A 69,031-nucleotide genomic window follows, 5' to 3' on the forward strand; every position below is an offset into this window, starting at 1 on the left:
CCTATTCATAGTGTATGCCTTACGTAGTAAGAAGAAGTAACATTTAAAAATTTGTGCTAGAATTTAAAGGCAAAGACGTAATTTGGCCCATTTTGAAAAGGTTAAAATAGTTATAAAAAGTACCCGGATTATAATTTAGTACGCCAGACGCGCGTTTCGTCTAAATAAGACTCATGAGTGACGCTCAAATCAAAATAGTTATAAAGCCAAACAAGTACAAACTTGAAAAGCATTGAGGATCCAAAATTCCAAAAAGTTAAACATTAGTATGTCTGAAGCTGTCAATATCTGAATTACAAACCTCCTTAACATAAGATTATCCATATTGTAACTTAGAGCTGATAAACTTTTTCTGTAATATAATTTCTCCTAAAAGAAGTACACTACACTGTTAAATCTGTTTTGGATAACGCAGGTGCGATTTTTTTAGAATGCGGTTTTTCTCTTAAAGAAATGTACGACAAAATAACTGTGTTCTAGGGCCAGATAAGTGAATATTTCTTTCTTTTTATCTTTTTTTTTTTTTTTTTTTTTTTTTTTTTATTTTGGAAACTTATAAATTAATTTTGAATATATACACAAACAAGGAAGTATAGTCACACGAAATTAATTATTGTATATTCAGTATCCGGTTTACACGTAAATGATGACTATTTAATATGAAATAAATGTTATTCAAGTGGAACAAAAATATATTGATGGTGTATTTTGATTATTCTTAAAGCTTACAAACAAAACAGAGAAATAATGGGGTGCTAAGGTATAAAGAATAGAGATACAATTTGAGTTTTCAGAAAAATGTCTAAAAGTATTAAAAATACAGGAATAGAGACACCCCACCCCTCCCTAAAAAGGAACAACAGCATCGTTTACCACCTGGACCATTTTCAAAATTGTAAACGAAGACCATGGTTAACTAACAAAATTATGTTATAAGTAATAAAATTGCGAGTGGAAATTGGGAATGTATCAAAGAGACAACAACCCGTCCAAAGAGCACACAAAAGCCGAATCTAAACATGGTTTATTTTCCCGATACTACTCCATTTTAGTAAGCGGTGTCCGTTGAAACACAATTAAACAAAATCAAGTAAAATTGGCAAATTCAATAAGAATGCTTTCAACATCAACATTAAATAATGAATAAAATTTTGATTTGATAAATATATATATTATGTTATGAAACTGTATTTTAGTATATTATCGAGGCTCCTAAAGTATTCAATTTAACCTTATGGAGGACACAAGTACATGGGATATTAGCCTTTTTCTCTGTGTGTTAAAACACTCTTGCAAGTTTTCTTATTAGAGATTACTTTCCATGTCAAAATTCCAATTATCATCAAAAATAATCATCCTTATTTTCTAGCAGAATGTCGAAGGACCCTGTTTTGGCTCAAATATTAGTATTAATTTAAAAGTTTAAATAAATAACCTTTACTTTATCGAACTTACAATAACCTAAATTGTTTTCAAAACCTAAATTCAAATTTCACATTCAACAAGTTAACATGGCAACAAATTATGACAAAATGTGTATGTTTAGTAGAATAACTTGATTTACATTTTTTTGTCAACTTTGAAGTATAGACAAGATTGAAAAAGCAACTTTATAATTTGTTAGAATATATCTATGGTTCTAATGAAGCTTCTGTTAAATGATTTTGTTGCATTTCCCTGAGCACAGTATTTCCCAACAAGAAATGTGTACGGGCAAATGCATAGTATTAGCAGTTTTCTTTGTTCACATAAACATAGATAATATCTTAATGTTATTAAATTATTCTGAGGAGACTAACACAATTTTATGTTTGATGAATGCTGATACATTTTATCAACAAGTAAGTGATCGTAACCAATTACTTTTACTAGGAAGTATTGGCTGTACAATTTGACATCTAAAGTGGTGTCAATTTCATCATTTACCATTTGAATGGTTTACATTAGGTATAAAGGGCATTTAAAAGTACACAAGTCCTATAAAAAGAGAATGACTAAACACATTTTGTTTTAATATTTTTATTCGAGATTGGTAACGTCTCAAACACATTACGATCGCGAATGAAGAACTGTAAATGTAAACTACGAGAAGATTACCAATGAGACCAAATTACGTAAAAATTGAAAACTTTAGATTATTGCACGGCCTTCACCCACGCAAAAACCATTACCGTATATTTAGATTTGTTTTTCATGAAATTAAAATCAGGAACACTTGTTTATATACATTTGTACCTTAACTAACTTCTGTCCGTACAGTTGGAGCATGCAGAACACTAAATATTTGACTCTATAGTTTTTGTTCCACTCTCCGCTGAATTGGTACGGGTATTTTCACTGACACAGGAACTCCGAGGATTTTCTATCCTACATGTCCTATGAATTGGTATTTTTTTGTATTTTTGTCTTTCATAGTTGCTTATGTGCTTTGTCTTTATGCCATTTTGTGTTAATGTGTAACATATTTGATTGTTTTCAGAGTGATTAAGATTATAACACAATGTTGAGTGTTGTACCCCTATTTTGACATTTTTACCTTTTATGTCTGTTTGTTTTGTTCACATATCGTTACCAATATAAGGGAGTTTTATGCGACTGTGATACTAGTGAGAGTTTTAAGAACGAGGTTTAATCCACCATTTCAACGAAAGAAATTGCGCATACCAAGTCAGGAATGTGACTGTTATTATCCATTCGTTTGATGTGTTTGATCTTTTGATTTTGTCATTTGATAAGGGACTTTCTGATTTGTATTTTCCTGTGAGTTCGGTATTTTTATGATTTTCCTTTTCGCTGACTATTGATCAATTAATTACGGGATTTGTGGTCCACAATGCGTTTTAACTTAGTTCATTATTCGCCTCTTAAACTTTTCTGAAGCGAGCGTATCTACTTAGTCTTCTGAAGACTAAACGGGCGTCTGGCTTACAAAATGGCAATCCTTGTATCTAACATGAATATATTTACTGTGCAATTGCGCTGTATGGTGGCCGAAGTTTAAACGAGCGGTTTCGTAGTTTAGGTCACTTCAAACGGAAAAATAGCGGCGAATAAGAGCACAGGTAGACATTAACTTTAAATTTCTTGAGATTTTTTTCAGATTCCTGTTTCAAGAAGGTTCAAGTACTTTAATTTGTTAAATAGTAACACTTCGCCATTCAAGTATATAAAAACAACATATATAACGTAAAACAAGTTAAATACATATTCAATTAAAAAAAGTATTCAATTATTTATGTTGTGTTATGTGTTCTATTTTTTTTCTGTTTGTCTTTTTCTTTTTTAGCCATGTTAAGTACATATTCATTTAAAAAAATATTCAATTATTTATGTTGTGTTATGTGTTCTATTATTTTTCTGTTTGTCTTTTTCTTTTTTAGCCATGTTAAGTACATATTCAACTAAAAGTATTCAATTATTTGATGTGTTATGCGTTCTATTATTTTTCTGTTTGTCTTTTTCTTTTTAAGCCATGGCGCTGTCAGTTTATTTTCGATCTATGAGTTTGATTGTCCCTTTGATTTTGTTTGGCCCTCCTTGTTAAACTGTTGCTGAACTGGAGCATGAAACATTGTGTTTTCTCAAACGCACAGTTCGGATTTAGACTTGGACACGAAAATCTTAATTCATTATTTGCTCTTCATTCCATCCTATCAATTTTTTTTATAACGAGAGATATATTGTTATTTTATTAATTTTAGAAAAAAGCTTAAAAGGATGTACACCTCTTAGTAGCCAAAAATTTCTAGAATTAAACTTTTTTTCTAAACCTGATTTTTGGGTTTATATGACTGTAAAAATATCATTGGTGAAGAAAAAATCATATGGTGGTGCACTTCTTTTTTTTCCTACAGCCCTTTAAAAGTAACCAATTTTGATGATTTTCCCATTTTTCATAAATTTTTACCTATTTTTTGGCTATTATCATGAAAAAAAATCACAATTCTACAATTAACCTTTGTGTCATACTTTCAATAAAGATGATGTGGACCAATCTTAAGAAATTTGAATTAAGAAAACTATAGGTAGGTGTTAGTATAAGAAAGTTTTCTCATATTTTGATGCTTATTGTGTCAAATTTATAGTGTTGTAAACGGGTACCCGTCAGAAGGACCAAATACCGAATACCAAAATCGTTAACCGGTTAACCAGAATGTTTGCCAATTTCATTAGATTTTATATGAATGTGTATTGAAATCATTAGTAATTCTGTTTTATTTAAAAATGATCGTCGTGGTTATTAATTTGACAGATCAATACTATAGTATATTGATTGCTATTGTTCATTCAAAAAGCATAAAATTAATTTGAACTTAGAAACTTGTCTATCAGCTTGGGGCAAGATCTAAAGTAAACATAATACGAATACATGTTTTTTTAAACAATAACTTTAAATCAGTAATCCGATTAAATTTTACGATTTACTTCATTATTTTTTTTTATCTAATATTGCGAATACCTTCATCTGAATGTGCAACCTCCATCGTGGAAGGCTTTGTCATACTCTAAAATTGTGAAATGCAAATCAACGTGAATGAAATAAATGTATACTTGATGGTACGAGTAACAGGCTTAATAATTTCAAATTCAAACATTTCACATTATTTTGGGAGACATCAAGAAAATATGCATTGGTTACAGACATTTTCAATTTGACGAGATCAAGAAGGGTTTTTTTTCAATATGAAGTTATTACAAACGCCATAGTATAGATACGCTGTATTGTTCAACTTTGACAGGAATCCTCACAGACAAGCCTTATAATGCAAAATAACAAACTTTCATTCATCGTATTATAAAACGAACATTTGAAGAGCACTATAGACATGATAGATAAGGCCTTCAAACATCAACTTAAACTAACGGTTAACCGGTTAACCGTTCCAACGATTATCCGAGTACCGGTTAGTCAAAACTCTACTATTTGACAACACTACAAATTTACCATGTTGTCAATTTTGTAAATTTGTGATTTTTCTCCGTTTTAAGTACAAATTGCATATTTTTTCAAATTCTTTGTTATAAATGATTGAAAAAATACATATCTAAGAACTTTAAAAAGAAAAAAGGGATGAGGGATGTACATGTATTCGGAAAAATCATTTTTTGTATCCCTCACCCATTTTCCCGAAATTTTGGCTAAAAAGACTGACTTGATTGGAAATAAAATTTAAAAAATTGAGTACTCAAAAACTACTCATTGGAAATACCCAATTTTTTCACAGAGTTTAGTTTGATTATAGCATTTTTTAAATTCAAATTGTATCACATATTTTAGAAATAATTCCAGAATGAGATTTCAACGAGACTGAAACGTCAGAAGAATACATCCTTAACCGTTGGTTAATATTTTAAATTATGGACTAAACTAGCTCTATGTAGTAAAACCGGAAAATTGTTAAATCTAATAAACATGATAAAATTAATGTTTTTTAACTTGAAACCATTAGGGGAAAAGAAGAATGACTACATATATTTGTTTTTGGTATTTTATTCGGCAAGGTCACGTCTTAAAAACATAACAATCATGAATGAAGAACTATAGATTTAAAAACAAAATAAGTTCATGTGAAAATGTCACCAAATGGTGTAAAAGTTAACAACTAAAAAATCACTGTTCATCCTTCAACAACGGGTAAAAAATATACCGTTTATTTAGATTTGTTGTTGTTTATAAAATTAAAACCAGGAACATTTGTTAATAAACCTTTCTTAATTTCTCTCTCTATTATCAAATAATTACAGTAACACTTATATAAAACTAAATATATATAGAACATAAAAACAAGTAAAGTATACATTCAATTATATTATTTTTTTTTTAATTTAATGTATCATATGCCTTTAATAAAAACCTTTATTTTGTCTTCGAAAGGAGTCTGGTACAAAATGTGTGTTAAAACAACTATTAATAATGTGTATATTCTTCTACGCCTTGAATGTAAATATTCCCGCATTTTGTTTTAAATAAATTGATTGAATGATTGAAAATTTCGATAACCCCGTATTTATTCCTGCTGGGTGTTTATGCTGGTTTGATTGACATATATCGAATTTGTTTATTCTTGTACTTATCATCTAAATAAAGCATCATTCACATTCAAGATGCAGCTGATAGGTTTCAACAACAACAAAAATATCATTACAAATAATTCAAAGATAAACAATTTTGAACCTTTAAATGTACAATACCAATGTACAAAATACGAAATATAACTTCTACCAGGAAGTTCATGAAAATAACTTTGTCTTTGTAATTGACAAAATGAATACTGATAAATTTAATTGACTGAGGATGATTTAGTCAATTTCATAAACAATAAAAACATATGGAAAACCTATTCGGATTACATTTTATCGCCAAGGTTTTGGATTTTTAGATAGTTTGATCTCAAAAATCACTGAAGAGATTTCTTACGTTAATCAATAAATAAGGAGATTCGCATTTGAAGCAGAAAAGTTGTGTTATGAGTCTACTTAATTATTAAATAGACACTGTTAAGTATTTAGTTATAAAAAAATACCCCAAAAATTTCATTTTTAGATCACACATTTATGCATGTTGGTTCCTAGATTCAAAGTTACACAAATGAACAATAATCCTATGATACACAAGAGAACTCATTTCATGAAACTGCAACTCCTCTGAAACCATACATATATCAGCAATATATATAAGTTTAACGTTAAAACAAGAACAGTATATACTATACTATTATTTTTTATTTGAATTTTAATTACCATATGATTTATAGAATGTAACATTTTGTATCGTAAAATTATTCGACAACAGTCTTGTACAGGTTGCACTTTGTAAATCACGTGTGATTTGCAAGTCACGCCTCTTTTGGGGAGAAATTGAATGTGCATAAAATACTGCTACTGTTTACATAGTTGTTGCCATGGATGCAAAGTAATTTTTTTTTAATTAAGACTTGATTGGAGAATTAAATGGATATAAATAAAAATGTCTATTTATTTAACTTATTTTTCAGGAGGACTGGAAGACATTTGGGTGTTGAGTCAAATTTAATGGAAAAATTCAGTGCGAACCTGCAATGTTTATAAATGGAGGGCAGTAAAACTTGAAAATATGCCGCACAGCTATATGTTTTTATTAGTGCAAAAAAAAGTAGTGCATGTCTCCTTTCCAGGGAAATATAACATTCTCCTCAAAACTTCCTGAATGAAGAGTGACTGCATATGCAATTTAGGCAGTTCCTATGGAAAACTGCATTGCTGGTTTTACACAAGTGCAACCTATAAGGTAAATAATGGGAATTCACCCCTCAGCCTCCCTGGGATCCCAATTTCGGACCCCTTTTGGGTTTTCATTTTACAGAAACAACATGGAATCATTTTGGAATGCATTGGCTTTAGCTTTGTCTAAGAAAAGTGAAAAAAATTATGGAAATTATGACTGTACAGTGTGGGTTGGAGCTTTGGAGCATGGGGTCTATGGGAAAAAAGTTATGAATTGGCCTGATGGCACTAGAACTCTTGAAAGAGCTCACAGATTATCTTATATGCTAGATAAAAGAATATTAAAAGAAAATCTTCCCCGTTTCTCTCCAAACGGTGATCCTTTAGATATTTCACACCTTTGCCATAACCCCAAATGTGAGCCCAGAGAGCCGTGGTGTAGTGGTTAGTGCATCGGACTACTAACACAAAGGTTCCTGGTTCGATTCCCAATTGGGATGAAAATTTCAGGAACTGAATTTTCGGCTCTCCCTTGACACCATTTGCGAGTATGGTCTCGAGGAAACGATGATAGTCCGTCGGAAGGGGACGATAAATGGCTGACCCGTGTCAAGAGAGAGCCATATCTCTTGCACGTTAAAGACACCCTTGTAGATTTCGAAAAAGAGCAGGCTAATGCCGCTACAAGGCAGCACTCGCACCCGCAAAGTGGAAAGGGATTAATATAAGTTGCAAAACTTGTTTCCCAATCCACTATAAATAAATATGTTTAAAGTAACTAACCCCAAATGTATTAAACCGGAGCACCTGATTTTAGAGTCGCACAGTATAAACATAGAGAGAATTTTCTGTAGACGGACAAAACAGTGTACAAATAATCATTTACCGTGTTGTCTTATCTGATGCAGGTAATTTATTTATTTTTAACATGTCTTGATCGGAGTTTTTTGGCAAACGAATACTCTTGAGGCTGTTTTGCGGCCAGCCGTTTTGTCGGTAAAAGTTTGTTTTTCTCGTAGTCTTTTTCCTCTTGATACTCATCATATATTTTATATAGTTCATGCTTTTTTGAGCATCTCTGATCTGTGTACTGCTTTGACTGCTTATATAATTTATGTTTTTCATTGTGTTGTTGAATATTTTTCAGACCTCGGGCAGCACGACTTCCTGGTTCGATGGGAACCCCAGCCGCTTTACAGAGTTTAACGATGGATTCTCCAGGGCCATTATTTACATTGTGTATAGCTGTATGTACCCTTCCTTTATAGTTTCTGGTAAATGTTACATTGCTAGGTACAGTTGCACGTATTGCACGGTTAGTTGCTTCAGCTTTTTGTGTGTTAGTGTTTTTGCATGTACGGTTTAGCATGGTAGGTCCAAGGCGATATTTTACGCATTCACGTAACAATGCTGCTGTGTTCTCTGATTTATTTAATTTAAAGTTATTTTTCAGATAAGCTGATTTTTCAGTCCATGTCTTCAAACTGTTCCTATTTGAACAAACAAGGGAATATTTTGTACACCCGTTATGATCACCCTGATAGCAAGAAACTATAGCATGACATGCATATGATAGGTGAACTTTTACCCGTACAGAGTCCATATTGAATTTATCAAAGGCAGCATTGTACTCTGCCTGACAACGTGCTGCCATATCTAATGCAAACCTTTTTAGCATTTTATCTTTCTCTGAATCTAATCGTGCCGGCATTATTTCCTTCAGACCTGACATTTTTTTAATAAAATTTCTATGATTTGCGGACACATGTCTTGTATCTAGAAAATGAATTGGCTGAGTATTGGTTGTACCAGCTTTAAAAAGAGACTCTGCAGCTCTAAATGCACTGCTGTCAGGGTCAGTGGTAATTTCTTGAACTTCCAGACCATCATTTTTCAGGTCTAACAAGCAGTCTTTAGCCCATCGCTCCTCACTGCCTATGCTGTCATGCATTTCAATGTTTGCGGAACAGTGACCTTTGTGAGATTTAACTTTTGTTTTTGTTTTATGTTCACTCTTATTTGAGCAAAGCTTAGACACTTGTCTTGTGCTTACAATACTGTGCTTATAAGTATTATTTTCTAACATGTTATATGTACATTGGGTAGCTGGTTGAAATGGTGTTTTACCCATTCCGGAATAAATAGGGTTATTATACATTCCGTCGGCCTGAATGTTAATAATATTAGGATTATCACCTCTTAATATGTTTATTTCCTTAATTAATTTTCTTTTCTGAACCAAATCCTTTTGATTGTACTCTTCTATAATTTCAGAAACAACATTAGCACTGTGTTGCATACTTGAAGTGGAAGGAGCTGGTATATTAGAACCAAAAAAATAATTTCTGTAGACCAGTTGTGCTGATAGCTATGTGATTAAGTGCGACGTGTATGGATAGATTAATAGCTGCTGTTCGACGACCACGTTTCTTAGCGATCACCTCATTGTAAAGGTTGAACATTTTTGAATGGTAAGAACACTCATTGCAGCTTGCTTTTTCCCTCCAGGCAGCCCCTCTTTGCTGCTCTGCACTTAAATCCCATGATATGAACCCTGTACACATAGGGGATATTTGTCTGTGTTCTATGAAAACCTCATTCCACATCTGTTCAAGTTCATTGATCCGAAGGAGTCGAAAACTATTTTTCTCTGACCTGAAGTTGAAAAATTTTGCCAAAATTGAAGTGAATTAGTTTTTTATTTGTTAAACTAAATTTGGAAAATGTGAAAATAATTTTATTTTGAATTACCTCCCTTACAATAGTGTTTTCTTTAAATAAGCTTTTTGATCAAATGTACTCTCAAAAGTGCATATTTTTTTCTTTGCCTGTGTTTTTATATATATTATATATAAAAACCATGCACTATTTAGCTCTTGAAAATATATAAAGGACTAGAAATTTTAAAATAAGTATAATCCTAGCTTGCGTTTTCTTCAGATGTCACATTTAAAGAATTGGCATATAAGACACATGCCTTTTTCTTCATAGTTGTTTATAAATGGCTTTTTTAAGCAAGTTTAATTATTTTTGAAAGCTTAATAACAAAAAAAGTATTCTTACCCTGTTTTTGTTTCATTTTCAGCACATTTTTCAACTTCTGTTTTTGTCGGAGGCTTCGGCCTTAGAAAGCGAGCTGACTTTGTAGAGGCAGGAACTAGTTGAACATTCTTTTTATGAACAGATTTAGTCACTAAGTCATACAAGTCTTTTGGTAGTCTCACAAATTTGCCTTTTTCAGCAGGTAAAGTCTTATTTCTGTATTTTCCCCCTTATTATATGGCTTGTTTTCTTTTTGAAATGTGTATTTCCTTAGACGCCATGGGATTAGACCCATTGTTATTGTAAGAATTGTTTGAAATGCACTTTATTCCAGTATTTTAATATTTAAACATCAAATATAGGACCTTACAACTAAACAATCATGAATGACTAAGTTTTTTGTTTATATCTGATGGAACTGAAGGTGACCCCAGATGTAAGATTTTTTATATAAATTATATAAAAATCATCATGATGGCTAATCTCATTATTTTGTAATTTGACAAGTTCATTTAGTTTGACCTCTCTTCATTTAATTTTTTTATCAGTGCTGACAGGCTTGTGTGCTATAACATAAACAGAAAGTAAAGATAAGGTGTATGTTTTTGTTATAGGGATAGTTTTTTAAAGCTTGTATGACAACTTTTTATGCATTTTATGGTATAGTACATAAAGAAGACAAAAATTCTACAAAATAAACAGATTGTAGTAAAACTAACCATGATTCAAATAGCTATTACACAAAGGCACAAGAAAAACAAATATATAATGAGTTTATTAAGTAGACAAAAAAAATAATAATTTGAATAAAAAAAAAAAAAAAGTGAACAGGAAAAAAACACATCTTGCCGCAAACAGGGTATAGTTACTAGAAGTACTATAAAAATACCATTATGAAAAAACTACCATTGTAACTTATTATTTTCTATTACTTACATAAATAACAACAAGAATATAAGAATATTTTGATACTAAAAGGGGTTTGAAAGTACAGTATAGGTTGCACTTTGTAAATCACGTGTGATTTGCAAGTCACGCCTCTTTTGGGGAGAAATTGAATGTGCATAAAATACTGCTACTGTTTACATAGTTGTTGCCATGGATGCAAAGTAATTTTTTTTTAATTAAGACTTGCTTGGAGAATTAAATGGATATAAATAAAAATGTCTATTTATTTAACTTATTTTTCAGGAGGACTGGAAGACATTTGGGTGTTGAGTCAAATTTAATGGAAAAATTCAGTGCGAACCTGCAATGTTTATAAATGGAGGGCAGTAAAACTTGAAAATATGCCGCACAGCTATATGTTTTTATTAGTGCAAAAAAAAGTAGTGCATGTCTCCTTTCCAGGGAAATATAACATTCTCCTCAAAACTTCCTGAATGAAGAGTGACTGCATATGCAATTTAGGCAGTTCCTATGGAAAACTGCATTGCTGGTTTTACACAAGTGCAACCTACAATTAGTAATTATTTGTGTTGTGTAGTTTATAAGAAGAGACGAGTTTCGTCTTAGTACGCCTTGAATGTAAAGAACCCCATCCAAAAATAATTCAATGCGTTAAATTTCGATACCCCAGTAACTATTCAAGCTTGTTTTGTTTGAATAAATTGATAAAGTTGAATGCATTTCTTACAATCATCCCTATTCGATAATCCCGAAACTCTTCTTGCGGCTTCGTTCGAAAAAAAGTTTGACGTGTTTAGTACAATTATCTCTATTATAGAGTTTATGTAGGTGAAATAAATAGGTCCAGGGTCTTATCTGCTGCATTGATTGACAAATATAGAAATTGGTATTTCTTCAACTTATCATTTAAATAAAGCGCCATCTACATTTCAGATACAGCTGATAAGTTTTTAATAAAAGGGGAAAATATCACAACAAATCATTGAATAATTATACAAATACACGATTTTGAAGCTTTCAGTGTGCAATACTTATGGACTAAATACAGAATGTAACTCCAAATAAGAAGTATATGTTAATAATTGTCTTTATAATTGATGAAATGTCTTTTGATAAATGATTTAGTCAAATTCAAACACAAATGAAATGTATTCTGATTACATTTTATCGCCAAGGTTAGGGGTTTTTAAATATTTTGACATCAAACATCATTGAAGAGTTTCTTACATTTGAAAAAAATAACAAAATGTGCATCTGGTGTAGGGAACTTGTGTTATGAATCTTCTTACAATTTCAAATAAACGCTGTTAAATCTTAAATCATTAAAAAAAATCTTTTTAGATCTAATTTGTATACTTGTTTGTTTCTAGATTCACAGTTGAACTTATGTAAATAGTCTGTAATTTTTTTAAACAGCATAAATCATTTAAATATAATTCGCTTCAAGTAAAAGAAATAGGAAAAAAGAAATTACCGTTGAAAATTATGTGACTGTAATTTTCTTTTAAAAATAAAAATAAAAGCAAAAGTAAACGCATATAGGAAAAGGTTATTTTCTTTTTTCATTTATTAATAAAAAGGCTTTTAACAGTGTTAAGCATTTTAGATTATGGACGAATATAACTTAATGTGGTATATCGGTAAAATTGTTAAATGTAATAAAATCAATGTGTTCTTACTTAAAACCATGAAAATGAGGGAAAAAAGGGATGACTACACAAATTTTGTTTTCACTTCTAAAACATAACAATTGTAAATGAAGAACTATAAATATAAAATAAGAACATGTGGTATGATTGTCAATGACACCAAGTGACGCAGAATTTAATAATTATAGGTTACTGTTCGTCCTTCAGTGACGAGAAAAAAATATATATTTAAATTTGTTGTTCATAAAATTAAAACCAGGAACATTTGTCAATATACCTTTATTAAGTTCTTTCTCTATCATTAGAAATGTAGAACACTAAATATTTTGACTCCACAGTTGTTGAAACACTCTTCAGTAAAATGTATGTTTTTTACTATTGATCGATAAATTTCGGGACCTTAGGTCCTCATTAGACTGTTAGACCTCAATTCTGTTCAATGTTTTTTTTTTCATTATTTGGTCTTTTTACCTTATTCGAGCGCATCAAATAGGTCTGTTGCAAACGAAACGCGCTTCTGGTTTACATAATTTCTAATGCTGGTATCTTTGATGATTTTATTTCCGGACACTTCCTATGTGCAACAATTTGTATCGTTAATGTTAAAAGCCACATATATTATTAGATGAGTACTGTCTAGTCTTGCATACACTTAGATCACATAAATAAACGAAAACCACTGAATTGCAGGCTCCTAACTTGGGACAGGCACATGCATACATAATGTGGCGGGGTTAAACATGTTAGCGAGATCCTATTCTTTTTACATATCATCGCCAAGGTTTTGGATTTTTAAACATTTTTACCTCAAGGATCGCCCAAAAGATTTCTTGCATAAGTCAATAGATTACGAAATACGCATCTGATTCAGAAATTTATATCCTCTTAGAAGCATAGCTCGGATTTAAACTTGGTCAGTGAACTATGTTGGATGTGTACGGATTGATAGCTTAGTCTTAGATGTATGATTTTTTTATTAGTTGTTAGTGGCTTTGAACTAGCTGTCAGATAACTGCGAGTACTCTCAGATCTGTTCATTGTGTCTTTTTGTGTTGGGATGTATAAGTACCCGGCCACGTCCACTTGTATGTTTGTCCATCTGATGAGTTAAGCCTTTTTCAACTGATTTTTATAGTTCGTTCTTATGTTGTACTGTTATACCTATGTCCCAGGTTAGGGGAGGGTTGGGATCCCGTTAACATGTTTAACCCCGCCACATTATTTATGTATGTGCCTGTCCCAAGTCAGGAGCCTGTAATTCAGTGGTTGTCGTTTGTTTATGTGTAACATATTTGTTTTTCGTTCATTTTTTACATAAATAAGGCCGTTAGTTTTCTTGTTTGAATTGTTTTACATTGTCTTATCGGGGCCTTTTATAGCTGACTATGCGGTATGGGCTTTGCTCATTGTTGAAGGCCGTACGGTGACCTATAGTTGTTAATGTCGGTGTCATTTTGGTCTTTTGTGGATAGTTGTCTCATTGGCAATCATACCACATCTTCTTTTTTATAAAATACAATATTTGCTCTTCATTTAATCCTAACAAACGCTACACGGGAAAAGGCTATACATTGGGGTCTTTTTTATTTTATATATTTTTTTTTAATTTCAAGAATTTCAACAAATACAACACTTTAAACATACAAACAGTTATATTAACAATACATTTGAATATATATCTATTTATTATTATAAACATTGTTGAAAATTCATTTTTATATTTATATGAAAAGAGAACATAAATACGAGAGAAAAAATATTTAAAGTTAACTGTTTAGGTGCCACTGTGTGGCACATGAGAAGGGTTAAGTATTTTATGATAAAAAGGAATATCAATAGCCTGTTAGATTTTCAGTACATAAAATGTGTGCTATTAGATGCAATAATATAGAATGTTAGTTTTGACCTTAAGTACATGAAAAACAAATGTCAAACATAAATAATTTTTTAAATGCATTCCACATGGTAACAAAGTGCTCGTATCTCTTATTTTTGACTGCCATTATAATATCTTTTAATTTGATTGATCATCAAAAGACTTTTGATAGTGTTAGGTTTTTTAAATTATGGACGAAATTAGCTCAATGTGGTGTAACCGGAAAATTATTAAATCTAATAAAATTAATGTATTTTAACTTGAAACCATTAGTGGAAAACAGATTGACTACATAAAGTTTGTTGTAATATTTTATTCGAGAAGGTCACGTCTCAAAAAGCAATCGTGAATGAAGAACTATAGATTAAAAAAAATACTTCATTTGAAAATGTAACCAAATGATGTAGTCTAAACAGTTAACAACTATAGGTAACTATCGGCCTTCAACAACGTCAAAAAAAAGAAAAAACATACCGTTTTTTAGAATTTTTGTTTGTAGAATTAAACCCAGGAACTTTTGTGCATATATCTTTCAAATAATAATAATAAGTTCTCGCATATAATTTGATAAAGTAGAACACAAAACAATTTTATCCCACAGTTTTTGAAACATTCTCCAGAACATTTTCGATTCACTGACTATTACTGATCAATTTCAAGATATTTGGTCTATAATATCCTATAACTCCGTTCATGATTTCGCCTTTTAATCTTTTATTATTCGAGCGCATCTTATGTGTCTTTTGATTTAACAATTGCAATCCCGGTATATAAGATAATTTCATTGCCCACATACTTGCGCTGTGTGGTGGTCGAAATTTAAACAAGATGTGTCGTAGTCAAGGTCCCTTCATAAAGATAAATTTCGGCGTAGAAAAAGCACAGAAAGATGTTAATTCAATAGCAATACATTGTATATGAGAAAAACCATCGAATATTCCTTGAATTTAAAGACAACACTTTTTAGCTTTGAAAACAATTCAATCATGAACAAAGTATGAGTATTGTCTCGTTTTGTTAAACTTTCTTTTTTTTTGCAAATAAAACTTATGAAAGTGTCCCTCTTTATAATGGACCTTACTGTCCAAATAATGCAAATTGAATGAAGAAGACCAGTGACCTCAAACTATACTCAGATTATTCATGTGTTAAAATTATCGGAACAATAAACTAGACATTACAGAACGAGCATTTAAATGTCAAATGCGCATTTTTTTTTTTTAAGACCTTAAAAGATATGTACTGATTGTACTTTTGTTTGAAACAATGCCAATTTAATTTGTGGGAGGGGAGTGGGTGTACTTGTTGTTGTTTGTTTTTTTAATTATGTCCCCTTGCTCCACAAAATCAAATGGTAGTCCTTCATATCATGCTCAGATGGGACGTGTACCTCCTTGTTATGAGGTCACGCTTCAACGGTTTGATCCACGTGACAGCATTCTAGCAATGTAACAAATGAGAAAATTTCTGTAGTACTGTGTCTGCTCTTTGGTCGGATTGTTGTATCTTTTCATTTTCAATTTTTATCATCACAAACCACTGTCACTATTGATTTCATGAGAGTGCATACTACTGTCAATGATTATGCATTCTTAATGTGATTTATTCATCCATTCATTCATTCATTAAAACTAATTCATTTATTTGTATATCAAATGTTTGGGTTTTGTTTTCCATTATATTGTATTTTCATTTTTTTTTGTTATTGTTGTTTTGTTTTTTTGTTTGGTTTTTTTTTTTGGTGCTTTTTATGTTTTGTTTTTTTTGTTGTTTTTGTTTTTTTTTTCTGAACCATAATTCTTTTTTGTTTTTTTTTGTTTTCGTTTTTTGATTTCGTTGTATTCCTACCTAGACTCTTATCAATATGATAAAACATAAGGATATGTTGTATAATTTCCAATGAGACACATATCCACCTGACATCAAAGAAGGAGTTTGTATGGACAATGGTTTAAATTTTCGACACGAGTGTGTTGAGCTTCTAACTTCTTTGTTAATTTAATCTCTTTTCTAGAAACTCTCAATCATGTACAAAGGGGGATAAGGCAAACCGAAACATTTGATTTCACACACCGATTTTTTGTGATTCATCATAAAATTATTTTAAAGTAAAACTAAGAACTGTAAGTTCTAAATAAAATTATGATTTTGAATTTTCGGAAAAAAGTATGGACGAACGGACAAGAACTATATAATTATTAACGTTCCCGTAGAAACATGATATCAAATTAATATGCAAGACGTCAAATCTAATCTTTCTAATAGAAAATAAATAAAAGACTAACGTATCATGAAGATCATGTCATTTATTAAAAACTTGCAATACGCTTTCCGTTTATTGTCTTATTATTACTCCAAGAATATGCACTTCTTAAAACAATGTTGATAAAAAAAACAAAAAACAAGACACAAATCAATGATATTTCACCTCCACAATTACATTTTATAAAAGCATGATATTTTTTTCAGAAAACCTTGATCTGTTAGTTTATATAGCTTAATTCAATATCAATTTGGTGTAATATGACATTTGTTTTGGCTGGATTCTAAATTTAAAAAAAGGTCTCATATACAATCAATGCACTACATTTCTATTGAATTTATGATAAAAACGAACCTAATTTTAGCAAAAAGATTCCCGGTAGTCATTGTAAAACATTCCAAATGGTGTTAACGCATTCGTGTAGATTTCTTTTTGATAACACAGAGTATGATAACAGGAATAGTTCCCTAAAGGTCCGAATTATTGTGAATTATCGATTATAATTCATTAACAATACGTGATCCTTACGAGTTTCAATTTGCGCATTCTTGTTTTTCGAAATGATAAGCAAACCTGCATTGACTTTATTTTTCGCATATTGAAGGCCTTACTGTGACTTTTAGATGATAACTGCAGTGATGGTGTATTTTTTAAATGTCCTATATCTAGGTCTATGTGCATTTAGTGATTTTGTGTCATAAATGGATATATCATGTTCTTCTGCAAGTAAATCTTACATGTAGATTTACATGAACTTTTTACATAAAAACCCCACGTTCAAACACAATTGTCAGTAAAACAATTAATATTTAATTTAACTGATTAAAACGTATTCGGTTGAATGAAAAAAATAGTCAGTTAGATGGTTCACCTTAGTTTCATTTTTAATGCTGACCGTCTTTGGATGACTACGGTTAAACGTACGAAACCAATCTCTAGCTTTTTAGTGAATTAAATCAAAGGTCACATGAATACGGATTCAATTAGGTCGAGTTATTCATTTGCAAGTGAATGAAACGTCAGCAATATTTCCCTGCGTCATTATACAAAATTTAAATAAATCGGCTGCTAATAGCGAATTATTATTATATTATTTCACTTTTATCAATGATTGAACCAAACTGAATCATGTTCTATTTATTTCAGGTCTCGTAGCTAATGTCTCTTTAAGTATTTGTGCATTTTTATATTTCAATTTAACCAAACTTACTTGTAAAATGATTATGTATACTGAGGTTCTACTGGGTGGAAATATTGAGCCAATGTTTGACACACTGTTTAGTGCTATTATATAGTTGCAATTATTGATAAATTTTGTCGACGATTATAATGTAATGTAAAAAAAACGAATAACCAAATGCATCAATACTTTACATGCAAACGTGATAGAATATAAAATATTATAAGATGTTGTCATAATTATGTGCTATAAAATTAAAAGATATAACAAAAACAATGGTATAAGACTTAAAAACGCATGAAGGCACATAATATCTTCTTGTTCAAATACGGAATAAAATTCACTATTAAGAAGTCTTAAATCCGCCGTTCCACACATTGACATTCTCTTTACGCGGAGGATACTGCATAGCGAAAACATCCACATCTGTGGTCTTATCAAAGCTGAATTGAAGTTCGCTAACAGTACTCTCTCTTCCTTTCCAATTGTCTGATGACGTGAGCTTCTGATCAGGTTCATCTCCATAGGAAGCAATCTTCGCTCTGTTAAATATCATTTGAGAAGCTCAAGATGTATAATGGATGTGTTCGTTACAAACGATATTCATGCATAATTTATATATTACGTAAGTATCAAACGTGTGCATATATAACGTGCGATAAAACATTTTTCGAACTCAATATTCTTCCGTTTACCAAAATATATCTCAAATGAAAAACAAGATGCATAACATATAATTTTCGATCTATGAGTTTGACTGTCCCTCTGGTATCTTTCGCCCATCTTTTACTATTTGTATACGATATACGTCAGATGATCTTAAATTGTGTCTCGCCTGTGTATTTATCTGTAATGTTACAATAATGCGCGGTGCTAAAAATAATACAATTGAAAACATAGCATGCCACTAAGACAAACAATTTTTAACAACATGTCAATACCGTAACTAAAGCTCTCCACTTTGACCTCTTAACTAAATATTATCATAAATAACCATAGAATTATCTTTATATTCGAGCATGCTTTTTCATTAGTTAGTTGTGCCTTACGTTATTTAAAATGTTTTCTCGTTTGAAATTTTGCAATGTTTTATGAGTCATGTGATCTTTATTTTAGGTCAAGGAGTCCCCTCAGCTTTGTTTCTCGCATTTTGGAAAAAAGATATGTTCTATGACTTTTACTGTCCGAACTTTAACAATCTATACACAATTGTATACATGTCTTTTTAACTCTGAGTTTTTTGTTATAAGTTTTTTAATTTGTTCTATTTGGTAAGTTATGCTTTTTAAATTGATTTTTATGGTTGGTTCCTATGTTGTACAGTTACAACACTGTCCCAGATTAGGGGGGATTTGGAGCACGCTAACATATTTAACCCCGCCACATTCTCTCCTCTATGTGTCTGTCCAAAGTCTGTATTTCAGTGGTTGTTGTTTGTTGCTGTGTTACATATTTTTTTATCTTTCATTATTTCATTATTTTGTAGATAAATCAGGCGATAGTTTTTTCGATTGAATTGTTTTACATTTTTCATTTTGGGGATTTTCATAGCTGACAATTCGGTATGGTCTTAACGTAGACCTATAGTTGTAAATTGCTATATCATTTTGTCTCTTGTGAAGATAGTCTTCTTGGCAATCATATCACATCTTCACTCTTTATACATATTATATGTAAAGAAATGTTTTAAAATGTCAACTTTGGCAATAATATGGAATAAGAGGATAACAACTAAAATATTCATTTTGTAACTTACTTTGAAGCTTTGGTCGTCAACTTAAAGTAAATAACACCTATTATCACAAGTATAACAACCAATGATACTGTAACTGGGACCACAATCATAATGACATCTATAAAATACATGAAGCAGCCATATAGCATTAATGAACTACATAAAAGTAAAACATTGATATCATTACAGACTTGCACTTCAAAAGATGAACATTCAAAATAAATTTGACGAGAACTAGGAAATTCAATGGAGGTATTTCACCATAAATGTTTTTGCCTTTTATTAATGAAAATATTAAAAAAATTTGTTTTAATCGAGTTGACATGTAGAAATAGATCAACAACTGAAAGGCTATAAATTAATTTTGAGATTAATATTTTGTGTAATATTAAGTTGTATACATCAAACATCTGAAGTAGATAATTAGATATAGGAAGATGTGGTTAGAGTGCCAATGAGAAAACTCTCCATCTAATTCATAAAAGTAAGCCATCATTGTTCAAGTAACACGGAGCCTTGGTTCACATCGAACAGCATGCTATAACAGGCCCCAACATTACAAGTTAGTGTAAACCATTCAAACGCGAAAACCAACAGTCTAGTCTATATAAAAAGACGAGAAAGACTTATCAACCGTATCAACAAACCAAAACTACTAAACATCAGTTTCCTGTCGTAGGACAGATGAAAACAATTGCAGCCGGTTTAAACATTTAAATGGTACCAAACCTTCACTCTTATCTGAAACAATAGCGTAACATCACAACATGGAAAAACACACTATAAAATATAAGTTGGGATTGCTTACCTCAATCAAAAGACGTCGTACTACAAATGAGCATACACTGAACGAATACAATTGATCTGATACAATTTGAATAAAACATTTATAAAAAATAAGGGATGAATAATTAAAGTAAAAGTATTATACCGCTGTGAAATGCTTAACAATTACAGAAAAAACATCAACTTCGGAAAAAAATTACGCCATTTGTAATATCAAAATTATACACAGATGAACGAAAACAAATTGGCCGCTAAGTACACTTCTTCTGACTGTATAACCTTCCGTTTAGGAAAATATAGGAAAATTTCTGTACCAAGTTAGGAATATGATAATTTTATCCATTCGTTTGATGTGTTTGAGCTTTTATTTAATTATTTGAGTTGGGACTTTCCATCTTCGGTTTTCCTCAGAGTTCGGTATTTAATTAAATATGTTATCTTTCTTTCTATTATGTAAAAATATAGCTAGATGTACTTTTGAAAGACGTTCAGATATTATTCTCAAAGAATTCTTGTCATTTAATTTACACTTAATGTGAATACGTTATAAGCATTGCTTAATCACAATTATATATCTTACACACGTACATTTTAAAATTTTAAAGTAACTATTAACGGTATTATTAGTTGATATATAGAAAATTATGCCATATATACATGATATAGAGATAAAGATTATCTGTAGAATATAAAAAAGAATGTGTTAAGGTATTTACTCTGTTTGGTTTCTGTTGATTCGTCCACAATCTGAAAATAGATTTTCGATATCATATTCTTTCAAATTTGCTATAATAAAACATTGATCTAGAAGCGAATAATTTTACAGACTCTAAAATATGACAATATTAAAACAAATAGTTATATATTAGAACTAAGAAAGTAAATATTCAATGGCCAGTATAGACAATGTATTTCAGTTTATCCAAGGAAGTTGAAAGCCTACTTTTTGTGAAAGCATATTCTAACTAATATGAATAAGTTTCTTTGCTGCCGGTTATAATAATACAAGAGCAAATTAACACGATTCTAAGGTATGTTGTGTATAATGTTGTCAATATACCATGAAAAAGTCTTTTAAATCAAATAATCATTGTGTATTGCTGTTTTATCATTTTGTGCAAAAGCTCTCTGTTCAGCCGATAAATAGCTAAATGGTTTGTTTTTTGTTTCTCTCTTTTACTTTTCTTTTAATTGTTTCTTTTTCTCTTTATTTTTTTCGTTGAACTAAATCATAGTTGATTTATTGAAATTATGACGTTTGTGTAAGATTTTAATCATCGTCTAGATGAAGGTGATACATAGATGAAGTACTAGTAATATAGAGATCTCACTTTTTGTTTGTTCTTTGGTGACTCTAGTTTCCTTTTTAATCACTATTATCTATAATATTACCAAATTCAAATACAAGGCTTTACTAGTTCGTAATGAAGCAAAAAGGAAACCCCCTTAAGTTTATTGCAATGCCTTAAACAGGGATTGTAGAACATTTACATACCAATGATATGCACGTTTTTGTCGTTGTATTACATGAATACTTGAGATCATCGTAAATAATGATACTGGTTTCCTTCCCAAAATTCTGGCCATCATATGAAAAACTGATGTCATAACCCTCTGACAAAACGTTGCTGTCTACTGATCTTTTCTTCCTAGACGTTGGAAGATCTAGTGTTAACATGAAGGGGTTTCTGTATTCAACTGAAACAACTTCATTGCTTGTTGTGTACAGCAGATCATTTTCTAAAATCTGAAAATATTTAATATATTTCAATTGCAATATTATCAACAGAATCCAACGTTTGGCATTAGCTATTTAAGGTACCAGGCTTACAAGTTAATACACCAGACGCTTGAATCGTAAAACATTTTATGATGCTATGTGTGCCTCTGTGTTTTTGGGATAAACCAAGAATGCTTCGTAAAACGCATAGTTACTCTCTAAAATATAGAAGATTCTTTGTCTTCAATTGCATTCAAGTCGAATATCGAAAGGTGAGGACGGAAACTGCTTTTTAGATTTGTAAATTTAATCACTTCATTGTTTAAGAAATTAACACAAATTTTAATTGGTATATTACCTCCAAAAACATATATGTAAAACTATACCTGAAAATGTCTCCGCTTACACCATACAGAGGTTGATACAAATTCTCCAAATACATTCATTGCTTCACATGAACGAACTGTGAGTTTACATTCACCATTGAAAGGAAGACTGATACCAGTTGGTGGTGACGAAGTGTTATAAGAGCAATCCTCCCCTAAATATCCACTGTCACAAATGCAAACCCCTACAATTGTGAGCACACAACACTGTTTATTTCAAGTGTTTAATGAACAAGTGGTAGTTGAAAATTATATTGTGTTTAACAATGGTATTAAAATACTTCAAGAGTACTAAATAAATAAAAAAAAAACATTTTATATCTACGCCATATTAATTGGTCGGACCGTAGTGTTAACTTGAGCATAATTTTATGTCTGTTTGTTTTGTTCACACATTATTGTCAATAAAATGAAATTTGTAGCGACTGTCATACAAATCAGATAATCAAAGTCAGGAATATGACGGCTGTTTTCTATTCGTTTGATATGTTTAAACTTTTAAATTTTGACATTTGATAAGGGACTTTTGGTTTTGAATTTTCCTCGGTGTTCAGTATTTTTGTGAATTTACTTTTTACAGAGCTTATGAGGAAAAAGAAGTATAAGTGTTATTTTCATTTAACTTATAAATTAATCGCTTTAATTGCTTCTCTGAACAAACCTTCTTTACAAATTCCATTATCACTGCAGTTGTTCAGACATAATCCACTTGCAAAATATTCTAACAATGTCTGTGATCCGTCGGCAGATTTTTGTGTATACAGAGATTCAGTTTTTACAAGCTCTGTCATAATGCTCGTTACCATGGCATTTACTGTGTCTGTAAGAAACGTTGTGTCGCCTGCAACCTAAGAGTATAACCTCAACATTAACGAGCTTATAATCATATTATTAAAAAATATTTAACTTATACATGATTCAGCAAGTACCATTATGAATTAGCTTGAAATGTGTATTTCTAAAATGTAACGAAAAAAAAACCAATCGAACATAATTAGTTATTAATTCAATTTCGGGTAAAGCACAATGAAGATTCATAATATTATATAGATACTTATCCGTCAGAGTAAAACATATGCAGATTTTAACAACTACAGATCATCGTACAGCCTTAAATATTGAACATAATAAATAAATGTAGTAAACTTAAAAGGACCTCCACGTAAAATTAACGTAGAACAATATAAGTAAAATTCCAGCGATCTGATTTATGGCAAAACAACAGACGACAAAAATAAGAAAAACTTCAATAATTAAAGAGAAAGACTGGATCTTCATATGAATACATCAAATTGGAGGAATTTTTTATGTTAATGAGGTCATTGTATTAACAATTTGTATTGCAGTCCTTTGGATCTTTACGACTACTTTTCATGAAATTTTCTACATGTACCAATTAATGTTTTGTGCAAATGAGGAAAACTTTAAACGCAAGTTAAAAAAAAAGCAGAGTTCGTGATAGTAAATATTGTCTGATATTATTTTATATTAACTGTTTATAAGATCCATTCTGGTTCTGTGCAAACGTTTCTCCTTGTAAATGGAAAAGGTTTGTTTTCGTATCCCCGTTTTTCAATAATGAAAAATATATATATACTTCTATATCCTTAACACACGCTTCTATGAACTTTTCGACAGGTACATCAACATAATCCTTGTACATATCATTCTGCAACGCATCGTTTATGCTGTTGAAACATATGTTATATGCTCTGTCTGATGTCCAACCATTTCGAAAGGTTGCTGTTGACTGTAAAAGAAAGTACATGTAGTATACATACACGCAATGTTGTTTCTAAATGCGTTTTCTTACCACAAATGTGAACATTTTCAATTATTTCTTTTAAGATAATACCTAACACTACAGGGAGATAACTCTGTAAAATCAGCAGAACGTTTAAATGACGTTGTGTCCTAAAGGAAATATTAAACTTCTCAATGATTATATTTCAAACTGCTATATAACCAGTGTAATTTTTCTGATAAAACGGTTATTTCATTTATTTTATTTTTTATATTTTTGTCAAAGGGTCAAAGTAAATACTTTGTCAAAAATTTAAGAAAATTAAACGAGCTAAATTAATTTTAGTTAAGGTGTTAGGTACCACCTTTAACAGCCAAATTAATACAGAGGTAAATTTGCTTTACTGTCTGTTCAAAATTTATTATTAATTTGTTATTCTTTTAACATTGTTTTATCGTAGAAATACAAAAAGTCTTACTCAGTCTGGAAATTGAAATTACCTCAATCTCTGTTTCATTGACGTCATCACTGTACGCTAATGGCTTGAAATCAATCTCGTCATCATTATTATTTAAACTTCGTTTACTTAGTTTATGAGGAAAATTTACGGATCGTCTTTTTCGTAGAGGCTGAAAGCAAGATTGGTATTGAACATATGCGCCGGATGAGCTTGGTGAACCTGAACATTGCTCAGTGCTATCTGTCAAATTACAATGTACGCTGTTAAAGTCATCTAGTGAGTCGGTACTGCCAGCTTGTTGTTCACATGCGCAAAATGTTTTTAAGTTGGGATTCTTCTCAATGTTTTCAACAACTACAATCTGTTCATAAACATCGTTGTCTTTCTTTAGGAATGCGGGTTCTTCAACAAATAGCTGCTCCTCAACCATACCTTCGGTGATCCTATAACAAGGTTTTTGTTTTTAGATTATAACATATGCACTAGACATGTGTTTATTCAAAACAATTATAATATGACTTCCTTCTTTCGCTGTGTGAATGAACCCATGCTCTAAATCCAATAAAATTTGTTTGCACATGCGTATATTGACTACTACAAAATAATGAATTTTATCAAATTAGCATGCATTTAATATTTTAAATTAATTTGAAACACTTCCAAACTCTTAAATGATGCACATATTGTTACTAATTCATTTATTATTGCTGTCATGTGTTGCAATTCGAAATTGGCATATTTGACTTAGATACGACAACCGTTCAAAACTCATCCCTCTAAAAAAAATCCCATTGCCAGTCATTTGCCTGTGTACAAACAAACAAAAAAACATGGAAGAGCCTAAATAAGCTCCCTACACTTATACACATCGGACGTAGAAATTACCTTAATTGTCCTAATCAGAATCGAAATAATTGATGTAAGCTATACTTTATTGTAGTTTTAAAACGGGTAGGCATAATATTCGTGCTACTTTAGCCTTCACAATCGCTCGGGCAAAAATAATCACAAATATAATGCATATTCATGTTAAAACTACAATACAGTATAGCTTGCATCGATTTTTTCTAAATTCATTTATCACAAATGAAATTAAAAGTCATTGTATGTAAAACATGGAACCTTAAATTTAAGTTACTTTCTGAAGACCTTTTAATGACTCTTTAGACTGCGAATACCAATATTTGCAATGGCGTTTTTTTGGATAATGGGATTTTTTTATCAGAAACTTTGACGTCCAATTTTCGTATTAATTAATACCTATTAATGACCGATGTGTATCTACGTTATGTTAAAATACCTATTAATGACCAATAGCTTTCATAATGTTAAGAATTTGAATAAATCATTAATGTGTATTTCGAAAATGATTCACACCAACATGATCCTCATGAACAAAGTATAGTGAAATGTAATATTTTGATGTTAATACCTCCAGGAATCTGCAAAAATGTGTTCATCACTAATTGGTCCAAGTGCACGATGTGTCAAGTCATCTGATGAATCTTTTGTTGTACTAGGAACTCCACACAGACCTTTTGCCGTATGTATGTCTTTTACAGATGGTTTGATTGAAATCACACTTATGAATCGCCTAGCTATTGAGAATTTTATTTCTGTTGCAATTGGTAAGATTATCTGAAGTTAAAATTGAGATTATTTTAATGCTGTATTTGCTTCTGTTAGGTAATGAAACTCCTGTAATATACATTTTGAAGCACTGGCGATACAATTGTAAATTATACAGTCTTTGTTACACTGCAGTAGTAGTAACTTGCAATTTTTAAAACTGATGTAGCAAATCTAATTCTTCGAGCTGGAAGCAAATATTTTTCTATAAAGGTGGTATGGGAGTCTAAAATAAAAATGATAGAATTTGTTCATACTTTGCCAAAACGTTTTATCTATTGATACATGTTGAAAAATATAATAAAAATGATAGATCACCGCACATTTTCTCAAGCTACAGGACGGGACAAAATGACACATTTTGTATGGATTATACAGGAAAAACACCATTTTGTGATTAGAAACTAAACAAAATGATAGAATTGTTAAATACTTCAGGAAAAGATAGCTTTCAGACACTGCTTTGAGAATATCAAAAGAAAAGATAGGGTCACCGTACGTTTTTTCCGGCTAAAATACAAAATAGGAAAATTCCATACAGAATCCTTCAGAAAATGCACTTTTTTAGAGTTACCTCCCCTTAAAATGCCAATTTTTAAAAAAGGTGAAAACAACCAAAAATAATTAACATTTGCAAAAATAGCAATATTTAGAAGTTATATTCTTATAAATTGGTACTTTTAAATGAAAATGTACATTAAACATCTGCATTCCTGCATCAAATTTTGCTAACTTGATGGAAAATCGGGACCTTTGATTCTCTGTTTTTTACAATCCAAGATGGAGGAAGACACCCATCCCACCTTAATTGAAAAATATGATTTCAATCCGTCTATTGCTCTAAATTTTTCAAGTCTGATTTTTATGATTTTTACATTCTAGGCTGATATCGCCAAAACCATTATGTAATTATGTTACAATTAATTGTGTTAATAATAATCGCTATCACTCGTTGTAAAATATATAGACACAAACAACTAAATTGTGTTAAAATCACTATAAATTCAACTCCATGCATTATTTCTTAATCGAAAGATATCAGTTTTAGTTTTATGTGATGTTAGTTTTCAACAGTAGCGTAAATTGTATCAAAAGCAGTATAGGTAGCATACCAATAAAATTAATAATACAACCTGTACAAGGAAAGGGCAGATACTGTACTGTAAACAAACTGCATTTTGTTTGAATAAATGAACAAAAATAAAAACGAACTGAGAGGTGTAAGCTGTTTAATTGAATATGCTGCATTTGGTAGTTAGAGGAGAGATATGTTAACCCAAGCTTATATGCAAGATTTACATTCTGGGTTATTTTGGGGGGGGAGTAATGGAGGGAAAACAGAAAATAAAATTTCATCCTCGTATTATACTCTCGTCATTTTAAACTGTAAATCTGTATTCACCTTGTAGTTGTTGTTCGTGTTACTTATTGACATATCACTTTCGTCACAAGACGTAAGCGTGACAACAGGTTGCTGAAGCAAATGTAATTCTTTTCTTGAAATCCTCTCACATGTACGTAAAACAAACAGTGAATTTTTGCTCCTTATCGCTATTCCACAAAGACAAGATGTACCGGGCAAGCCAGAACCACAACTTGTAAATAATGCATGGACCTGAAATGGAAAGGGATGCTATTGTATCTGTATGGCAAAATCAAACGCCTTAACTGTAATATCGTTAAAATGCCATGCTTAAATATTCATATTGTCTGATTATTCATCAAATACTGAGGTTCTTGTTCGGAAGATCTTTGGAATATTTCTGATGTAGCGAATATTCAGAGACTTAAAAGATTAGTTTATTATTCCCCTGTCTGTTTACGTAACGATTTTCAAAAACAACATAACATTAGAAATGTACAAAACAAAGAAAATAGTACCTATCAATATGAAAAGATAAGTCACAGGATTTAAATGATAAACGATATTTGTCAGACAAATCCAAACTTAGCATCTAGTTCTGCATCTTATCCTGTTCGATATCAAACTTTTAAACACGTTGTTGTAAGTGCTGTTTTATAAATCAATCTGAAGTATTAATACAGTTTCGATTGGTTTTTTTTTTTGTATATCATCCTTATGAATAGAGTTAGTATTTATTAGTACATACCCAAAATGGACCAATGTCATTTTTATACATAACAAATTCCCCAACTTCCATGTAGTCATAGTATAGTCCATCAAATGTCCTAAAATGTGGATCGTTGTACGACTGACATAATCTGTTTTTCAAAGTAGAGTCTTTGTCTCTGACCGTTACCTACAAAATACTTTACGATTACAACGTATACGACTACTGATATTCAAGTATTAATATAATCTCAGAATATATGGCCTTCCAAACATATTTAAATACATGTGTATATTTATCTCATACAATGAAAACATAAGTACGTGGCTGGCATTAAGCTCTTTTTTTCAAGAGTATCTAGAAATATGATAACACTATTAACTGGTGTTATTGTACGTATTGAACTGCCTTATGAAAACTAAATGGCTGAATGGTTCAACTCGTCCTTCTTGTTAAAAGGATTTTAGTTGCTGGTGAGATATTTTAAAATCTGAAATCTTGGAGTAATTCAAAAACAACGCCAAAAAAATCTAAATAAATAGGAAAACAACACGGTAAATAATTTCATGCGTCTGAAGTACATATTACATGGTAAGTATAAAAAAGAAGGTGTGGTATGATTGAAACTCTCCACAAGAGACCAAAACGGCACAGAAATTAACAGCTATATAACTCACCGTACGGTCTTTAACAATGAGAAAAGTCCATACCGAATAATCAGTATAAAAGGCCCCAAAATGAAAATGTAAAACAATTCAAACGAGAAAACAAACGACCTTATTCATATAAAACAAAAATTACGAAAAACAATATTTAACACATAAACGAACGACAACCATTGAATAACAGGCTCCTGGCTTGGGACGGGCACATACATACATAATGTGGTTAAACATGTTAGCGGGATCCCAACCCTCCCCTAACCTGGGACAGTACAAACTTAAAAAATCAGTTGAAAAAGGCGTAACTCATCAGATGAACAAACATACAAGTGGTCGTGGGTTCTTGTACATCCCAACAACAAAAAGACAATAAGAACTTATCTTGGAGTACTCGCAGTTACCTGACAGCTAGTTTAAAATAAAGGCAACAGTAGTATACCGCTGTTCAAAACTCGTTAATCGATGAACAAAATACAAAATCGGGGTAACAAACTAAAGCTGAGGGAAACGCATTAAATATAAGAGAAGAACAACGACACAACATTAAAATGTAACACACGCAGAAACGGACTTAGCGTTAGACAAAATCCGATGAGAATAACAAATATAACATCGAAACCAAAAACATGAATTTGGATAGAAAAGTACCGTGACACGTCTTATAGTAATGTGAATTCACATTTAAAGATAAGAGAAAACAAACGACACAATGTTAAAATGTAACACACACAGAAACGAACTATAATATAACAATGGCCATATTCCTGACTTGGTACAGGACATTTTTTAAAGAAAATATGGTGGGTTGAAAGCCACTAACAACTAATAAAAAAATCATGCATCTAAGACTAAATTATCAATCCGTTCACATCCAACATCCAATGAATTTAGTGTAAAGACGTCATAAACAGTAATAGTTATCTGTGTCGGGTTAAACATTTATGTTTCTTCTTATTCAATTTTGCAATAGTGACGTCATTGAAATTGCATAATTTTTCTAATTGAAACTGGTACTCCTTGTCAAATTTCTACCATCGCTTGTCTAAACGACTTCACAAAACAGGGAATTTATGTGAAATAAATATATAACAAAATATAAATTAAAGTTAAATACCCTTATTCGATATATATCAACATCTTTCCAAATATTATTATTTACTGAAATTGATGATGTTGACAGTTTGATGTATGCATATCTATTGTTAACATTGTATATCCCGTCATTATATCCATACACTTCCAATGACTTCTTGTCCGTCCAGTCGAGATTCCCAAGTCTTAATCCACAGAATTCAGCATTGAAAAGGACATCCCTTTTAAGAACATTATTAGTGCAAGATGATCCATATGGGTAAGAAGTCGGTCGAAATATGTAGAAATTCTGGTCACATTGAGATCTTATTGCATTATGGGATGCAATACATCCAACCGGAACTGTTGACGTAAATGTAATGTTTATTGATTCCCCTTCATTCACTGTGTAATAATAACTATTGGTACTTGGCTAAAATCAAAAACATTAGACACAACGTATTTACATTGTAAATTTAAAAGTAGGTTTGTTTTCAAATGTTTTGGTGAACTATATAATATTAATCAAACGGAATAAATGGGTTCCTGTTTCGTTTCGTCCAATTGCTATTTAAATATACATTGAGGACGAGAACATTTAAACTTGATATAATAGGAATTTTTCACAAAACCGACACGCTTAGCCTTACCTAAACGTCTAAGTTCTGAAAGCAACAGTCCATAAAACATGTTACTCTTCCAAGTCCCACATTATTCAGATTCCGAGCTGACAAGTATTTGGTCCTACCACTTTCTGCGACGTAATTATCAGAGTTGAGGCAAATACCTATTATCAAGTCTTTTGTTTTACCCAACTGAGCCTTAAACCTGCAAACACGATAGAGTCGCGCACGGATACAACCTACATGTATATCATGGATATGGTTTTATCATAAGGTGTGTAAACACCATAATCCATTACAAAACATAGAAAAGCCATTTTTTCATTTTTTTAGTAAAACAATTTATACGTCAATATTTTAAAGAGAACCATAAGTGTGCTAAATTTTTATTGTGCTGTTCTTTTCTGAAAATATCATAAAAATGGTGTTATGCTTAAAATTCTAAACAAATAATGTCAATCACATCATGGAAGTAATTTTGAAAAGAATAACAACGTCGTCACTTCAAAGGTTTCGTTACATTCCATCTTTCGATAACTCGCCAATTGGTTTAATATATGACATGGAAGTTGATTCTCCGCATGTAGTCGATCAAATCACTGTCACTTTTCGGTTATTTTCGTATTCACGGAAAATTACGAACAGACAAGTTTTTTTCGTATATACGTGAGAAGTAACCCGAATAGTCCATTCGTTACATTCCGTTGATGTACGCTGCCGAATAGAGTCATTCGTTCAATTTTTATTTTAGTCCATTTTCCTTTCTCTGCTTAGTTTGATCTTAATAGTTTAAACCAACAGCTATCACATGTAAAATTGGAGAACAGGACTGGGTCATTTTCAATTTTAATATTAACAGACAGTTAAAAAAACCATTTGCGAAAGTTAAGAAGATGATTGTTCAAAAATTACATTTGGACCCCCTTTTATTAAATACGTATAATCTAAGTCTTTCATGTATTAGTCAATTAAAATATTCAGAATTCTAAATGGTTCTATCCTTTAATTTATAGTTCTTGATACATAAACTAATTCGTGTAAAAATGAATTTGACGTAAGACAGATAGCGTCAAGCTCATTTTGTCGGTTTATTTAATTTTTGCTGTAGCTTGTTATGGTAATACAAGCATTCCCCAATAAAAACCTTTAAAAAAATATATCTATATTCACGAACATATTATCCTCATTTTAGTTTTCCAGTTTCAATAATGTAATCAATGACATTGATGACATATACATAAATTTAGATTACTTGAAAGGAAATATCCTTTTTTTTAATTTCGATAAACTTTGCACATTTCAACAGAAAAAAAATGTCTAGATTTGTCTACATTATTTTGTTAAACATCATGTGAAACCTGATCGATTCATCGGTATTAAACTGGTTTACTCGGGACCCGCCTTTAACCGGAAAATACTTTTAGAACAGTTTAAAACAAACGGTTATAAAAGCAAAAAATATGCTAAATTAAATACAATTTTTCAAGTACAAGCAGACATACCATTTGTGACACCAATTTCATTTAATTTCAAATCTTAAAATCATATATTTCCACATTTGTCCAGTTCTTTAGCGTCTCTTAATAATGACAGAACGGGCTTTATAGTCATATGATTAAGTTAATTAAATTATTTAGTTCTCCACACTTGTGAATTGTATTTCTTACATCACTATGCTTATTACATTATAAAATAAAATGGTATTCATCTTCAATTGTTGAAATAAAGATGAATTGTCAAAAAAAGCATTGACATCAGTTATAAAGTTATCGATCCAGAAGACAGTTATGATTTATATTCTCTTTTTAAAACGTAATATAAAATATTTACCACTTAGAATTTTTCTATATTACTAATTTGTAATCGGATTTTGGAGACTCCACCCACGCCACATACTCTCATATGTCTTTCAAGGTATAATGATAGTATGTAAACTCTTGTTTTATAAATAAGAAAATGAAATCTCAAAAGCATTTTTTTCTCAATTTGTATCTCGAAATTGGCTTCTTTAATTAAAAAAAATACGCTTACATAGCAATTTCCTCAAAGACCAAATAAAACAAATGCAAAGTAAACACAAAATTCATTTTTTCATTTTTCTATCATAAACTTGAAATTATACCACGCTAAACGTTTAGGTGTATTCAACAACAACCATTTATTAATCAATTAGTAACGACCAAAAGACAATTGTTTATTGGATAAGATTGATTGAACATGATGATTCGGGAATTTGCAATAAGCCGTTGGTCACTTGCCGAGTGTCACGCGTTGATTAAAAAATCATCTCAAAACTTCAAAATTACAATATCTATTGATTCCTAACTTTATAGATATGAGGTATTTACATATATCCTCTTATATCTATGTTGTTTGTGATCTTAAAACATCGTTTTAGTGTCCTTAGTGCAAAAACTTTCTTAGTGCACTAAGAAGTCCTAAAGCGGTATTTCTACACGGCGTTTTGAAAATAAATGAAGTCCGTGTGATCCATGCGTCTAGCTTCCGTAATATTTCGATTTATTCAAAATTAATGTTCATGTTATTGAAATTTAAGTAACTCTTAAATATTATACCGCATGAACACTACCCTGGTGGGTTCCATGTCATAAAATCACAGTTCTGGTCCTGAACATGCATGTACAATTAACCACTCGACTATAAGCAACCAACAATTGATCACAATTCACAACTTATAGTATATATAGTTGTGAAATATAAAATGCATGAATAGTGATACAATTTGCCAAATAAATATAATACAAATACCAACCACAGGAACAAGTGATCAGTATGCTGGAGTTTCTTATTGACAACATATTTGTTATATTTGTTGAATTTGGAGGTAGACTTTTTCAACAAATTGTCGGCATTCCTATGGGAACGAACTGTGCGCCTCTCCTTGCCGACCTCTTCTTATTTTCATATGAATCGGAGTTCCTTAAGACACTTGTCAAAAACAAGAAGATCAAAGAAGCCAGGTTATTTAATTTCACTTTCAGATATATTGATGATGTTCTTTCCATTAACAATCCGAACTTTTCTGATTGGATTCCATTAATATACCCACCAGAACTAGAAATTAAAGAGACCACAGACACGGCTTCCTCTGCCTCATTTTTAGACTTATACCTCGAATTTGACATACACAGTCAACTCAGTACCAGAATCTATGACAAACGAGACGATTTTAATTTTGAAATTATCAATTTCCCCCACCTTAGTAGTAATATACCAACTTCACCTGCATATGGAATATACATTTCCCAACTTATTAGGTATTCAAGAGCTTGCAGCTCCTATTCAGACTTTGTAAAACGTCACCAGTGTCTGAGCAGAAAATTGATGAACCAGGGATATGTCAAAGAACGTCTCGTCCTTTTTCTAAAAAAGTTCATCGGAAGATACCCAGAACTTGTTGATAAATATTCCGTATCAACTTCACAAATAATACAAGATGGTCTTGAAGTATAGATTTTGCGTACTGACGTTTGTTATCATCTTAATTACGTATTATAGTATTCTTTTATATGTCTTTTTTAGATATTCATTTGAAGTGACTCTGTGGTTATGTAAAACCACATACTTTGAACGGCAAAATTATTTCATTTATTGATATTACTTTTACTTAAGGATCTTGACATACTATGAATGACAAAACTATTTTATTCAATAAAACTACTTTTTCTGTTTCGTCTGTTTTTTTATGATATACATTTGACGTGAAACTGTACTTATGTATCCCGTCATACTTTGAACCACACCATTGTTTTATTTATTATTATTACTTTTACTGTTAAATCTGGTTTTTGTTATATCTACTTTACGTGAGTCTGCATTTATGTATGCCGTCATACGACAAAATTATTTTTATGTCTACCTGTGCGAATTTCAAACGCGCAATTTTACACCAGTAATGAAAACCTTCTTTCATTTATGGGTAGACTTTACATAGATAAATTCAGCCGTATAGGAAAAGCAAATTGAGAATGTTGAATTTGATGTATGCCTTTTTGTGCTACTTAGTTACATTTGTTGTTTATGTAGTGATATTAAGATGATAACACAATATTGACTGTTGTACCCCTATTTTTGACATTTTTACTCTTTGAGTATGTTTGTTTTGTTCATGCATCGTTGACAATGTAATGGAATTTGATGCGACTGTCATACAAGTGAGAGGTTTAGCTAGCTATAAAACCAGGTTCAATCCACCATTTTCTACATTAGAAAATGCCTGTACCAAGTCAGGAATATGACAGTTGTTATCCATTCGTTTGATGTGCTTGGACTTTTGATTTTTCCTTTTGATTTTTGATTTTCCTTTTTGAATTTTCCTCGGAGTTCAGTATTTTTGTGTTTTTACTTTTTATATAACTGACACAATTTAAAGGCTCTCTTAACTAAACAATGGTTTGCCATGCATCGCTCAAATATTAAGCATTATCTTTTGGTATATGGTTAAGAAATATTTAATATATTATAAAGATCTTTAAACTATACATACTAAGCTATACTAATTACAGATTCATTATGTTATTGAATATAAAACATACATAGCATATATTAAAACTGACGGTCAAAGATCAACAGCTTAAACACTAATAGTTTACGTATACACAAATTCATCAATTCTTTTTTACTTTTAGCCGTACGGTACCATTTTATTGTATATTGTAAAATATCTACTTCTTGCGTTATGGATCATTGATTTTGTTACCTGTTGACCCGGTTGATTACTAGCACGTGCCATTGAACTCAAGCATTTTAACTAAAACAGATTTATTTTAGTTTACTCCATATATAGCAAGGGCGGATCCAGATTTTTTTTAGAGATGACTATATGCAAGTACCAGTGAGTTTCTGTTAGGGGAGGGGAGCTCAGATCATCACTTCTATATTTCTATATCTTTTATTTTTTTACCATTTATCTTTATACTAAATATTTGCCTGCCTTAAATTTATCAAATATTTGCCACTGGATGTTAAACAACGAAACAATCAATCAAAATGTTCTTTATATTTCATCATCTATATAAAATTATAATCCTGGTACTTTTGATAACTATATATGGTTTTTATCTTTATAAATACGACATTCCGTTTAAAAAAAAACAAATATTGTCATGTATGGTATTAAAAAAAATAGCCAGTTTAATTTGTTGCTGAATAAATTCACAAATAGACGTTCTCGAAGAAAAATAAGAAAAAACATCCACAAATAATGTTTTTGTGAGTACTAATTTTTGGAATGGAGAGATATCCAAATATAGATGTTATTACCATTATCGACATTAAACATATATTTGTACATATTCTTTCAAAACACAGATATGTGCCAACGGTTAATTATTATTAATCTGCCACTGGTGCTATATCACATGGATTAGAAAATAAACAGAAGGATACATTAATTGTTTGAATGAAAATCTTTATACGGTGATACTTTATTTATAGTTTTAACACTGTCTCGACACAGACTGAATGCAGTATCATGATTAGCTTTATGTACTATGCCGAGCTTGGTGGTTTTTAGACGCACAATTGTGTCAAATCAATAATTGTTTAAATTAATGATATGTTGTACAGTACAAAGCTATGGTAATAGAAGCGTTTCCGAGTTTAACAGAGTAACTAGCACGAAAATAATTTAAAAAAAAAAGAAACCCAGCTAGAACGGTAATAGTAAAGTAGGACATATCAACAGAATACGAATTAAAACAAAAATACGCATGTGTTAATTTGCTTTCGCTTGAACATTTCTATGAATTGTCTCGTTGGCAATTATACAACATCGCCCTTTTTAGGTTACGTTTAAGATTTTTCCGTTTCTAATTTTCAAATACGAAAAATATGTTCAAAAAGGTTTCACACATTTTAAGGTTAAATATATCGGAAACATGTTTGTGTGTATATAATTAACATACGCCCTTGCATTTTATAGTTAATATAAATAAATAATCTAATATTTATTAAAAAAATAGCAACATATGTAGACGAATAATTTATTAGTATCTCAACAAAACAACAACAGAAATAAAGAATCAACAGAAGATTTAACCTTTAATTACTTTTTTTATTATTATTATTTATTCGAGAGCTATAATCATGACAAAACTTTAACTTCAAATAAATATATAATTAATTTAAAATGCACTAATTAAGCAGAAGGGGCGTAACTCGTGGTATCATACCGGCATACTGAACGGAATTAAACAAGGTCTGACAATTTTGAACGTTAATTTTTAGATTTGATCTGTTTTGGTCTGACACGTTCTTAACGGGTCTTAACTGGTCTAAACAGCTCGCTAGAAGATTCAGTCTTGACAATCTTGACATGCCTTAACGGACTAATTTACCTGATGAGACTATCGATCGGAACGGCGCCTTTACGGTCTTAAAAATCTGAACGTTTTTGTCTAGCAGTAAATCCAGTCAATTAAGATATCATCAGACCAAAATTACCGTTTCAGACTGAAATCGGGCTACTAGTGTAAAATGTTGTAGTTTGAAAATTTCTCGTCCGTTTTTCATTTTTTTTATTTCATACGACTTCATTCTGAAGGTAGAGGTTTTAGATTTAAAAGCTCCACCTTCTAATTAATAAACAGAAGATTTCACACAGGTGCTTAATAACTACCTGACTCGATGAAATCACGTGACTGATAAAAATTCCAGATACGCGGTATCACAGATAGTAACAAAAGGGGTCTTGCTGCTGAGCCTATAATTGGATAAAATCATTTGACTTTAGTACAGAGCTCTGCAGGCCGTTTATGCATGCTAATTAGTCGTTGTTATTCGTTTTAAATATTACTTCTATCATCAAATTAAAATGAAAAAAATAGTTATTTTCTATGAAAAATTCGCAAAAGGTTTAAAATATCATTTATCAAAACAAAATCTTGTAACGCTATACTTGGGATAAAAATAAACTCATCATATACACCAGGACTTTTTTGTATTTACGCCAGACGCGCGTTTCGTCTACAAAAGACTCACCAGTTACGCTCGAATCCAAAAAAGTTTTAAAAAAAGGCCAAATTAAGTACGAAGAGGAAGAGCATTGAGGACCAAATTTCCAAAAAGTTTTGCCAATTACAGCTAAGGTAATCTATGCCTGAGGTAGGAAAGCTTTAGTATTTCAAAAATTCAAAATAATACGTAAGCTAAAACTATTGCATGTAATGGATACATTTACCGTATAGATTGCTTGTTCTTAAAAATTTGTATTTTGCATGTTTTTTTTTTGGTTTTTTTTTCATTTTACAATCGCATATGTTTTCTGCAGATTGACACCAAAATGAATTTAAAAAAGCTTACAAACAATCCTGCTCTGAAAAGAGGACTATACAGATATGGTCCGGGTGTTGACTGTCTTGAGTTTCTCATTCGTATGGCACATTTTATCTGTTGAAATAAAGGTTAATGTTGTAGCAATAAAATCAGTTTTCACATTTTCAGATATTGTAGTTTCTTGTAAAGTCCAATTTTCCCATAAAAAGACATTTTCTAAAATAAGGCAAACAAACAAAAAAGTAATCAGTGTTTTTCGATCCAACATTCAACTAGTTTGAAATAAATTTTCCTATAAATGGCACTTACATGTACTTTCAAACTAGAGTTACTATCAAAATTAAGTCCTAGCTTACATTGACTTTGAAATTATTTTTATTAAAAGTAAGAGCCCATTTTTTTATTCTCCCAGGTGTATCAATTTATAAATTAGCAACTGTATCGTTATCATCATCAATAATGGCATATAAATAGGTTTCATCTGCGAATAAACTAATATGATATTTTCCACAATATCGGTCATATTAGTAAATGAAAAGGAAGGAACCGAGTACAGAATCTTTAGGGTACACATGAATTGACACCATTTTTATATGAATACAATTTATACAACAGATTTATAAAAAAGAAGATGTGGTATGATTGCCAATGAGACAACTGTCCACAAGAGACCAAAATGACACAGACATTAACAACTATAGGTCACCGCACGGCCTTCAACAATGAGCTTAGCCCATACCGCATAGTCATCTATAAAAAGCCCCAACATGACAATGTAAAACAATTCAAACGAGAAAACTAACGGTCTTATTTATATAAAAGAATGAACGAAAAGCAAATATGTAACACATGAACAAACGACAACTAATGAATTACAGGCTGTTGACTTGGGACAGGCACATACTTAAATAATGTGGCAGAGTTAAACATGTTAGCGGGATCCCAACCCTCCCCCTAATCTGGGACAGCGGTACTACAGTACAACTTAAGAACAAACTATAAAAATCAGTTGAAAAAGGCTTAACTCATCAGATGGACAACAATACAAGTGGACGTGGCCATGAAATTATACATCCCGACAACAAAAAGACACTAGGAACAGATCTGAGAGTACTCGTAGTTATCTGACAGTTAGTTCAAAGACACTAACAACTAATAAAAAAATCATGTATCTAAGACTAAACTGTCAATCCGTACACATCCAACATCAAATGGATTTAGTGTAAAGACGTCATAAACAGCCAGAGCTTTATGACAACTGTAAACGGAGGACGAAAGATACCAGATGGACAGTCAAACTCATTAATCGAAAATAAACTGACAACGCCATAGCTTAAAATGAAAAAGACAAACAGACAAACAGACAAACAATAGAACACATGAAACAACATAGAAAACTAAAAAATAAGCAATACGAACCCCACCAAAACTGGGGGTGCTCTCAGGTGCTCCGGAAGGGTAAGCAGATCCTGCTCCACATGTGGCATGAACACACTATATGAAGAAAGATTCTCAGGAGCTAATTATACATATACATAAGTATATATATCAAATGTCAAGAAACGAAATTATAAAAAGCAGCCATACCTCCATGTTCATTTTGAATTTTCCAATCCAATCAGCCTCGCGAAGAACAACCGCATCATCAATATCTTCAAATAGCAAGTTTGTACTATTCTTTACATGTTTTGCACATATATACCAATAAACATCATAACCATACGTTCCGTTTGATTTGTCATCGAATTCGCATTTGAAAATTGGTATCAAGCTCGGTGTTGGCTCATAAATTCCAATTTTTCCAAAGCTTTCCCCTTCTATTAAAACTGCTTTTACCTCTACCGACATGGTGTCTGTTGGAAAGTTTGCTAAAACATTCACACTTCGAAATTATTAACGTGATGTTAGATAAAAGCTAGCAAAACATTTTATTATTTTTTTATTCCGATTGTTGATACATTAAAGAACATCTGTAGCTAGTTTTGATCAACATCAAAATATAATAGCGTTATCTTAATTTTACTTCTTTTAAGGGTAGTTGATAATGACCATGTTACAAGTGGGGAATCAAAATATACATTCGTGTCTTTAAAAATTTACCTAACGGCAAACTATATGATAAGGAAATCAACTTTTTTTCTTTTTTCCTATAATAAATTAATTTAAACATGCTTTTGAAAATTGAGCATTGTATTTGTTCTCTTGTTTGAGACTTGAATATAATTGATATCCGTTTAAGTTTGAAGGATGTAACGTTTTTCAAATCGATTTTAAGAAATCTTGTCTTATTAATAAAATACATGGAAAACATATTACTACATTGGTTTATTGTTGATTGATGAACATCCTGTATTGCACACTTCACGTTTAGAAGTAAGGTAGCAAACTAATAATTGATAAATGTTTGTTTAGTAGGTCAAATTGGAAAAATGTCAGAAGCCATGAAACTAATGAACAAAAAAATCCTGGATTGGAGCAGATAACCTTGACCTGTACAGAATACTTTAAATATATTGTAAATATTACTTAGTTTATAAAATAAAGTGTAATGCTTTTGACTATCTCAACACATATGTTTTAGAGAGAATACTATTAAAGATTAGTTACATGTAAGCATATTCAACTTTTAAAAACATGTATTTAACCAACTCTAGTAGCCTTATTAACGTTTTAAAGATCCTGGTGTGAGCATTACATAAACACATGTATTTTAGGTTAAATTAAATTCAAAATTAGAAACATGCTGCTGAAAATTCGCATTCTGAAAAGGGCTTTCCTTGAAGAAGTTTATAAAAGGTAACATGATCCTGTAATTATACATTACATTAGCCTTTATAGGTGATGTCTTCATATTGAATAATCGAGTTTCGTGACTTTGTTGCACGTATCTATATGTTGAACTTGAAATAAAGAATACAACGGTACCTCATTCTGCGTTAGATCACGACTTTCATCCATGAGGTACAAAAATTCCAGCAGCGCCAGCATATGAATTTTATTCGTGTATCTCCAAGTTGATATGATATCCCAGTAACTGAATTGATGAGTTCTTTTAAAAGCGATTAAAGTTGATGCTTTTTTGTAAAATATTGAACGAAGGGCTCTAATATGCAAAGCTAGTTGTGTACCTCTTGAGATATTCTAGACGCCATCATGAGTCGATTGATCTTTTATATATAGAGAGCCCAGGTGGTTGTGTGGTCTAGCGGGACGGCTGCAGTGCAGGCGATTTGGTGTCACGATATCACAGTAGCATGGGTTCGAATCCCGACAAGGGAAGAACCAAAAATTTGCGAAAGCAAATTTACAGATCTAACATTGTTGGGTTGATGTTTAGACGAGTTATATCTACTATTTCCTGGATTGTGAATTCACAGAAAGATAGTTATTAGCAAGTGTGTATATTACCCTGAGCAACATGACTCTATTGGCGCTGGACCATGGCATTTTGGAGCTCTTCGGTTCCCATAGAATTTTTTGGGGGTTCCTTTAGCATATTTTGTTTGTTCTTTGGACGTGTAATGGTCATTTTTCTTTTCGTCATATTTCGTTTGTTTCCAAGCCGTTGTCAGTCTCTAATCGATGTATGTGTTTTAATGTTGCCTCAGTGTCTTCCGTTCTTTTAATATAGATATTAACTGTATTATATATATATTGGGCAACTAGGAAGAATTGCAACAAACTTTTTATATACTCTTTTTTATTAATACATCAGAAAACATAAAAAAATCATATTCTTAAAACTTACAACTGCAACCTGGATAGTGTTCCGTTTCTGACGACATTTCATTAGGACATTTTACCGGGCCACTTCCTGAAGAAGAAAACATTATTAGTAGCTTAATTTTCTAATATATTTGAATTAAAACATTACCGCATATTGAAATAATCATTTACAACAAGGTTTGATTTGCCAGAATGAAATTTTACTTAAGCATAACATGCATTATGATCACCAAAAATTTTGGAATAAAACAGGTAGTTAGATAGAGGATATTGTATATGCAGTATAATTTTCCTTACGTAAATGGGACAACTATTCAATTTAGAATCAGTTCTATTTCTATGTGTACCCATCGGATGAGTGAAGCCTTTTCAACTGATTTCTATAACTCGTGCTTAAGTTTACTGTACAAGGTTAGGAAGTTTGGATCCCGCTAACATGTTTAACCCCTCCCCATTCTGTATGTAGGTGCCTGTCCCAAGTCAGGACCCTGTAGTTCAATGGTTGTCGTTAGTAGCAGTGTTACATATTTTGTTCCGTTAATTTTTTTCCATCATTTAATAGGCTGCTAGTTTACTCGTCTGTACTGGGTTTTTTTTATAATTTTGTGATTTCGGGGTTTTCTTTAGCTTTGCGGTATAGGCTTTGGAGGCCGTACGGTGACCTATGGCTGTTTCTGTGTCATTTAGTCTCGTGTAGAGAGTTGTCCCATTGGCAATCATATCACATCTTCTTTTTGATATCTAGTGAATTTCTATTATAATTGGTAAGAATTGCTTCTTGAATAATTTAGAATTTCGATTTCTCCATCAATTTGTTTAGAATATGATTTTAAAATACACAAAACAAACCTTTTTTTAAGGGAGTTCGCTTCTCAGTTTCAAAAAATTAACTTTTCAAACACTAGTTTATATTGATAGGGTATTAATAAAGGAATCAAAAGAGCAAAAAAGTATATATAGGTCAATGTGCTTGTTTTCGAGATGTTGGTGGTAAAATATTCTCTCTTTTCATAGCTTTATCATTGACAAGTCTTAGTTCTCAAATACTTTTAAAAAATAATTAAAATTTTATATATCTTTTACAGATGGCTTATCATTATACATGTTAAAGATTTATTAAAAGAAAAATGGGGGTCAATGGGCAAAATTTTTAAAGGCATTAAATGGATAAAACCAGAGGATTCCGAAAATCTGACAAAAATTCCAAATCATGACCAGCGAACTTCATTAAGTCCAAAGCCCTTACATTACAAAACAATTATTGTTCAACTAGAAAAATTGCTGGCATTAATCTTATTTTAATTACATTATATTAAATAAATATCAAAACTCCAACTTCGATATGTACCTTCATTTACCACGACTTTACACAAAATATCAAGTCAAATGATTTAAGAATAATAAATTCTTACAGATAATAGGTGGGAAAAATTGTACCCCCTTTCGGCTTTACGGGTAAGAGACTAACAAAGAGTTACAATTTTACCATAAACATATACATGAAAGGTTCTTTACCAAGCACAGCTAGAGAATATTACAAAATCAACAGGGACCCCCTTGTTCTAACTTGAAATAGATATGATGCGGTCATTTTCTGTGAATAAACTGTATAATGTGAAATGTAAAAATCATTTTTTATCTTTGGTTGGGTGATAACATATCAAATATTTAAAACATGCAGTTCACATATTTTTTATTTCCTAAAGCTACTTAAAGTTTTTTCGTAATGTTTCATTAACAAATATGATTAAATATCAACTTTCAGATTATTACCAAGTTGTTGTACAAACTTAATCATGTTAATATAACTGTTAACGTTATACATTACCAAAGCAATACGATGAATTTGAGGTTGATGGTGGTAGATGGTATACATAATACCCGTCACAATTTCTTATTACAATATTAGAAGACTGTTCACAAACACTGTTGTTTGTTTGCATACAGGCTATAGCAGTCATATTCCCATCAACAAAAGTTGGTAGAGATCCTGTAAAAGCACACACAATTGCTTTGTTTAACAAATAAAATGTAGACAACCTTTTTTATTTGATTCCAGTGTTTCATCAGGTTATCGAGATTTGTTTAAATTGCGCGAAATTTCAGTTTCTTGGTGAGATCTTCATTTAAAAAATATTTCCAACACCTAGGATTTACTTACTTCTTTAACTGCCAGTGTGAAAGCTTATTATCCATTAAGATATTGTATTATATTTTAGTTTACAGTAGATTATTGCTACAATAACAATTGACTTTTTAAGAAAATGTAAGTTGAAAGGAGACCCAATAATATTCCCAAGCCAACGACTACGGGTCCGTCGACAAGAGCAAAGTATCATATAATTGAACAAAACGTACCATTTAACCAAAGAGGGTTAATTGTTCCACAATTCTTTATTCCCGGAGGGGATGTCGGCATATCATCACCATTATCGCTGAAAAATCTATACCAATCTTCTTCCAGTATTTCATCACTTATGGGATCATCTACCGTCCAGTCAACATAAAATCCTGTGGAACGCTTCTCGGCATCGTTCACACTTCTGTATACATTGCATGGATCCTGAATAACTGAAACATTCAACGAATATGTTCAGCTTCTCATACCCTTATTAATTTGCTTATATGAACAAATATTTGCAAAAATGTACATTTGTAGGACAATTTTTTTTTTTTTATCATACTTCAAAAGGCAAAAGATATATCTATTTCATCAAACATACAAGAATTGAAAACATAATGTAATATTTTTTTTCTTTTCAATTCTTACTTACCTTTTCCATTATATGTCCTTACGTCTCCAGCGTTATTGTAAACATAAGCCGCTCTGACATTTGTTCCTCCAGATTTGTTTACTTTATACACGTCGTTCCACACATTGTCCGAGTAATACACAAATTCGCCATGTAAATCAATTCCAGTTACTTTATACCATGAATACTGATGACCGTATGCTTGAATTTCTTCTGTAAATTTTCCTTCGAATGTTGAAGATCGTATTATTTTTCCAATCGTATAATAAATCCTTCCTCCAGTCGAATCTGTTAAAAAAGACTTTTATTGAAAACATAGAACTATTTAATCCTTTAGACATTAAAAGTCATCTTATTAACTTTCTTTTTTACCTGAAAGGAAAATCATTTTCAATATGTTTTTACAATTTGTTTAATTTTTTTATATGTATCAAAATAAAAGACTTGTTCATAGACAATATTCATCCCATTTATTTTTCATCGTATACTAGTCAAAACATACTTTTTGGTATTAAAGGCTTGTTTGTTATCTATTTGTTTACAATGTTTGAAGTCTTGATTTTAAATTTTGTTTAGGGAATTTTCGTTTTGAATTTTCCTCAGAGATCGGTATTTTTGTTACTCAACGATAATAAACTACCTACACACGCATGTATGTATGCATACATAAATGTTCCAGATACAGGTATTCGAACTACGTGGATGGGCCGTGTATTAAATACGATGGACATTGAATTGATAAAATCCTAAAACCATTGCTCTACGAATTTTCATTCAATAAGGACTTGATAAAAAAAAGTTGTCTGATTTATTTGATCATACGATGGACATTGAATTGATAAAATCCTAAAAACCATTGCTCTACGAATTTTCATTCAATAAGGACTTGATAAAAAAAAGTTGTCTGATTTATTTGATCATAATTTATTCGTTAACAATTATTCAATGATGTGACGATCTAAAAAAAAACAGTGAATCTTACTCACAAGTTTAGATTGTAGTAAATTCAATGTCGATATAAAATAACTTCTAAAAATTTCTAAATAAAATGTGAAACAAGAAGTCAACTATTCTATCAATGGATGAAACAGTTGACAGAATTAATACGCTTTAAATTGTCACAAAAGAATGTCGAAGATGATTAAGATTGGAATTGAAATATATTGGACACCAGTCATGTAACGATTTTGAAGACTTAGATCAACCAGAGACATTTACACAATGAATTAAATGTAATTGTAAGGACCGTGCTGAAAAGCAGTGGTATCTTGGAAAGTAAACACCTTCCTAAACACACATGCAATAATACAATCAGTGAAAATAACTGATTTTGTCATCCATAACTATCGTATTTCAAACTTTCAAAAGCAATTGATGCGTGTACAGGTCAGTATTTGTGGCATTTTGGTTAATAAAAGTTGATTTAAATCATATGTACTGACATGAAATGTCTTATAATGGTGTGGCCCAGCTTGACGCTATGAAACGTTTCTCATGAATTCTGGGGAGGGGGGAAACAACGTCTTAAAATTAAAAGACATCTGATTACATATGATTTGACCCTTTGATAACAAAGGCGATCGAGTTGACTGATATGGTCGGATCATATGAATTTATGGATAAAGTCATAACAATAAACAATAAGGTCTAAATTTCGATATTCTATGAAATACAAATATGAAATCAGCTTAACTTTAAGTCAGGAAGAACGTGTTCAATAATAATACCTGGCATGTATATGACGTTGTAAACGGTTTAGAAGTAAAGCAAGATTTTGTACTGACTTTATTTTCGTGCTTATGAATTCGAATATTTTTATAATCTTTGATCAAAAAGTCAAACGTTTATCATGTAATGCAAAATATTTCCATGTTTAAATGCCCTCGTAAAACTGGTTCAATGCAAAGCAACATTCAGTACTGTCTATTTATCGTGATATATTTAAACCTTGCTGATCGGTGTGAGTCAATGCTCCGTGTTGAAGGACGTATTTTGACCCATAATGGATCGCTTTTATAAATTGTTACTTGGATGGAGAGGTTCATTGGCACTCATACCACATCTTTCTATATCTATATTATGAACTACTTCAAATAGTTTTATAATATTTGGTCAGAAAGTCATATTTTTTATCATGTAATACAAAATATTTCTATATTTAGATGTCCCTCGTAAGACTTGTAAAGTGTAAAGCAACATTTAGTTCAGTCTTATCGTTCTTATTAACTCGAATATTTTTACTATCTTTGATCGCACAGTCAAACTTTTATCATGTTATACAAAATATTTCTATAATTAAATGTCCCTCGCAAAATTGATTTAAAAAAATATTGCAACACCTGGTGACATTAAATATTCTAAAAATTCTAACAGGTTTTTTTTTCTACAAATGAACATATTAAATTTTACATGTCAAAAGTTCAAACATATTTAGCGAATATTTAAGTTGGAAGTACATTTATCAACGTTTCTATTGCAGAACAAAGCAACAATATTTTTTTTTATTAGAGATAACAAAATCATAGATTAAGGCTTGGTTAATATTTTGGGTATTGTCATGGAATATATTAAGATACCAAACCGCACATAAGTTAAGCAGACTGTTAATTACTAACCTAATACTATACGGGAATCTCTTGTCAGCATTGAGTCACTTATAACTATAGTTTTGTGGTTTCCATCTAATGAACACTTGTCAATTGACCCAATTTCATCATCCATGAAATAAATCCATCTGATTAAAAAAATGAAAAAAAGAATTTGTTGGTATATTTTACATACTAATATTGACTTTAGTCTATCTTGAAAACAAAGCAATTATTTGATCCATAGCATCACGAGTCATCTGTTCACTTAATATTATTTGATAATTTAAAGTATTACACGTACCACATGGACAAAAGAAAATTAAATATTCATAGAAGACATTTAGTATCATGACTTTAAAGTATAGTTTGAATAGCACAACAAAATATAGTTAAATCATTATTTAAACCAAATACATACAAACAAACTCACTTGCTCATGAAACAGAGGCGAAATATACAAAAAGGACATCCAAACTCATCAATCGAAAATAGAGTACAAAGCAATGGTAAAAATAACGACGAAGACAAAAAGACACGCATAAGTATACAAATCCCAAAATCGAAAACTAAAGACTGGTCAATACACAGATAGAGACCCCACAAAAAACTTCTGATGATGTCAGGTGCTCCACATGTAACATTAAGCAGTTCCTTAACTGTTAGTGACATTCTTCTTGTTGCTAATGTTAATATTTTGAGAATATTATTTTTCAATATTAATTAATCCCAGTATTGCAGTACTTTCATTTAACCATAAAACTCAACCAACAAAAACCATTGCATCGGAATTGTGTGTAATTAGAAAAGCTACACTGTGTGTGTTTCGGGTTTTTTTTTTCACTCTTTTTGTAAATGTTTCAATTATCCTACATTTACTTTTCCCGTTATGTAAATCTAGATGATATGAAATTTCATACAGACATATAGGATTGTAGAACATTGTAAAATTGTCATCCTTTTTTTATTTTAAAAACATGACGATTCTGGATTCACAGTTATGCTACGAAGAAGTCTAGCTGTGTTTGTGAAATTTTCAACGCTTATTTGGACAGATGCTATAATATTGTAATATTTTGCATTGATTTTCCTTTATTGTTGTTATTTGTTATTTTTTCCATCTTTTTCGTGTAAAAGTCATATTTTTAAGAAGCTTTTTTTTCAGTTCACAGTTTTAAACTCTGTTTTTCAAGATGATAAGGAATATCCAATGAAAGATTTATAATTCAGGTACTGTCTTATTCAATATACTTCGTAAATATTAACTGGCAATAACGTATCACCTGAATACAATATAAATATCAACACGGGTGCTACATGGTGTACTACAGTTATCTATATGTCACCCGTTTAGTGAGGACTCCTGTCCGTTAGGTGTAGCACGAGTTGCTTTATTTTAAATTATTTTTTATATGATGATTCATACACTGGTGTTTTACTGCTTGTCTTTTGAAATATTGTTGATGTCCGTGTTTAATTTGTATGTATACCTATAATTACTTTGTTAGCGAAGTTTTTTCAATACATGCAAGGTTAACTAGCACTTGATGGTTAATACATATTTAAATTTACATATTTTTATATTTACCCGTTGTTTGCATCCACAGCAATATGCCCAATTCCAGCAGTGCTGTTCAAAACAGGTAATATGTTTGAACCGTCTAGCTCTGACCGTATTATAGATTTGTGATTTTTGTCAGACCAATATATATGATCATGCTCAGAATCTATGGCTAAACTGTGTGGATGATATAACGACGATTTTGAAATTATTTCTTCGATCTTCCTTTCATTTTCGTAACATGGGTAGCAGGTTCTATGAATAGGATAGAAATAATTAAGTATTTGTATTAAAACAAACTGAAAAATTTGATTCATAAAAGTTGAAAATTACTCGGGAAAGTTCATAAAATCAAAGTAACATTTAACTAAATTAACAGCCTTTTTCATAAAAGAGGGACGAAAGATACCAAAGGGACAGTCAAACTCATAAATCTAAAACAAACTGACAACGCCATGGCTAAAAATGAAAAAGACAAACAGACAAACAATAGTACACATGACACAACATAGAAAACTAAAGAATAAACAACACGAACCCTACCCATAAAAGAGGGACGAAAGATACCAAAGGGACAGTCAAACTCATAAATCTAAAACAAACTGACAACGCCAAGGCCAAAAATGAAAACGACAAACAGAAAAACAATAGTACACATGACACAACATAGAAAACTAAAGAATAAAGTTTTAACAGGAACGCTCAAATCCTAAAATTTGTTCGTATAAATACAGTTACTTAAATACTTCATGAGCTATATGAACCATATAGATATTCAAATATACTAAGCGTCAGTTACATTTCGCAATATGTAAAAATCCTAGAGTCTGCAGGTTTTTTCTATCCATGTGTTACACAATATTACGTTTTTTGGTCAAGAAAAAAGAACACGGCCTAGGCAGTTCATGTTAATGTTTTCCATGCAAACACGTTCTAAAACGAATACAAATAAACAACTTTATACAAGAATACACAACAAACACGTTCAAACATAAAACACTTAAACAAAAACAATTGGCGAATAATCAAATCGGAAGAAGGTTCAGACCAATATTTTTACAAAAATGTATTGATATGACATTTTGAAATTGTATGAAAACCCATACTAACTGGGTTTTCTTTATTAGCATATCACATATTGACGATGGTGTTTCGTCTAAATATAAAAAGCATTCGAATTTTAGATTCAAACTTAGCAAGTTAACAAATGAGGAAGTTTTTTAAAGTTCATCCTGTTATAAGTATTCTGTCTTCAATTTTTTTCATTTTTGATACCTTTGTCAAGTATCAAATTTTCAGACCATTATGTGTCATATGTTTTTAAATAGCTGTTGTCGCGTATTTCGACCAGCTTAGTTAGGCATCTAGTGATGTTCTAATGTAAGATACACATAATCAAAAACAACAGCAGACTAATTTGCTAAAGTTAATGAACAACTAGTTTAAAAAAATAATCAAAGATACAGTTTGTTGTCAGTGTACATAGTGTCGACGATATGATGACAAAATGTCATAAGAATACATCTTAATAATTCCGTTTTGAGAAAATCTGATAAATATAAAGTTTAGTTTTTTATTCTATTTATTAATTATTACTGCTAGACATATTTGTTTTTCGTTCATTTTTTGTACATGAATTAGGCTGTTAGTTTGAATTGTTTACATTTGTCATTTCGGGGACTTTTTGTAGCTAACTATGCGGTACGGGCTTTGTTGAAGCCATACTGTGATCTATAGTTGTCAATTTCTGTGTCATTTGGTCTCTTGTGAAGTGTTGTCTCATTGGCAATCATACTACATTAACTTTTTTATATGCAATATTATTCGGAAGTTTTCCTTGATATATACTCTCTATCAGCTCATTCATTTTACCTTGAACATGGATACGATTTTTGTTTTGCGTGCCTACCTTTGTATAGTACCATCATACGAATCTACCCAATAGATATATGGCTTGGTTTGATGATAATCTATTTTGAGACTGCCATGTGTGCGTCTTGGTATTCCAACTACAAGTTTAGTTACTGTGGTTTCGTTTAGATTTATCAAATACATTCTATCCCAGTCTACAACTATCGAATTAGCCCCTGTAACTAAAACAGAAACTCGTTCGTATTTCAAATTCTTGCGTGTTCTTTATACAGCGTTAAATAATGTAACCACAAGTAGGATACGACTTATGTGGGGTGTGTAGGAGACAACATTCATGCCTAATATACCCAACACAAATCATCAATAGGTCAACATACTACCGTCATTTATAACAATTTTTTTTATAAAATAAGTCAGTTGTTATCCATTTGTTCGATGTGTTTGATCTTTTGATTTTGCAATTTGATTGCGGACTTTCCTTTGTGAATTTTCCTCGGAGTTCAGTATTTTTGTGATTTTACTTTTCAGCATTAAATTGCATCGAGTCTACAAAGGTAAACGATGAAACAGATTAGTTAGATAGAAACAAAAGTACCGAACTCCGTGGAAAATTCAAAGGGACGTCTCTAATCAAATGGCAAAATCAAAAGCTAAAACACATCAAACACATCAAACGAATGGATAAAAACTGTCATATTCCTGACTTGATACAGGCATTTTATAATGTAGAAAATAGTGGATTAAACCTGGTTTTATAGCTAGCTAAACCTCTCACTTGCATGACAGTCGCATGTAATTCCATACCATTGACAACGATGTGCAAACATAGCAAACAGACATAATAGGTAAAACTGTCAGAAATATTGGAACAGTAGTCAAAATTGTGGTATAATCTTAATCGCTATTGAACAAACATATATGTAACAAAGGAACACAAAAAAGGCATTAAGACCCCGTTCTCATAAAAACTTGAGGTATACCTGAATATAATGTTATTCACGTCCGGCTGCGTATTACTGTGTTACGGGGTTAAAATTAATAGTAAAAACGCCGAACTCCAAAGCAAATCCCCATATCGAATTCGAATACAAAATCAAAAGCTCATAACAAATCAAACAAATGGCAAAAAAACTGACATATTCCTGACTTGGTACAGGCATTGACTTATGAAGAAAATGATGGATGAAACCAGGAAGTAAAGCTAGTAAAAAAATTATTTGTATAACATAAGCGTAGAATTCCATGGTGTTGGCAAAACTAACAGACAAAATAGGTAAACATTTAAAAAAAATTGAAGAACAGCGGTCAACCATGTGTCATAAAAGTAATAAATATATTCCTATTGTCGTAGCTACAATCACGTCCCCTTTATCAAAATTATGGCCTACCGAATTATTTACCGGGTTGGCAATAACATGATCAATACGACGGGTGTCACATGTGGAGCAGGATCCGCATACCCTTCCGGAGCACCAGAGATTAGCCACAGTTTTCAATGGGGTGCGTGTTGCTTAGTCTTTAGTTTTCTATGCTGTGTTATGTGTACTATTGTTATATATTTAAGAAGATGTATGAGTGCCAATGAGACAACTCTCCTTCCAAGTCAAAATTTATAAACCATTAGAGGTCTATGTACGGTCTTCAACAATGAGCCATGGTTAACACCGAACAGCATATGGAATAACTATTTAAACAGGAAAACCAACGGTCTAATCTATATATAAAAAAGAAACAAGAAATACTTTTGAACATCAGATTCCTGAGTGATAACAGGTGCAAACAATTGCAGCAGGTTTAAACAATTATTGGTACCAAACCTTCACCCTTATATGATACAATAGTGGAACATCACAACATAGGAAGACACACTATAAAATATCAATTGAAATAGCTGAACTGAATCAAAAGACATGTTCACACAAGTGAAAATACACTGAACGAAAACATTTGATCTATGATAGAATGCAAATACAAAATCAATCAAATAAAGGGTACATGAATTTAGGCAGTATTAAACCGCTGTGAGATGATAAACAATTTAAAATAAAGCAATAACCTTGAAAAAAGCCGCCATAATATATACAGGCAAATGAAAATAATTTTTTGGTAAGATATAAAGCATAAACGGAGAATGGAAATAGCTTTTGGTTTATAGTATCATGAGTATGAAGACATGAAAATATATAGTTTTACCAAACACTTATCAAAGCTGATATATAGACGCGATATAACACTGAATAAGTAAACATTAAATAACAAAAAAGGATTACAAATTGTATAAACAGGTCATATTGCCAAGACAGTACTATTACTCTGTTTGTTAGGGGTGCTTATCAGTATTTTGTATACATAACCGAACTATCATACAAGAGGGGCAAAACATACCAGAGGAACATTCAATTCATAAATCTGAAATAAGTTGACAACGCCATGGCTTAACAAAAAACAGACAAATATTAGAGCACAAGACACAACATAGAAAACTGAATACTAAGCAACATCAACCCCACCAAAAACTGGGAGTGATATCAGATGCTCCGGAACGGTCAGCATATCCTGCTGCACAAATGGAAACCGTCGTATTGCACGCGATATTACAAACCAGGATTTGATAGGTCACATGCGCGGAAAATGAATGGGATTGTTGTTAACAAACATAAGGGACTTATCCGATATAATCTGTGAAACGGATATTCCGTAACGGTAAACCAATTCATGATGGCGTCCATAAAAATTACGAAGGGATGATTTCAACTGCACCATTTGGATCTCTTGGTTTAATAGCTTCCTTGTGAGTATCAATTCATTAGCAAGAAAATCATGATAGGAAATACAAGCCCGGGAATATAGTATCAGTTGGGATACATATACTCCGTATACAGGCGCTACTGGAATGATACTACATAGGAAGGTTTTTTTTCAACAGACCCTCATTGTCAATTTCTAGATGTAAGTTAAGATAGGATACTGTATCTGTTGTATTCTTTATCGCTAGTTCCGCTAGTTCGATTGGATAGATGAGTTCAACATAGTCACCAAACTATTTAGTGAGAAAACATCATCTTGGATGTATATAAAGTTAAAGGATATTGCTCACTTCTTTTCTTTCTTACTACGAAGTTTTTATATTAAATCGGCCTCATAAAAAATAGCGAAAAAGTCGGAAGAAGAGGAAGGACACAGTCAATTCCCATGGGTATGCCGATAGTTTTGTTAAAAAAAAACACGTTCTCTAAACGAAACAATTATGTTGTCAATCAAGAAATCAAGCATCTTGATAATGTCAATTTCAGGAAATTTTTGGTCTGAATAAAAGTGATTCTTTACAAAGTGGGATTTATTCCTCCCTTAGACAAGATACTTGTAAGTACGTTGGCCTATTTTTTTTATAAAACAACGCAATACCAACTCTTTCAATTTCATTATTGAAGGAGTAGGTCCGTTAAGGGCCGATGATTGGCTCAAAATTAAAGTTCATCTGATGAGAGATTTTTTTAATTTTTTAAACACTTAAGTGTCTACATCAGTCGATTCAATTGGTTTATATGAAAGATTTGAACTTATTTGGTCATTAAAGACACCAAAATTCAAGTTTAAATATGAAAAATATATCAAATATGCCACAAAATTCTTTTTGCAGATGATTTTGGTAAAACATGAAATTGGCCACATCCGTGTTCATTCTCAAATTTTATATATGTCATGTATTATCATCAAATTCAACTTACATTTAAATATTAAGAATGAACACAAAGGCAGCCACTTCAATTTCAAAACCGTCTAAAAATTAACCTACAGGCTAAAATTTCGGAGAGTTCAGTAATTTAGCATGACTTAATGATGCTAGTAACCGATACGCGTGCAGTGTATTGTCAAGAACTGCCATATTTATGTTACAGAAGTATTCTACTACTAAAATTTTACATTTTAACAATTGTGTAAACCTGCTATATTTTGGGGGCAAACAGGGGTATTATTTGGCCTACTTGTTTGCCTTGGAGTTCAATATATTTGTTACACCTTTTCAGTGAAATAAATAGTAGTATGCCGCTGTTCGGAAGTCATATATCGATTCAGAATAAAAAATCCGGGTTAACAACTAAAACTGACGGAAATACATCAAATAAAACAACGATACAAAAGAAACACTAAATAAATAAGGGATGTCAACGAGTACTCAAGTATTCGAGTAATACCAAGTATTGGTTAACAAATAGAAACTCGACTAATCGGTCTTATATTAGAATATTTCTTAAGCTCAAACAAAAAACATTTGTGTTGAGGATGCCTTTCAGAAATTATTAATTACAGTTAAAATATCATTCTAATTATGGCGTTTTACTGGCATTTAGTTTCCTCAAAACTGATGTTGAATATAAATGAACCAGAGCACTTCTCAAATGCTTTCACCTTTAGCTAAAATTAGTCATTCCCCTGTCTCTGTACCGTAGAACATATATATTCATCAGCAGGACTGATAACTACCTAACAAAGTTGCATAACGCTTCGTCCGAGAAAAAATGACAAAATAATATTTTAAATAAGAACAAATGTGTTGCTAACTGTGTCGACCCCTATACAATTATTAAAGGCATCCGTTAACTATAATTATCATGCACCCTTTTGTTGATTATTAAAAGTTATTATAGAGGTTTCTCAAACACTGCTGTTAGAGTTATCATTGTTCTATAGATATGAATTAATTACTTTATTAAATCATAGCCATATTACATAATTAGTACATATTAATTATAGTATAAAATTTCTTGGACTATTGTCTTGTCCTAATTTATAATAAGGAGGGTTTTACTTTCATAAGAGAACGACATATTATTTTGTGTTTTCATTATGTAATTTTTTACCGAGCGAGTACTCGAGTATCGCTCGGTAAATTCAACGAGTTATCGATTATTTAATCTTCACCGAGTTGACATCCCTTACATAAATAAATCTTTTCCTATATTAGAATAAAAATCTTGGATCGTAAATTTTCCCATCGACACTCAAATTTGATACCACTTAACATTTCAAACTAAATGTAATAATCCAATTCGTTTTAATCTGTAGCTTATAAACGGTTTATTTTCTTCTTTAAAATCTAATAAAATTTTTTGATTTTACGAAACACATTTAAAAAGTATAAAAAAAAAAGTTCAAAATATATGACATAGACTCTTTGATTTTTATATTCCACTAGAATTTCAACTTTCAGTTTTAACCATGTGAATAAAAGAAATACAGGTGGAATTGGTCCTACCTATTTGTTATTATTTTGTTTTCTCTAGGTAAATGAAATATAACCATTTACGTCTAAGTTCCATAATCTGGACTAGATTTGATTTCCAACTACATTTGTGGTAACGAACCACTTTTGAAGAAAAGTTGACATATTTTGCTTTTACCAAAAAATGGACATGATTTGGCCTTTATCAAAGGACACGTTTTGGTCTTTGTCATCCGCTTAACGTGTTTTGTTGTTCAGTGACATTATATGAAAACGTTTGAGGAACAGAGACGTTGTGGGGATCGAAACGTCATTGCCAAATATAATCTTGTTTAATGATTTTGAAAAGAATCATTCTATTTTATGACTCTAAAACATACTACGGCGATATGTATAAAACAAATTAAATGATTCTATTGACCTTTCAAATAATTTTTTTTTTCTCTCACAGCGTTCATTCTTTTATCAAAATATAACCAAAGTGAACTGCCAACTGAAATATTTAAACTGAATGAGTATGTAAACGGTCATGACGGTTGACACTGTTTTCAGACACAAAAAGTTTAAACAAAAATCAAGGTTACCGACAAGGAAGACTCACAAGTGATTTTAACTAAAATCAATTTAAATTGCTCTAGACGTTAACAAAGTTAAATTTAAGATTTTTTTTCTAATTAGGCTTTTTCATATTACTGAAGTTTTATCTTCGAATGATATATTAGATATTATTGTGTATTTTACTTAGAATAATATCTGATTTTAAACAGTATTCTTGTAATTTTTAATTGTTAAATTTGCTTTATCATATTCCTTCCGTCATACCCAATGTTTATCATGTTTATAAAGTAGTGCTAATATGTAGAAAAAGTGAAATCCTATTTGATTAATGTCTATCGCCATATTGAAATCAACGCTGCTCAATTTATATGAATTTTCCAGGATTCTCAGGCATAGATTACCTAAGCCGTATTTGGCACAACTTTTTGGAATTTTGGATCCTCAATGCTCTTCAACTTTGTACTTGTTTGGCTTTATAAATATTTTGATATGAGCGTCACTGGTGAGTCTTGTTTAGACAAAACGCGCGTCTGGCGTACTAAATTGTAATCTTGGTATCTATGATTACTATTCCTCATTCTAAAATTAATTAATTAAATGTAGTTTGGGTAAACATAGTTTATGGAATATACTATATAACTCTATAATATATATATATGTTCGAAATACAAACTGCAACGATCAGGGTAAATGTATATCATTTTAGCTTCCATTTTTTCTTTCCTTTATGCCCTTTTCCATAATTTTGTTAATGGATAAACCAGTCCGATAGGTGTCAAATATAAAACATAACATGATTTGTTTAACTGATGTGGTTTGCCTGAATCAGTGTATCATTGTGTGTTATGATTTGTAGATGATGTTTCATTTCATCAATTTATTTCCTCTGATTAAAGGTGTAACGGCAAACTTTTCTTAAAACCATATTGATATAGAAAAGTAAAAATTATCAATTTCTGTATATATTCAAAAAAGCGGAAAGTACATAAAAACTGACGAAAGAACAAACATTAAACTTTATCAACCAACGCAAAGTCCTTTTATTAAAACAATCATCGGAAGATATTAGGATCTTTTTGATAAATATTCCGTATCAAGTTCACAAAAAATTGGGAAGGTTTTTACGTATATATTCTAGATACTGTTGTTTTTTATCATCTTAATTACATTTTATTACATTATTTCTATTATTTTTTGTAAATCTTTAACGTAAACTGTGTGTATATATATATAAGTAGATGTGGTATGAGAGTGAATGAGACAATTCTTCATCCATGTCACATTTTGTAAAAGTACGGCCTTCAACACATATTTCGATAATAAAGTTATAATTCTGTTAACTCATACTGTTAGCTATGTTTGAATATAATAAATATACGTGCTACTACAAACAGTAACTTTGATGCGTTTCTCGTACTTTTATTTCTTTTATTTTTTAATTAAATCATGTTTAAATCATTTTTTAAATTCATTATAGGTTACAACATCATACGAGAAAGCAGAAGCTTAAGGGCTCATTTTATTTGTTTTGTTCTTTTGCTTGTTAAAAATTCTGTACATACATATTATCTGATAACTGTTATGCATCAATTAAAAACGATAAATCATATACTTGCCTGAAGAATGTGTACCACACCTTGGCTTTGAACTACATCCACCTGTTCTCCAGCAACAATTCATGTACTGTTGCCCACTTGCAAACGTCAAGAAAATCATTTGCAAAATTAAAATTTGCTGAGTTCCTGCCATAATTATTTCGTCACATATACTTTCTGTCGAAATTAGCATGTGTTTTTAATGTGAACATACCGCTCAAACCTTTAACTAATGTGTGTGTCATCTCTTTAAATCTTTAATTATACTATACTGAGGGGGTCTATCATGTGCCGTTTTTCACTAATATTCGTAAATATTGTATGGGACTTTTGGGACCCTCAGTACCCGGAACAGTATTTTTTTTCAATTTTCGATGTAAAATGATACATTTATACATCTATGTATTCTTTAGAAATTAAATTTTACCGAAGCCACCGCCATATGTTTCAATAAACATATCAATAGTCAAAGAAGAAATCATTTTATAGGACAAATGTATTCCTATACACAAGTCAAGGTGGTAGAAATAAAAATAAATTAGTGTCGCCTATCCGCAGATAATACACAATTATAAGTCGTCAAAATACACTTATGTCGTGAATCTTTGGTTCAAAATCACTATTATTTTTCAGGAATTGAGAGGTTTTTTTCTTCAATTGCATGTATTTTTCATCTTCATTCATCCGGATATTTGCCCTTAAGATATTTCTATAGGCACTTTCATGAAAAGTGTTCACCCTTGGAAATAATTCTTGGGGACGTAACGCGATATGGAATGAAGATGACATCTTACTAAAACGGTTGTTACTGGATTTTATTTTAAATCTGGAATCGTTTAAAAACAATGAACACCAAAAATATCATTATTAACAAACTACTTTTATTTGCGAGTCGTAATTTGTTTATTGTTTATTTTATAGTATCGTATTCACTAGAATTCAACAACATTGTCCAAATTTATATTCAAATGGAAATGTTGGCTACCTTATTCTGTCACTGATGGTAAAAAGATGGTAAACACAAATAGTTTTCATTGATTACCATTCGTCTTCTTTGCAAATGTGTTTAATCAGTTGAATAAATTTGATATATTGAATACATTTACATTATTCAATAAAATAAAATCGCGACAAATATATTTCACTGAAAATTCAACTGATTTGCTCATATTTTAACTGTTTATGATACCATTTCCTTGAAATTTGAAATGTTGTATTTTGATTTTGTACAGCAAAAATCGTTTCTTGCATTTTGATATCTACATTAAAAAAAGAACAAATGCTAATAATGCGGTTTGATAAAAGAAATGGTCCAAGAACTGAAGTAGTCAAAATGGTATATTCTATAAAGTATTTGTTTGTGTGTTGTTATAATTTGAATATAGTATCATTACAAAGAATGTGAGGGTGTATGGATAACATTAGAAGACGATTTGTGAAAACAAAAATTGGCAGGATTTTTAGTCCATTTCAACAGAAAAGTGTAACATAATCGAATTCATTATCTGTTTTGATATACCCATTCCTGGGAATAAAAACATCGGCCTAACGGATATCCACTCCATTATTTAACAGGAATAAATAGTTATTTGGACTTTCACGATAACTTGATTTGTGTATTTTTCTGGTACTGGGTCATTTTATTTCTTTCGTCTTTAAAAAAAATGACATTTTTAGATTGAAAATGTTTATTTTCCTTGATTGCAATATTTTTTCTACATTTTTGAAAACATTACAAAAAAAATAATTGCGTCGACATTTTTAATTCAAACATCTGCTGTGATCCAATGAGAAACATGTACTTTCAGACTCAACAAGGAAGTTTTGAAAAATATATCCAATGCTTATCAAAAAACAAATGAAAAATAATAATAGCTTAAAAATTATTTGGTCCTATTCAAACACAAAACATATTGATATAATACTCTGATTACACTGTTGAATTAATATTGTGTTATACAAAGCTGTCATTTAACATTTTTGAAATGAATATATGCATAGTATATATAAATGATAAAAAGATTTTTAAATACCCATTTTTAAAGTTTCTTTACACAACGTATTTATTAATAAATAAATTATTCACAACATTTAGAGTATAATAGCATGACATTGCACACAAATCATCTTCTATGTAGACTATATATGATGTAGGAAAATTAGTTTATTGTTAAATTATTGACTAATTTAAACGACAGCCTCAAAGATTTATCAATTATGGACTCTTGAAGAGGTCAATAAGATATATGTTGAGATGCTATTTATTGACCGAGGACAAAATCAGAGTGTTGATACAGCATTAAAGGTCCATATATATTGCCAGTGATGTAAATATAAAGTAACGCGCTGGGGATTACTATCTACAGCACTGGACTTTTCAAATATAACCCTGATATTTTGATCTACAATTATAGACACATATCAAAAATGATTGTTGTATTACATATTTTTCTGTCGCAGAATCAGGTGTCATAGTCCCGCGGATTTTTAAAATTTAATGCATTTTTAAGCCAAGATATCTGGTAAAATTGAATTAGTTTTAATATGTGGCATATTGAAATACAGTACAGTTATCTACATTCTGAAGCCACATAGTAAAACAAATTACTTATTTTAATGAATATTTTTGCTTTAAAATGCCATAAATGAAAAAGTCCGCTAAACTATTTCATCGTCTTGAACATTTAAATAATTTAAATAATGTGAAGTCAAATGTCAAATATAAAGCGTAGATGTATTTTTACTTTTTGCACGCTTCTGAATGGTGTTATTATTGACTAAAAGATTTGTAGGTACAAAATGTGACATTTTGGTTGATTTTTTTAGCCATTGCATACCAACAAATTCGGGATTGAAATGATGGCTTCCTTAATTACGGACTGGTAGAATGTGAACTATTAAAAAGAAATCAAACTTTACATGAAATGTATATCGTTACAAACGTTCTGCATGAGAATATAAAGCTTCAAACCTATTAACGAAATTATTTCTTTAAAATGTGGATACTCTGTAACATTTCTAGCTGCTTGATTTGATTTCTTCTTTAAATATTAAAGTTTGGTACAAAAATCCATCAATTCCCACTCTTAATCTAAAAGGGGAATTTTGTAGGTAAAATATATAATTCCAGGTTTTTCCAGCTATATTGATTGACACATATAGACTCTGGTAGTCTTTATTTTTGTCATTTTTAACAAGCATCATCCGCATGCCATATACAGCTGAAAGGCTGAACAAAACAACGAAAACAATTCACCAAAAATGTTTAATTGATATAATAATTTTGAACATTTAAGTGTCCAATACGAATGTAATAAATACTTAATGTAACTTCATCTAGGAAGTATATGTAAATACTTGTTTTTGTATTTGACAAAACGTCTATTAATAAATGAATTTTAATTGATGACTGAAAATTATCTAATCGAAACACAATAGAGGATATAGTGATATTTATTGGCAAGATGTCGGATTTTTAAACATTTTTTACTTTACATCGATAAAAAAGACCGTTAAAAAGAGAATGACTCAACATGTCTTGATTTGATGTTTAAAATCCAGAAGGTTACGTTTCAAAATCATAACGATCGTGAAACATGTACTATGAATATAAAATAAGAACAAACATGGTATATGTATGATTGCCAATCAGACCAAACGAAGTAGAATTTAACAATTATAGGTTTCTGAATTACCTTTATAAAAGAGAGAAAAAAACCATACAATATTTGTAGATTTGTTGTTTATAAAAAAAAAACTCGAAACAATTGTTAATTTACCAGGAGTCGATTTCACAAAAAAAAACTTACGACTAAGATTGATCCTAAGTCATTAACAATTCAGTTTACTTACGATCAATCTTAATCGTAAAATTGAGAAAGGAAATGGGAAATGTGTTAAAGCGACAACAACACGACCATAAGTTGTTTTGTGCAACCGATTCTATTTATTCAGTTCTCTCTCTGTAATTAGAAAATGTAGAATACTACAAAATTTCACTCTACCGATCCCGAAGCACCCTCCAGAAATCTGTCGGTTCACTGACTGTTTACCGGGATATTTTGGAACTCAATGCTCTTCAACTTTGACATTATTTTGCCTTTTCACTTAATATTTTGAAGACGAAAGGCGCGTCTTGTTTACAAAATTTGAATCCTGGTTCCCGTACCGTGCGCTGTGTGTTGCCGAAGCTTTGACAAGAAGTTATAATTCAATAGCAGTACATTTCTGGGAATTTCGATAAGAATAAGGATTAACTGTTTCAAGAAAGTCCACGTACTTTTATCATATAGTATCACTTCGCCATTCAATAATACGAGTAATATATTATATTGAAGGAAAAAATAAGTACAGTATATATTAAACTACTTTTTTGTTAAATTTGAAATCTCATATGACTTTAAAACATGTTTATTATTATCTTTTGAAAATGTTCTAAAGCAGTCAAGTAAGTACAAAGGACTATAAATGTTTTTTTAGTAAATATAAAAGACAAAAGAAGTCTTTTACCGAGTTAAATGTGAAAAATTGCCACCTTTTTATAAGACAAAACCCGACTCAATCCTTGAAAATATCTCGATAACCCCATAACTAATATTGCTGCTTCGTTAAAATAAATTATTTTAAGTTTAAGGTGGTTTGAACAATCATATCTATTCTAGAAAGGTAATTTGGTAGATAAAATAAACTCATCATAGATACCAGGATAAAATTTAATATTTACGCCAGACGCGCGTTTCGTTTACAAAAGACTCATCAGTGACGCTCGGATCCAAAAAAGTTCTACTTATCAATTAAATAAAGCATCGTATACCTCCAGGTACATTTGATACGCTTTATAAAATGGAAAAAAATTTCACAACCAATCATTTAATAATTATTCAGATAGATACTTTTAAACATTTAAGTGTGCAGTAAGTTTGTACCAAATACTGAATATACCTTCAACTAGGAAGTATATGTTAATACTTGTCCTTGTAATTGATAACATTTCTATTGGTAAATGAATTCAAAAGGACTTAGAATGATTTGGTCAAATTCAAACACAACAGAAACATATTTATAACCTATTCTGATTATATTTTACCGGCAGGGTTTTGGTTGTTCTTAAATATTTTTACCTAAAATACACTGATGAGATTTCTTACATTAATCAATAAATTACAAAACGCGCATCTAATGCAGGAAAATTATGTTATTAGTCTACATATATTTTCAGAAAGACACTTTTGTGTCCTAATTGATCAGTTGTAAAAAAAAATACTAATTGGTTTTCATTCATAGGATCATATAAGTATGTTTTTGATTCCCAGATTCGCAGTTACAGAAATGTAGAATAATCTGTAATATTTTACAGCATAGACCCTATAATACTAAAAAAAGAAATCAATTTCATGGAACCGCAATTCATCTGAAACAATATATATTAAAGCAACATAGTATATACTTCTGCTGTATTAATGGACAAATATAGAGTTTGTTACTTCTTCTACATACATGTATCATCTAAAGAAAGCATCATCTGCATCCCGGATACTCTCATAAAAAAAAGAAAAATCTCACAACTAATCTTCAAATATTATACAGAAAAACTGTTTTTGAGTGTACTAAATATACTATATGTAACTTTAACTAAGACGTATAATGTAATAGTAGTGTCTGTGTTATTGACAAAATATATATTGATAAATGAATTTAAACTGACTGAGGATGATTTACATGTAGCCAAATCCAATCACAATAGAAAATTTAAATTACCTACTCTGATTACATTTTGTAAGCAAGGATTTGGATTTTTAATTATTTTGACCTCGAGCATCACTGTCTGAAGATTTCTTTACAATAATCAATAAATTTTGAAATGCGCATATGCTCTGGAAATGTGTTCAGTTGAAATAATTAGGCTTCATAATTTTTTAAGCATAAACTGTTAAGTCTTAAATAAAAAAAATAATACCAAATAATTTTCATTCTTAGATCATATATTCATTCATGTTGGTTCCCAGACTCATAGTTAAAATAATATGTAATATTTTATAGCACATATTTTAATTAAATGTTATTTGATTCAGATTAAAGAAAACTAAATTGACGTGGAACATTTTGTGTGTGTGAGTGTGTACGTATCTTTTTGAAATAAAAGCTAACACATAACAATCGATATTATATCAGACAGATTTGTTTATTTGATGTAAAGCAGTTAAAAATAGTTGTATTTCTTTGTGACAAGCATCACTGAAGAGACATGTTTTGTCGAAATGCGCATCTGGTTCAGAAAAATTGGTACCGTTGATGTAATTTATGTATCATCCTAATATTGATTGATTATTAAAACGTTCATTGATATTAATATTTATACAATTTGATAGGTGAAGGCGAATTTGCAATTCATACATTCTTAAACACAAAAACTATAGATACCTTACCCTAATTGAATTGATTTATTTAAAATCAGTGATTAACGGTCTTTTGACAAACATTTAAATAACTATACAATTTACATTTCATAACATTACAACTACATTGCATGAAATAGTGTCTTTATTTTTTTTATATATGATCATAAAGCTGTACATGCTATTTAAAATACTAAAATTATTCATATATGTTACATCATCTCGGTTTCCTATACACGACCACCCTCCTTTAGTTTTTTTTTTATTTTTGCTTTGCACAATTTTATATTCAATTATAAGGAATTGTATTTTGAATAGATAACTGGTCTTAATTTATTTATATATGTTCTCACCGGTCAGAATTTAGAAATTTTATAGTTATTCTTTTTTATTCTTATATCATCTTTATTAAAATTATGTTAGTAAGGACACCTAACAATAACATATTTAACACTACAAGATATTGAAGCACGTCCATTACCTTTTTGTTTCCTGGTGACTCTTGACATAATTTTTACCGTTTGTTTGTCCGACATATATTTTATTTGAGTTTTTTTCTCCTGCGGATTGATTTGAAATTATTTACTCCTTCTTGCTTCACCTTCCATTGGTTTTTTAATTTTTTTGAAGAACTCGCTCATTGTTTCCTACAAATCTGTATTGTCATATATACATTAAACTACCATGTAACTTATATACAAACAAAACACAAACAATACATCTAGAAATAAGCATATAATATAATAAATCATAAAATTATAGTTTTGTTACGCAGTATATTCATTGTAAGTCGTTCTTATTTCTTCTTCTTTTTTTTGAGATATTTTCACTTAGTCATTAGATATTTTAAACAACATATATTTAGTTTTCTATACTATACTGTGAGGGGGAATCATGTCACATATATGATGTATGTTACCAAATATTTGAAATGTACATGTTCATTTAATCTCAAACAGAAAAACACTTTCTATAAAAAATATACCAAAAAATGAAAATCTTTTTACCTTAACCCAACATTGACATTTATTTAAACTATAGAAAAACATATTCTTAATAAAAGAACGCATTCAAACATAAAGATGACAAAACAGCGTAAACTCATGGAAATTGAAATGGTCCTTTGAAACATGTGTGTCGAACCATTTTGATTATTTTATTTCATTTTTCTCTCGGGATTTACTATTCCATCTATGTAAATAAAGTCTTCTTAACTACTTGCATCACGAGAGTCCTGATTGAAGCTGGCACTGGGTGCTAAATAAATCTCTGAATAGATTGTTTTGTCATAAGCGCCATGTATGATGTTCGAATTGGACGAATATCCTGCATCAAAGACTACTTCTGAGTAATTCAGCTGCGATCCAGATAGATAATCTGTAAAACAAATTAAGTCAAAAGTAAAATCACAAAAATACTGAATCATGAGGAAAATTCAAAACGAAAAGTCCATAATCAAATCGCAAAATCAGAAGATTAAACTTATCAAACGAATGGACAACAACTGTCATTCTCCTGACTTGGTACAAGCACTTTTTATGTAAAAAAAAAAAAAAAGGGTGGATTGAACCTGATTTTATAGCGCTAAACCTCTCAATTGTATGACAGTCGCATCAAATTTCATTATATTGACAACGATGCGTTATTATTATAATATACAATTGTGCCGTCATAGGTATAAAAAAAAAAAGGTAACCCATAGAAAGTGCGGTTGAGTGAATATCGACAAGCAAAATAATGCGGTAAACAAAAAAATGCGAGGTAGATTTTTTTTTTTATTTTTAGTCAATTGTGCGCGTTTGTCTTTCTTTTAAGAGTATCTGGGATTTTTTACATTTTTTTGTAAATTTAAAAACGTTTTCAGGGGGTATTTCGGATTAATCAAAGGTTGTTGGTTTTTTTTAAATCGGTTGGACAAATTTTGCTACAGAAAGAGAAAGTGGTCCCTCTCTTGGACCTGGAGTTTGCTCTATTCGAATACTCAAAGAATGCCCTTATATTCCTTAAATTCCGTCTAATCTATTTCAACGGAAGGGTATTCGCTGATTGAAAATACCACTGCCTCTAGTTTTAAACAAGTAAAATATCGGGTTTGAACCTGTTTCGCTGCATAGAATTGATTAAGATAATATCATATTGAATCATTATTGATCATTCAATTTCATTGAACAAGAAATTTTTTAACAAAAACAGATTTGTACAATGTGTGTAATAAAATTTCAAATATTCGCAAGTATTAAAATGCTGTGCGATAGATGCTTAATTTGTTTATTCAAAAAATCTCAACATTAGAGGCTGCAGATCAATTATAAAATCATTCCGAGGTTTCATAGGACACAAGAAAAGCTTGAAGAAAATTTTCGTTGTACGATGAGTGTTCTAACTATCTGGAAACAGGAAGTGAATGTACTACAAATATACCTGCTGCTACTCAACATTATATAAGTGCAAAGCAAATATAAAATCACTTGCTTCCAAAGAAGAAAATTTTGACCATAAATTTTTGTATCCAAGATCTTTAGAACGAAAGGACGAGCTTATAGACAGACGGAAAGGGACAGGACTGGTGGACAAAGACGTGCGGTTAAAAACCCTGCTTCAATGTTTGCGACACAGACATTAATATGAATATAAATCCCGTTCAATGGAATTGGCATCAAGACCTGATATATTAAATTTAACACATATTAGATATATATTACTTTGATCATTCCTAGTTGGTTCAGATTGACTACTTGATACTAATGCATCATACACATGTTCCCCATTAGTTTGTGCTTGTAATACATGGGCAGGGTTGTCTGAATTCACAATCTCTGTAGACTGGTACAGTCGATTCTTTACTGATTGACCTGATTAATCAAAATATAAAGTTTCTTCTAAACTCCTGGTTTGATATTGTTTTTTTTTTTTTGTTTTTTTTTTTTGCATCTTTGCAGTATACGTCAAATTAACTTTACAAAGTTAAAAAAGAGGGACGAAAAATATCAGAGGGACACTCAAACTCATAGATCGAAAATAAACTGACAACGCCATGGCTTAAAATATAAAGACAAACAGACAAATAATAGTACAGAAGACACAACATAGAAAACTAAAAAATAAGCACGAACCCCACCAAAAACTGGGGGTGATCCCAGGTGCTCCGGAAGGGTAAGCAGATCCCGATCCACATGTGTGCCCGTTGTGTTGCTTATATTTTTACAAATCCGGTAAATTGTCTAATTAGGAAGGTCACATTCATGAAAAGGGAAAGGTATTGTAATTACGACATTAGGAACATATCCGATATCATCTGTGAAACGGTTATTCCGTAACGGTTAGCCAACTCGTAATGGCGTCCGTAAAATTCAATAATAGATGATTTCAACTTTACCATTTGGAACTCTTGGTTTAATAGCTTCCTTGTGAGCAGCAATCCTCTATCAAGGAAATCATGATATGCACCATTTCATTTATTATACCTTAAAGTCATATGAAACGAGCAACTGGTGAAAAATAAAGTTTATCCAATTCTTGAACCAATGCATGCATATATCAAAAACTTAGTCTTCTGTGCACGATTTTATCATTGTTACGCACACATATCGAATTATCGTCAATTTTTGTTTCTCTCTGTCTGTTAGGATGTGAAAATATGCAAGTTTATTAATTGTCGTGTTTTGAAGCCGAAGGTTACCGATTGTCACCTTATAGTAAACAATCAACAAAGAAGCATGGATATTGAGCACATGTATAACATTTACAATCAGATAATAGTTTATTTTAATGACAGAAGCATGCGTATTGCGATTTTACGAGAGGGTCACGCTAAGGTTACTTGCATACGGAAAATGTGTATGCGCATTGCATCCATGAAGCAAGCAATTTAAAAAAAAGTAAACTTATTCTAAATGGAAACAAATTGTAAAAATTTCGTCACATAAGTTTAATAATGAAAACTATTAATTTTGTTAAAAAAAACATATGCATCATTTTTTTTTTAATTTGAAGTTTCATATGACTTTAAATTAGAATTTCATACTCTTTTTTATAATTATTACTTCTGCCATTGTTGGGTCATGTGTTAATCTTTTTGCTTTCTTCATTTAATTGTTTAAATTCTTCTAGAACTAGGGTTGTAACTCCTTCGGGCGAAGTTGAGTCAAGACGACGTTGGCTGTTCTATTTTATCCCTTTGTATTACCATGCCCTCAAACATTTGATATTACGTTTGGCTTTCAAACTTTTTCATGAGGGCACCTATTATTTGTTCTTCCAAAAAATCACAAATTGTCCACTAGGAAATCGAGCATCTGTGTTGTGCAAAATTGTGCAGGTGCATAAACAAATCTTTGTTTTACCCGTTTGACAATATTCATAAATAGGATCGCCCGTTTTACTGCATAAAGTACTATGCCGCTTTCAATATCATTTAAAGAATTTTAAATTGGCACTCTCTGTCAAATTCATGTTC

The 69,031-nt window shown here is 30.9% G+C and overlaps 2 protein-coding genes across 2 annotated transcripts in view; both read right to left on the reverse strand.

Moving 5' to 3' along the window:
- Positions 1-17,381: 17,381 nt before the first annotated feature.
- On the reverse strand, positions 17,382-58,419 carry LOC139523835 (von Willebrand factor D and EGF domain-containing protein-like). The gene is made up of 22 exons (XM_071318164.1): positions 58,202-58,419; positions 50,841-51,024; positions 48,959-49,186; positions 47,401-47,519; positions 44,807-45,073; positions 44,391-44,603; positions 43,861-44,022; positions 42,055-42,120; positions 39,894-40,174; positions 38,334-38,420; positions 30,431-30,820; positions 28,694-28,843; positions 27,985-28,197; positions 26,386-26,591; positions 24,994-25,396; positions 24,347-24,499; positions 23,411-23,597; positions 22,750-22,934; positions 22,139-22,390; positions 21,360-21,390; positions 19,879-19,975; positions 17,382-18,664 (listed from the first exon to the last, which is right to left on the reverse strand). Exons 1-22 carry the CDS (start codon positions 58,371-58,373, stop codon positions 18,469-18,471), a joined length of 4,242 nt encoding a protein of 1,413 aa, XP_071174265.1. The 5' UTR covers positions 58,374-58,419; the 3' UTR covers positions 17,382-18,468.
- A 6,410-nt stretch (positions 58,420-64,829) lies between these two features.
- The window catches only part of LOC139523836 (uncharacterized), a 14,569-nt gene continuing 10,367 nt past the window's right edge, over positions 64,830-69,031 (reverse strand). The window contains exons 7-8 of the mRNA XM_071318165.1: positions 67,278-67,427; positions 64,830-65,952 (exon numbers count right to left, since the gene is read on the reverse strand). Of these exons, the coding sequence (XP_071174266.1) occupies positions 65,786-65,952; positions 67,278-67,427 (317 nt within the window). The 3' untranslated portion in view covers positions 64,830-65,785. The remainder of the gene's footprint in view (positions 65,953-67,277; positions 67,428-69,031) is intronic.

This window comes from Mytilus edulis, chromosome 5 (genome assembly GCF_963676685.1).
Source record: "Mytilus edulis chromosome 5, xbMytEdul2.2, whole genome shotgun sequence".
Classification (NCBI taxonomy): Eukaryota; Metazoa; Mollusca; class Bivalvia; order Mytilida; family Mytilidae; genus Mytilus; species Mytilus edulis.

What these genes read in the sequence shown, in the direction of transcription:
- LOC139523835 (XM_071318164.1), bottom strand. Translation starts at nt 58,373, where the DNA reads ATGCTAATTTCGACAGAAAGTATATGTGACGAAATAATTATGGCAGGA. An exon ending in TAACCCTCTTTGGTTAAATG is followed by an intron (nt 44,023 to 44,390) that starts GTACGTTTTGTT and finishes GTGCTTTTACAG; the next exon opens with GATCTCTACCAACTTTTGTT. An exon ending in AAATTCATCGTATTGCTTTG is followed by an intron (nt 42,121 to 43,860) that starts GTAATGTATAAC and finishes TTTCTTCTTCAG; the next exon opens with GAAGTGGCCCGGTAAAATGT.